The sequence below is a fragment of the Fundulus heteroclitus genome, unplaced genomic scaffold (genome assembly GCF_011125445.2).
Source record: "Fundulus heteroclitus isolate FHET01 unplaced genomic scaffold, MU-UCD_Fhet_4.1 scaffold_405, whole genome shotgun sequence".
Lineage (NCBI taxonomy): Eukaryota > Metazoa > Chordata > Actinopteri > Cyprinodontiformes > Fundulidae > Fundulus > Fundulus heteroclitus.
The window spans coordinates 40,269-111,965 of record NW_023396819.1 but is presented as its reverse complement, the minus strand read 5'-3'; the positions used below and the strand labels follow the sequence as shown (position 1 = coordinate 111,965).

Here is a 71,697-nt window from a genome sequence, read left to right as displayed (position 1 = left end):
TTTTGCAAATTGCAAACACTTTGCGACCTCTTAGATAGATTCTTTTTGATACTAAAAACAATGAATAAAGTTATTCTTTGTTGTAAGAATATCTATATTCTTCTTTTTTTTTTATTTTTTAATGGTAATAAGGACCACATGTTATGCAGAAGTGTAGCCTACTTGCATTATAAGTACACCTAACACAAGTCTTATAAGAATTGTATGGACAAATCATGACAAGTATCATGTCATGACAAAAGATAATTGAGCAGCACTACTTTTAGCCCATCACGTTATCAAATTAAAAAGTAAGCAGCAGATGTCATGGGGACCCACAAGAAGGTAAGCTAGTCAAGGCACTTCTAGGCTTTTTTATTTCAAAGATGAAGTTGTGGTTTCTGACAATAGCTAACATGTCATTTCTGCAGCGTCTTAAGTGGTGCGTCCTCCTGCGCTGCCATGTTTATGTCAGTATGGCTGTGGGCCCGTACCAACATAAATATGTGGGAAATGTGGGACATACATCTTTCATAGCACCGGCATGTCCCACCTTAAACCACAATACTGCAATGTGATTGGCCCAAACGTTTCTGGTTTGGACACAAATGGTGGAAGCCGGAGCAGTACAAGATGGATTCACGTGTGTCTGTGAACGCAGAAATACTGTGAGAAATCATCTTGCTGGCAGATTCGTCACCATCCTGAATAAGTCCAGTGATAGTGGTAATGTCTGCAAACTTTAAGAGTTTCACAGACAGGTCCGCTGAGGTGTATTCATTTGTATAAAGTGGGAAGAGAACATGCAATTAGGGGGCGCACCACGTGTTGGGTTCTTATGCGGGAGAAGATGCTCCCTAGTTGGTCAGTTAAGGAAGCTGGTGATCCAATGGCAGGTGGATGCTGGCCCTGTGAACTGGGTGAGCTTCTGGTGGAGGACGCCTGGGTTGACAGTGTTAGAGACCAAGTTGAAGTCCTCAAACAGGAACCTGAAGTACCTTTTTGGGTGGTTGAGGTGGTGCAGGATGAGTGCAGTGACTGGATCTGACAACCTGTTTTGCCTGGTAAACAAACTGCTGGGGGTCCAGCCAGGGGACTGATCTCCTTCAGATAATTCAACACCAGTTGCTGAAAGGATTTTGTGACCATGGACATCAAGGCTACAGGTGTGTAGTCATTTAATCCAGGATAACGATTAGAACTTAAAGATCATAAAGGTGTCAATATGAGGCATCTGGCGTATTCTGGTCAATTGTACGGATTGTAGTGTTGACCAATGTCTCAATCGATGACTTGTCAAAATGACCAAGGTGCGTGTTCTTTTTTTCAATGAATTCCTTGGAGACCTGCAGTAGCTGACCAATCATGCTGCACAATGTTACAAATTGAAAGCTTGTAATGCAGTAAACCTGGTATGCCACATGCCAGATGATTTAAGAAAAATAATGGTAAAAAATGGTTACGTCAGTGGAAAAAGTGTAATGCAGAATTTTTCCCAACATTTAGAGGGTGGAATACAGTTTATCCCTTTTAAACCTAAAGGGTGTTTAGAAAAAAATGTAAAAGATGGATAAAGGTATGCAGCTGACCTCATGAGCGCCTGAACACAACAGTGATTGACGGGGAACTATCGCATGATTGTCGTACAAAAGTAACTACATTTGTTCATAATTGTATGCTTGATGGTTAAATTAAAGGGAAATGCTTATCGTAATTGGTTTTTATGTGTTCTGGATATATCTATGTTGCAGTGTCTGGTTGCATAAACCAAATCTTTGTCAGCTAATGATCAGTTAACAAGACTCTGATTTTGCACAAGAGTTTATTTAGTTCTGTTAAGTGAACTTCACACTCCTATAAAAGATGCAAGAGGGCCTTTTCAGCCAGAGTGTGATATGTACCAGTTGGTGCAAAGTGTGAATGGCTGCTTTGCAAACCTGCAGAAGAAGCAGCTATGGTCATCAGGCAGATGAAGATTCTGCTCGGGGTGGTTAGTTTGGGTCTCTGGTAAGCCTTGATATTTCTTAAAGCATTCAAAATAGCAGCAGGGTTTTAAGCTAAAAAAAAGGTGTTATTTTTCTTAGCCTCATCTCACTATAGCAATGGTTGCAGTAAGATTTCCTGCAAATATCGCATAGTTCCTTTTCTAACCGTTTTTTTTTCTTGCAAAACCTCCTAAAATTGGTTATCATATAGAGATCTAATAGTTGTTATGTAGACTTGGTGACAACAAGAGACAGTCTTTGTTGCAGTACTCTAAGAGTGCACTTTGGATTATTTATCCTCCTTACCATCCTGGGCACTGTGTGTACTGGCAATATAAAAATGGGTCCACATCAAACCTAGTGGCCAGTGGTCACAAGAACTAGGCCTCTGTGTCTCTTCATATTTACAATCCAGGGGAAACAAAAAGTCCTGCATCACTAACAATAAACTTCCAAGAACCCCCAATAAACTTAGAAAAGCAAAGTATAAATTACATATATTTCATATGGATTATTAAGGGTCACACTAATAGTATACCGTAACAGTTGCTTTTTTCAAAAACAATAACTTCTTAAACTGGGTGTTTTTTCTCTAATCCAACACAAGTACACACATTGTTTCATGTCACAAGATGCTACTGTAGTAAAAATATTTATTTATTGTAAGCTTTTTTACAGATGCTTTAACGTGTGCCAATAAATGTGTCTGACAGTGTGCATCCTTTTTTTCATGCAGAATAGGGATTAACAAAAGAAAAACAAGCTTATTAGGTGGTACATTTAGCTGTCATGGGACCTGGAAAGTAGTGCTCACTCCCATGTAAAAGAGGATTTTGGAGTGTTTTTGGCATTGTAGCTCTATTGTTCTCTTACAAGCAGTGTTGCTGCATGGAATAAAGTGATTATCAATCACGCCTCTGTTATAAATCCCCAAATACTTCATAGTCCAATATCTGCGCACAATGAAGGCAGACAAAACCATTTATTTGGTGCTGAAATGAATGAGTAGTGAAAAAAAGATGTAATTCTAAGCTGGAGCCCATACATAATGCCAAGACAGTGGTGAAATTAGGCTGGGATGGCATGAAAAGGGGTTCGCATTTCTCTCTGAATAGACAGTGATGAAAGCACCTGCACTCTGAACACTGCCAAGCTGTTCCCACCTCAGAAATATTTCAAACTATAATTCTTTTCAAAATGTAACAATCATACTTTGGTCCATATACACCTTTATGTTGCTGCAATTAATTATGGTGGTGTCAAATGGACAAGGCAGTAATTTTCATAGTGACAGGAATTTTCAATGAGAGTACAGAAGCAGAAAGAAATATGAAAGAGGCAATAAGAGAGATCCTGGCCATGAGTTAATCAGTTTTCCCGCTTATTATTAACTGTTATTATCTTTCCTCTTTTCAATCAGTACTTGCTTGTGCTCTAAGGATGTTCTATAGTGGCAATGGGAGCCATTATTATATGTCACCAGCTTGCCTCGTGACATGAGATGCTGACAGATCTTGAAACATAATGCCAGATACTTTTCACAAATAGCGCCATTTAGTTTCAGCTCTTTCAAAAATATACCATTGGAAATTGGCAAAACGTGCAGAAAAGAAATAACGTTAGAAAGAAAAGATATCCTTGAAAAAGGAAGAGTTACATAAGGAAATATACTGCTGCACGGCCATGTGTATATCAAGGTTCAGATCAAAGCAGGAATCCAGCTCAACACTCCTACTATTCAGCCTCATCAAGGCTGAATAGTAGGAAAAAAATGAAGCATTCTGAATATAAAGAAAATCTACAGTATACTAACACACCGATCAGAGTTCTCAGGCAAAAGCCCTTCGAAAATAAAGAAAACAGAGTAGAAATAGCTGTGTGATGCAACAACCCTGACTTTACACACTATATAACGGTATGTACTGTATACATACAATGGAAAAAAAAGACTTACACATAGACAGAAATTTATCATAGTCTTACCGCGAACTATGTCATTTAATTAATCTACCTGGAGCATCCCAGCTTCAGTTACATCACAGGTGTGTTTCAAATATTGTGATGTCATTAAAAAGTTTAGGTATTGGTACTTTTAGTACAGTATTCAGTTTTCTATGTAGAAAAGGAAATCAGTACCCCGAAAAGGAATGTCAGCAGAGGGAAGTCCACTTAGAGGCAAGCCTGGGAAACTATCTGTTGATTCTGTACTGTTACCCACCCATTACCTCACTGAGGCAATGGGCAGGTACAGTGATAAAACATTGTCTTGGATACTACCACTGTCTCCAAAAATCAAAATTAAATAAATTAAAAACTAGCATAAAAGAGGCATATTATGAAAATCTTTTGGGGAAAAAACTATAGAAAATAACTCCAACTGAAAATAAAAAAATGGTTTATTAGACATAAGATCACTCTCTAAAAAGACTTTGTCGGGGAATGACTTGGTTTGCGATAGACAAAATTATTTATTTTGTGTTAGAAATGTGCCTGCAGCAGGAGGATTATTTTAGCAACTCATTCTAATTAAATAGTTATTCACATTACTCAAACTATTTGGCATTGAGGAGAAGCAGTATCTATATTTAATAACATTTTTGGATAAAGCCTTACTTTACTAGTTAATTTTTTTTGAATATCTAACCATTGGCTTTTTTTTTAATGCGGTACCGCGCACGTGACGTCACCGTCTCAAGAGCAACGCCCCTTTTGCCGCTTAGGTAGGGCATACAGGAGAGAACGCATACAGGAGAGAACGCACGGATAACAGATATGACCGACTTTACAGCCGTTAAACTTTCCCAAGACGATGTCCCAGGCACACGGATTACTGGTCGCACTGTCGAAGAACACACCAACCTTCAGCTCAAACGATGGCTTGAGGTTCGATGGCTTAAAAAGACTGGAAAACTGGCCGAGTTGATGAACGGTAAGCTTTGTTTTTTTTTTCCTGCGCGGCGATCATGGCAGCGTCGGCCGTTTTTTTTTTTTTTTTGTTGTTTGCAATCACCGTCCAGGAATGGGTATATGTTTAATGTTTGTCTCATTTGAAATGTTTTTGAGTAAGCTATCCTGGTAGCAGGCTATCATGTTAGCGCCTGCTACCATGATAGCCTATATGCTATCATGGTAGCAGGCGCTACTTTATTAACATGTCGGCCACCAAATACTCTTACCTTGACTTGATCTCGCTGGAATTGGGTCAGGATGTTCTTCGGTTGTGCCCTTTCCTCCGACAAAATGCTTGCTACATATGTACTTGAATTTGGTAACTTTTTCCGGGTTGAACTGTTGTGTAGGCCGACCGCCCCGGTGTTCCAAGCGTACACATTTCTCCTTGGCAGTCTTGAAGAAAACATCCTTCATATGCGGCCGATCAGCGTAACTCGAGTCGCTGTTGCACGTTCCATAGCAACAATGTTTAAAAACCATGGTCTTAGATTTGGAAAAAGCAGTCATTTACCGAGTAAAACCTAGGCTAACGCACGTCTCTTTACAGCAAAACAACGGCGGCTTTCCGGAGTTTGCCCCACTGCGTACCACGTGATGTGACGTCATCGTGACGTTGTGTTTCTAAAAATAGCTTGCGCGCGGTACCCCCATTGCTCAGCACTAAATTTGCCTCTGTTTAGTTTTGTGCCATTAAGACCCACTCCTAATTTTTAAAGCAATTCTCAGATTTCATTTCTAATTTAGGGTTAAATACTGATAAAATCATTATAGTCTGGCATTTTATGTTTATGACATTAAAAATTGCCCTACTATTGCTTTTCATGCTATCTTTAATGTGATTGGCTGTGCTGAAAACATTCACAGACCTACCTACTCTTGGCTTCATACCATGGGCCTTGTGCTGACATATGACATGGAGTGCAAACACATAACCATATTTCCTTATAATCCTGTCCTGTCTGACTGTTTTGTAATAACCTTTGAGTATAATCTAACTGAGTACACTGCCCAAGATCTTTACCAGACAAAGCTGTCTAAATAATCTATTCCCATTTTAATTTCACAGAACTACATAGCAGAGGGCAATAAACCAATTTATACCCTTACCCCATACCCTTAACAAACTGATGTTCTTTTTCATAGTGATACTATGTCACTGTGTGTTTCTTTAAACAAAGTACCCTTTATTAGCCCTGGGTGGCTGGATCCCTGGTTTATTTCAGAGCTACAAATTTTAAAACACTAATTTGAAAATTAGAGAGAAAGTGGTGGTAACCCGACCAGAGTATGAAAGTGTTGCCATTGGTTACAATTCCCATTTTAGATATGAATCTATCATTTGTAAATGGATATGTATTACAGGCTTTTAAGGTTGCTGTAATTAAATCATTACTTCTCTCAATCAAGAGAGAATCATTCTCATCACTCAAAATGTGTCATTTGCATAGTTGATCATTAATTTGCTCCTAATCACGTTTTCACATACGGATAATATTTAACTCACTTGCTCCATTCGCCTTGCTCGCATTCGGTGTGAATGCACCTTTACAACGGCTTAAATCATAGTTGTCCAACAAATCCCGATTTGTTAATGTTAATAATGAATAATGTGTAGTACTTGGGCAAAATCTCTTTACTATATTCATTCATCCTGGTAAAGTTATCAGACAGCTTGGGGTAATTTTCCACTGATGATATTGAGCTATACTTATCAATAAATATTGATGAATCCAGTCAGTTAGGTAGAACAGGAAAACCTGAAAATCTGGATGACTTAAAATAAACTGCTTTTAAATTCAGACAAGACTACAGTTGCCATCTGTGGGCCAGAGACAATTGTTACCCTGGGTGGTATTAAATTGACCTCAAGTAATAAAGTATAAAACCTTGTTAATATGTTTGACCAGATTCATATTATAAACAGGATTTCCTGCTTTCACCTCTGGAATAATGCCAAAATGAGAAACTCCTGTCCAGTAATGATGCTGAAAACTAGTCCATTCCAAGGTAAGTTTATTTGTTACTACAAGGCTTCATTATTGAATTGTTTACTACCAAGAAATAAGAAAAATGTACTTAAAATCCTTCATCCTGTCCAAAGCTGCAGTAAGTGTTCTGAAGACAATTAAAAATAAATATTTCCCCAATGTTAGCTCAAGTTCCTTGGCTCCCAGGTATAATTAAAACTATTTTTTCTTGCATTAAACAGCCATTAATGATCAATCTATGTTGAAAGTCATTTCATAAGATCCCAACAAAGCAATTCACTCTCAGACTACAGGGTAACTAGTGTTTCCTACAGAGTTTCAAAAGTAGAATGGAGGCAGATATTTCAGTTATCAAAATCCTCTCCTATGGAACCAGCTTCTAATTGCTAAAAGGCAGACAACCTTAAAAGATTATGCTTGCAACTTTCATTTTTGTAAAAGCATATAGTTAGAGTGGTTTGTTATATTTTGCTATTTCTATAGTCATGCCACTATGGTAATATTAATAACAATCATCATCTTTATTTACTATTGCATCTTTGTATATTCCAATGAAATTTGTCTGCATTTAATTCATCCCTTAGTGAGCAGTCGGCTGCCACTGAGTGGCACTCGGGGGGCAATCTGGGGCTAAGGGTCCTGCTCAGGGACCCAGAGTGACAGTCTGTGGCCTTCTAACTGGGGAACTTGCAGCCTTCCCAGGGCTCAAGTGCCCTGTTCTAACCACAAGGTTGCCACTTCCCCCATAGTTGCTGGACAATATAATGACCACTTTTTCTCACTCTGCTACATTCTCCTACTACTGTCACACTTTGCATTATTTGTTATTTTAGCATTGAACTTCATGTTCTCACTGTTTACTTTTTTTTCTTTATATAATATATCTCTGCCATGGCAATTCTTTTTAGCTGTTTGCTGTCAAGTCAGAAGTCTTCCATAAAACTGTCTGGGCCACATTGGAGTGTCTGTGTGACTATTTTATTGTTCTTGTGTAACATTTAAATGTGTTATTCAAATACTCAAAATACATGTGCGGTGTGTAAAGTATCTAGCAGTATTCTTTTTCAAGCTGAATTACTGAAAATCAATTAATTGATATTCAGATTTACTGAAATATATCTTTTATATAGACAAAAGTCATTACACTGCAGTAAAGAAAGACCTATAATTAGGTTCCTAGATGATGATATGTCTGCAATGTTCACTCCTGCCCATCTTGCATATCTTTTCCAGCCCAAATGACTAGTAAAAAGTCAATAAGACCCATGTTAAGACAACCTTTGAACATGGTAGCTAGTGTAGCTAGTGTTCTGAAGCATTTACTATTTTTGTAGGTTAAGTCCATGATACATTCTGACTTCGCTGACCTGACTTTCCACTCATTCCCTGATGTTGTGGAAAGGTTCTGAAACATTGTATTAAAATCAGCACAAAGAAAGGACATATAGCAGTTTCCCTAGCATACTTTCCTTTGCAACAAGTCCTGGTTTTAGTACTTGGAAGACAGAGTCCGCCACAATCAATTGGTTATATTTCAACCTGTGGCAGTGCATGTCCAGCAGAAAATATCCTATTGTGAAATAAATTTTGGAGCTGTAACAGAGAAAGCCCAGACAGAAATTGTCTGTGCGTTCTCCTACACTGTTACATCCTGCTCAGGTTCAATGGCATTTTGTAGCATTTGCCAGTCTCTGTTCAGAAGCTGAAAAAAGTTTGGTTGCAGGTAGGACAGCCTTTCAGTGGAAAATGATATGATTAAGATGTATGATAAATCAAAACCTCTCAGTGATGTAGGAGAACAATTTGGCATCATCTACAACTTATGTCATTTGGGAACGTTTTTTTTATTTTTTTGGAAAACTTTTAAAAACATTTAAAAACAAAAAGTGATGGTGATTTGGATTTTTATTTCTCTCTTTTTCCAATAGATCAGTGATTGTAGACTTTCAAGCCTGTGCTTCAAATTCTGGTCTCAGATCAAGTTTCAGGATTGGGGATCAGTCTATTTCTGGGTTTCCTTGACAGACTATATGCAAATAAATAAACCCTGATTTCCCATCTGGAATGTGTTTTTTTTTTTTTTTTTTTCATATGTTCTTGACTAAACTGCATCTTGCATTATTCAAAGGTAACATATATCTGATCATTTGACTTAATACTACTTATTTGAACCAGAATAATGTTTGTCCAAACACACTGAGCAGGATGCATAGTTTGTTTTTTTTGCTGTTAAAGATAATGCACACATCTAATTTAACCTGTTTTATTCTATGCTGAAGGAGCATTAGGAACATTCAAGTTTTCCTCTCCCGGTACTTGCTCACAGGTGTTTTCAGTTGCTCCAATTAAAAACCCTTTAAAGGCAGAAAGGTAGGACTGCTAGTACATTTGGGTCTTTTCCTCTTTTCTTGATTTGTGCCATGTGTTTACATTTGAATAAACATATCTACAGAGACTACAAAAAATAAACATATATGTTTCATTAATATTTTCTTAAAACCTATATTTACTTTAATTAAAAATAATGACACACTTGTGTGAAGAGTGTGTGGAGTCCATCAGTGTTTTATTTATTTACTTATTTACCTAGTGGGGCAAAACTCTAAAAGCATTAAATAAGTCCACTAGTCAATAAAATGTTTTAGAGGTTGAAGTTTAGTGTTCCCTCTGAGTACTGCTGAGCTGTGGTAAGAAAGTTGTGCTTTTTTAATTATTTTGACTTCTACCTTATTGCTGTTAAAACAAAATTCTTTAAAACAAAATTCACAAAATCCGCCCCATCATTTTTATAGTAGGAAATCCCACATAATTAACTATTTCAATCAGTGCTTTTTGGTAATTACATTTTTTTTTACCCTGTTTGCATTTCAATTCTGTGTGCATTTCTATCAATTCTTAGCATTCTTGACTATGTGTGACTGAATATGACTTGCATTTTAAACAATCTGCTTGGGGTGCCCCTTGGTTCTCCTTATATCAAAAGCTGATATAGTTCACGTCACCCACTAGGTTGAGGCTGCTGATGTGCAGTGTCGTCTGTGACATTTGTCCATTGTCATCTGGGATTTTAGGGAGAAAAATGGATAGAGCTGGAGGGTGTCTCTGAGACCTTGTGGGATTTGAAGTTCAAAACCTAATCACCAATTGCGTCAATTTCACAATTTAAACTAGCATAATGAGTCTTACATATAATGAAATTATGTTAAATATGTAATCACTATTTCATTTGAAAATTGTAGGGATTCACTTTTTGAATCAGTGTCTATTGGAGCTGTGGGCATTTCTGAGTCAACAGCTGGTGTGCTTCAGTGATATTACATAATAAGACTTAGAAGCCATTCACCTCTTCTTACATAATCCATACACTTGTCAGAGCTCTGTTGATCCATCCATTCCCCCAGCTCTCAGCAGTAATGACTTTATGGGATTCTTCATAAATAAAATTGACTCTATTAAAAATAATAGTCATCATAGTCTGACTTGACTTTGTAAAGTGTCTTGATGACATGTGTTGTGAATTGGCGCCATATAAATACAATTTAATTGAATGGTTATACTTCTGCATCCACCGACAGCTGGCAAATTAAATTTTTACATTTGATCTATTTAAGATTTAGTATATAACTGCTGGTTTCTGACCTATGACAGTTAAATTGTTGGTTTGCACTTCCAGGCCACCGTATTGCATACAATATTTGACTGAAAAAAAGAAAACATCATAGTCTGACTTATACGGTGGTAATGCATGCTAAAGATTTTTCTGAATCTTTTATTGTGTCCTACATTAAGATTCCAAGCAAATATTATTTTTCTCAACCCATTCATTTGCTTGTTGTGTCAAAGACAAAGACAAAGCCAAATAATAGCTTTGTAACTTATCTAATGACACAGCGACGGTTCTTTCTTGCTGACCAGCTGTAAGCTGTCAGATGCCTTTGTCTCCATTATCTTTTAGAAAAGAAAACTATAAAAAGAGCCATCAGTTCTAATCTTAAATGGGTTAAGACTGCATGAAATCACGACAGGGGGAAAACTTTACCCATCACAGCGTAAAACAGGAAGTACCGGAAATCATTTTCACCTTGTATTCACCTCTTACTGGGCTCATAATTGCAGCAGATAGGTGTGCTCAGTGTCTGCAGTCCATTACCATACACCCGTGGACAATGATTAATGGTCTGTTGAGAACAAACTGTGAGTGGATGCTCTCATGCAGCGTCCAAAAGCTCATATATGCCACCAAATATCTCAGTGTATTTGCAAGACCTTCTCATGCTCTTCAGAACGTTGAGGGAAAATACTGGTTTATAAGACCATCTTTGTGCCATGTACTTCATTGCAAGAGTATACAATCTAGTTCCCCAAATCTAAGTGTAAGAAGATGGTTTGTGAGCATATTAAATGTTATTCCTATCATGTCACTTTAATTAAGTCAACTTTAGTGAATGTGACCATTACCATCAATACTAGCATTGTTTAGAGAAAAATCTTTCAACATCCCTGGGAGGTACTGAGATCAAAAGCTTGTCACGGTCAAATACTTCTCTATGAGATGGATTCATTGAGGTTTAACGTTTCTCTGCTATTATTTGGCCTAGTGTTATTATTCCCTTTCTCACTCACCTTTGTTTGTCTTTCTTTCTGCTCTTCCATCATGCCTGGGCTCTGTTACTGTTTGTCAGTCACCTGTAGCACATTTGTCATCAGGTCTTTAGGATGTGTTCTGTCCTGAATCCTTTGCTCTCTGCGCTACCATTGTTTGTTTGTCTGTTTTGTTCCTGCTTGATCATCTGTGGTCTTAGGTGGCCTTGCCTTTGAGAATAACTTGCGCTCAAGTGCTTTTAGTCTTGTTATGTTTGTGATGAATAAAATCATTCTAGGCTTTGAGTCTACCGCAACCTTTTGAATTTTGCTTTTGGGTCCTTTTTTTCACACATCATACAAAATCTGAGCTGTTAGTATGGAACATGCAAGTCTATCTTACTTCCATGAAAGGAGAAAAAATAACAGATGAAATAAAAAAAAACATCTTTAACTCACCGATGGGGCTGGTTTCCCTCCTTTTGCAGAGCAGACAAGAGTGAAATTCTGGGCTTGGTATCGACTGAAGGGGGCTGGAGTGTTCTCTGCCAGCACTGATATGTTGTTTGGAGGTGCTGTGGAGGACAAAGGGAAATCTTTGTTAAACGGGAACTTAATATGCTATGTCACAGTGATAAAAAGGAATAACATGAAAGAAACGTCTAGTGTGTTTTGGACAAGACACCGGGGAGAAGAAAAAGGATCATGACGATAAATCTTGCAGTTTATCAGGTAATCCGACAGTAAACATCTAGAGCATGTTTATTTCTAAAAGTAGTTTCAGAGAAAACACAAATCATTAGGTTTTTGTACTGAACTTCTCACCTTCATTGTTTGTCTGGGATATTGTTTCACTTGAGATTTGGCAGTTACATTTCCTTTACTACAGAAGGATGAAATTCTATTTAGTATGGGTATTTTTGCAACCCACTGTATATTATGGAAGTCATGAGGTGAAATGATATGTTTTAAAGTTACTATTTAAGTAAGTGTAATGATTTAAGGCAGAGAAGCTGACAAACAAAGGTCATGCTGTGAATGGTGCCTTTTTATTGTGTCAGTTTTATCTGTAAATCTATCAGATACTTTCAAACAGACATGCCCCAGCAATTAATTGATTTAAAGAAGGTGGGGGTTTGAAAGTGGATTTAGCTGCTGGAATGTTTTCCTGTGTTTTCTACATCTCTTACTTGCTTATTGATAGAATTCATATGGTTGTAAATTGACCCTAGATCACTCCATTAGCTTACTAACAAGTCTGTTTCATCCTGGCATATGATTAGCTGTCAGAGGTCTGGTTCTCAGTAGTCATGCCTACAGATTCAACTCTGAGGCGATGCATTTTGCAGTTCATTGAGCAGAGTCAAGCTAGGCCAATACATGAAATACATTATTGAGTGATAAATAATTATTAAGAATATTGATTTCTCTGTTCATTTTTTCAGATGCTCCAGCAAATGTATATGTAGCAATACCCCCTGTTTCTTGGCAAACAATGAAGTCAGTCATCTATGCAGTAATAGCTTCCATAAATATGAAACATATGGGGGTTTCTAAAAATCTATTGCATTTTATACACTAAAACAATACATTTTAGGCTTTAATTAAACACTGTTCTGTATAAATGCTGTTAAAGTAATGGTTTCCACTTGAATGATAAGTATTGATGCTGAGATAAATGATTGGGCTCTCTAGTCAAGCTAGTTGAGGAAAGCTGCACATTGATCAGGGTGCTGTGTTGTATTCTGCCCATGGGAGGGGAGCGCATAGCGGGAAACTAACCCTGAGACATCAATAAGCCCTGGTGTAACATTTAACACGATTAATACCGAGACTTACTGTGTGCAGCATACTGTTTGCAAACACAACAAGCCGGTACAGGATTAAGATGGTTGTCTGTGACGATGAAGTCTAAGCTTTTCATACTTCATTAGACAGCAGATCTCTCTTCTCTGCTTGTTAGAGGTGATAGGGTTCTTGGATGTATTGAGATTGTCACACTGTAAGGTTAATTTGAAAATGACACATCAATTTTTCTGTTTTTCAATTAAGAACGTTACAGTTTGATACCATAACCTATGCTGATTCAGTCTTCATGAAGGGTGCTGGAAAAAAAAAACGTAAAGTGAAACAAACACAAATCTTTATGGGAGGGGAGAGGCTCCAGTTTGGCAAGTTCCAGTTTTGTCTTTCATTTTTAAGCATTTTTTTGGTATTCTTCTTGTTACTTTATTTTGCATTGCTTTGCATTTTCTGCTTGTTGCATTCATCTTTTCAATTTCATGTTTTTAGGACTGAATGAATTCATTTTCGTTCTAAATATCTTTTTTTAAAGAAGCCTAATCCAGATGCCTCAATAATAAGTGATTACGGTCCAGATCTAACTGACCATTTTGACAACAATCACCACAAATAATGCTTATAAACATATTTTTAACCCGGCTATGCATCTCTTCAACTTCACAGATGAAGCCACAATCATTGCTCTGATGCAAGACAGTGATGAGTCTGTATGGATCAGCTGGTCCACCAGTGCGATCAGAACCACCTGAAGCTTAAGCCTCCCAAGACAGTTGAAATGTCATGAACTTTCAGAAAACAACTCCACACTCCCTCCCCTCACTATTCTTAACAAAACTGAATGTACCGTGGATCAACTTGAGTCCTTAGGAAGGATCTCAGATGGTCCTCACACATAAGACACTGTTCAGCAGATAGCCAGTAAAGATTGTACTTCCTGCAGCAACTCAAGAAGTACAACCTTCCATGTGAGATGCTGGTCCAGCAGGTTGGCAACACACCTATTCAGTCTGTAGTGTGTTTATCCATCACTGGGGTTTGGCTTATCCACAAACCTGGACAGGGTTAAACTGCAACAAAGGACCAGATCTGCCGAGATGATCATAAGGGTTGACATTTATTCTATCAAGGACTAGCATCAGGAAAAGAGGGGCGAACATCTCTGTGAACATCTTCACACATTCTGGACACAAACTGTAGACTTTTACCTTCTGGTTGAGTGAAATTTGCAAAAACCAATTGCAAAAGAGATAGTTTCTTCTCCCAGCCTGTCTCTCTGATGAACACAATTGACACCTTACAGTCTGAACTGTCAGCTACCCCAGCGTAAAACAAAATAGGTATAGTTGCATAAAAATCGTTGCTCTTATAGAGCAGGAAAAAAACATTCACTGAAAGTTTCCCATAAAGGACAAATATTACATTTTCAGTTTATTTTTTATTATATCTTACTTAATTTTAAATGTTTTATTGTTTTGATGTAATAGAACCAGCGTAGAACACCCTTAATGTACAGTCTCCTATTCTAATTTTTGTTTTTTTATACTTTTTGACCTTGTATATATCTGCATGCTCAATTTGCATTTCACTTTGCTGCTGGCACACATGAATGTCACCCCGTGACAATAAAGGATATTTCTATTCTATTCTTCTAATACCCAAATGGTACTATTTTTCTTTTGATGAATGCCTTACTTTTAATGTAATTAATATGCTCTTTTTCAAACTTGTTGCTTATTTTTTTTCTGCAAAGCACTTTCACTGACATTGTGTTTAAACAGTGTTATACCAACAATCTTCCTCTCCTGTTTTTTTTTTTTTTTTAGCGTGATTTGCAAGATAACAATGTTTAAAAATGGTTCCCCTCCAATGAATTGCCAACTTCACCTGATGGATGGTTTAGTTCACTAATATGACCCTGTGGCATATTTGGTCTAGAGCTTTAACTCCTAACAGTGTCACTCATTACAAACTGGCGTCACTGGAGGCATCTCACTAAGAGTGAATCAATGATCCTGATGAAATGGCATACCATGTTAAGTGGCAAACATTTCGCAGTTTAGAGACACTGGGGCACCAGGTCTGGGGGTAGCTTCCTGTTGAGCACCTGGTTGTTAAACTTTGGGTCCTGAGCCTCAGAATGGCTCAGAGTAAAGAAGCTACAGGAAGGCAAGGCAAGGCAAGGCAAGGCAAATTTATTTATATAGCACAATTCAGTACAAGACAATACAAAGTGCTTTACATGTTTAAGATATTCGAAAATAATAAAATGTAGATAGAAAATAGAATAAAAGCAAGTAGGGAGTAACAAAAAAGAACATTAAAAACAGTAAAACTGTTTAACTAGAACAGTCAAAGGCAATTTTAAACAGATGTGTTTTTAATCTTGATTTAAAAGAACTCAGGCTTTCCGCACTTTTACAGTTTTCTGGAAGTTTGTTCCAGATAAACGGAGCATAGGAACTAAATGCTGCTTCTCCATGTTTAGTTCTGGTTCTAGGTATGTGGAGTAGGCTGGAGCCAGAAGACCTTAGTGGTCTGGAGGGTTGATACGCTGATAACAAGTCTGTGATGTATTTAGGTGCTAAGCCATTTAAGGATTTATAGACTAACAGAAGGATTTTAAAGTCTATTCTCTGAGATACAGGGAGCCAGTGTAAGGACTTTAGAACTGGGGTTATGTGCTCTACTTTCTTAGTCTTAGTGAGGACGCGGGCAGCAGCGTTCTGGATCAGCTGCAGCTGTCTGACCCACTTTTTAGGAAGTCCTGTGAAAACACCGTTGCAGTAATCAATTCTACTAAATATAAACGCATGGATTAGTTTTTCCAGATCCTGCTGAGACATCAGTCCTTTAATCCTAGAAATGTTCTTCAGGTGATAGAAAGCTGACCTTGTAATTGTCTTTAGATGCTTTTGAAGGTTCAGGTCTGAGTCCATCACTACTCCCAGATTTCGGGCCTGATTGGTGGTTTTTAGCTGAAGCGACTGAAGCTGTGTGCTAACTTTTGATCTTTCCTCTATTGGTCCAAATATTATTACTTCAGTTTTGTTTTTATTCAATTGGAGAAAATTTTGGCACATCCATGCATTGATTTCTTCTAGGCATTTACTCAGTGCCTGAATTGGTTCATAGTCACCTGGTGACATGGTGATGTAGAGCTGTGTGTCGTCTGCATATTTATGGTAGCTGATGTTGTCAGGCCATGTGAAAGGAAGCCTTTCACATGGCCCTACCACCTTCAAGATGGAACATCAAGAGCGGATACCGTACAAATTGGACAGCAGGTGAGGGCAGAGGTCTTGGGGTACTAATTACCAGCAATATTGTCTGGCTTAATGGGAATGCCAGTTAACTGGCGGGCAAGGTGCCAGAAATGGTCTGTGAGGCGGAGCAATGCCAACTAGATGTACTTGGACTCACATCTTCACACAGCTTGAGGCTCTGGAGTCAAACTCCTGGAAGAGGGTTGAACTTTCTCCTACTCCGTACTTGCCCTGCTGCATGCCTCAATTTATGACTTCTACCCTGTGTGTGAGAGGGTTGCCTCTTTGCAGTTTCAGGTGGCAAGCAGGAAGGTTCTGACAAGGCACTGGGATTGGGATCCTGTATATCCCAGGTGAGTCAACGCATCACTGGAGGGAGGGGACAGTATCATTATTACCGTGGGTGATTTAAAATAGACACTGGGGCCCAAGAATTCTGGAAGGATTGAGAGGATAACTAAGGTTGGTAGTAAAATCAAAACCGGAGACTGGAAAAAAAAAATCTTATAATCAAAAACAGATAAATATCAACTTAAATCTCCATGAATTAAAATCTGCCCAGAGTGGGAAAGAGATTTTTGCTTTAATTAATGCCCAAAGACCACTGATGAAGAACTAACAGATTACTTCAGACAGCATTTAGCATATATGCATGTAATTTATAGGAAAGTGGCAGCAACCTGACACTAGTCTCTTAGTAATATACTGCATACTTTGTACACAGTAATCTCAAGTAAGAGGTATCGTATTTTACTGAATGTTGTGTCCTAAGCAATTGTTTTGTTTTATTCATCAGCAATTCCAAATTTAGCCTTTTTTTTTTTTTTGCTGGATCATACTTCTCAGCCTTTCTAGGCAAGCAGAACATTGTCTAGGTTTTTTTTTTTCTTTATTGGGGGTGTGGGGCTGCAGGAGTATAACGCATTTGGGTGGTTTTAAAGGCTATCCACTCCTTTTATGGCCAAAACAAGAGCTGCATCCACAAACAAAGCATATTCAAAGAGCAGGTTAGACTCAGACGGTGCTGCACCCTGGCCACCGATCCCTTTTGTGATATTCATGGGCAGGATCTAAAGGTATAGTGAAGGAAAGGAGGAGCTCTGGTTTGGTAACCTCAGGGACTCATCTGCATGCTGACAATTATGTGGTTTTGTTGGCTTCGTCAGGTCATGACCTTCAGGGTGCACTGGAGTAGTTGCGGATGGAGTTTTGCAATCAGGGTTTCCTTTGTAGTAATGTGGGAGCTACTCTGGTGTGTAGCATGTATGGCCATGAGGTATGGATCATGAAAGTAAGAAAGAGGTCCTGGATACAAAACGAGCATGCTCTGTAGGATGGCTAGACTCAGCCATAAATCTTGGACGAGGAGCTTCATTTTGAGGGAAGTCGAGCCACAGTCGTGGTTGAAACTAACAGTAAAATCACTAACCTTTTTAAGTCAATATAACATAATGACTTCTGTACATGCTCTATTGTTTATTAGAAATGGATGTCATGCAGCGACACTTGTATTCATACCAGGAACCGAGCCCTCTTGGTCAATCTCTTGTTTACTAACACCTGTTTTTGTTCTGAGTCTCTAAGCGCCATTATGCTGTTAGCTTTCAAAGAGAATGTGACAAGAAAAACATAAAACCTGCTAATGGATAATTGAAGAAATCAGGAACCTGTTCAATGGCTTTTACTGGACATCTTTTTAAGAGATGTAAAACTAGAACTTGATTCAAAAAAGCCCATCCCTTTGTGCTAGACTTACATTCACATCTTTAGAGGTTTGTTACTGCTGATAAAATATGTTGTGGGTTTTTTGGCAGGTTGACAACCTAAAGCAGAAGTCACCAACTTTTGAAACGGAGAGATACTTCATTGGTACTGTGTCACACGAAGGGCTACCAGTACTGACCAATGAACTAGACGAGTCAGCGCTCACCAATAAACATATTTGCAATGTTTTTTTCTCCTTAGATATTGTCCTTTTAAAATCTATATAAATGCAAATATGATTACAAAAGTAGAGCAACAGACTAAAATAACAATTTAGATGTAGCTCACTGGAAGGTTGTGTCAGTTTTAGAGCAGGCCTGAGGGCACCACATGTGGTCCCTGGGGGCTACCTGGTGCCCGCAGGAACCATGCTGGTGACCCCTGACCAAAAGAGACCATCATTGCATTGCTTTTACTAACAAGCTTCATGAGAGATGTGTCAGAGTTTTAATTCAAATTGTGAACATTAGGCCAGTTGGTATTCTTACTATCAAAATGGTCACAGAGTATGCTCATATTCAATAAATTAGAATATGCTTGCTGGTGAGGCTCATTTGTCAGATTAAAAGTCTTTTTTCAGCTTTTCCTTTGTATCTCTCCTTATAGCCATATTTCAGTCATATAACTGCAAACTTTGAATTTCACAGAAATATTACCTTAACCTCACATATTGTTTTAATAATATGGAATAGATTCATTACAAATTTTGAACAAAAAAAAAGGAGTAAAAATAAAAAGATGAAAGTCAAGCAAGACATGTATGGCCCCCAAAACATTCTAAATCCCACTGCAATTATATATATAAAAAAAAAAAAAACTAAAAAAAACTGTTACAGTATGTGAAATACCTGCTTAAAGGTTGTTTCAAAAAGTACTGCATGTTCTAATGTACTGAATATGTGTATATATATTAGGGCTGGGCAACGATTAAAATATTTAATCGCGATCAATCGCCCTGATTAATCGCGATTAATCGCATTGTATTTACAAACTCCAAGAATGAATTCAAAAGTAGTGTAAAGAGCACTTTTATTTTAATGTTCTGCTGCCATATGAACAAAAGTGTTGTAACATTTGTAGCACTTATCAGTAACACATATTTAGTGTAAAGCTCAACTTAAACATGTAAAACAAAAAATAGCAATAATAATAAATTAAAGCTTATTGCCACTGACAGGGAATTCTCTTTATGGGGAAAAAAATCTACCAAAAACAGGCAATTTCTGAGGTAACAGCAGGGAGCAGCATTACCATTTTATGTTCAATACCAAAGTTTAACTTGGCAGTGGTTACAACTAACTTGTTTCTGTCATATTCAATGCTGGAAGAACTTTAAACTGAAATGCTTGCTAACTCGATATGCTTGCGTTGCTTGCGTTTATTTGACGTTGACACGCGGTTTTTTGTTGTTGCTTTCTCGCGTGCATATAGTGAATGGCAGGGAAAAACAGGCAAAAACACATGGATACTTTGAAACGCGAAGCGACTTCACCGACGGCGTCGATGCAGACCCCCCCCGCTCCGCACAAAACTTGTTCCGGCCGCCAACTCACCGCCTCGCCTAAGCAAATTCCTGCGGGAAACACCGCCTTCCGCATTTCGGCTTGGTTTTTTTCCGGGCAGCACTTTTCTTCCTCTGAATCCGAGGCTTGGCTGACAGCGAGGTTATTGGCGCATTATCGCCACCTACTGTTCTGATTCAAACCCCTACACCGCAGCAACAGACCTTCACAAAATAAAAGCATGTGAGCAACATGCGTTAACGCGCGTTAAAGAAAATATTGCCGTTAATAGTCTAATGAGTTAACGCGAAATTAACGCGTTAACTTGCCCAGCCCTAATATATATATATATATATATATATATATATATATATATATATATATATATATACAGAATGTGATTGTATTATTCAAATAAAATCAATTATGTTATACATTTTGTTTTAAATATTTGTGAACATGTCCTAAGAGCATAAGGATCTCATTCAGCATGCCTAGGACATTGTAAATGGCAACATTTCAGAGAGCAGTGCTAATCACTTTAGCTTTTACATACTGAACATTTTTGTTATTATTTTAGCAGGCCTCTTCTTCTTTTACTTAATAAACTGCAAGCACTCAAATTAGCCCCCACTGTTGAAAAACCCTCTCAATTTTTTTTTTTTTTTTGGTGTGACCATTACATTTTTGCCTCCTGCTACTGTCTGCACCAAGAATGTTAAATTCTTGGCTGCATAGTGGTTAAGTTGGGAACACTGTTGCTGGAGGTCTTTCTCCACGGAGGATGCATGCTCTCCCTGTGCATGCTAGGGTTCTCTCCCGGTACTCTCTGTCTTCCTCCCGCTGTCCAAAGAACATGGTTGCTAAGTTGATTAGTCTCTCTAAATTAACCTTAGGTGTTAATATGAGTGCATGATTGTTTCACCTAAATGTCTCTTTGTGACCCTATGATGGCATGGTGATCTGTCCGAGGTGTACCCTTCTTTTCGCTCAATGACCACTAGAAATATGCACCAGCACGGGCATATTCTTTGGGTGGATGGATGCTAAAATCTTGCATCGCTCTTTCAATTTACTAAAGTCTCTCGTTCTGATTCCAGAGCTGCATTTTAATTGCTTGCCATGTCTAAGAACTTGTGCTGCAACACATTTGTATTTGCAATTTGTTAATTATGAGAGTGTCGACATTCATTTGAGACAGAGGTTGTGAGTAGATATCAGACATGTGCATACAGTTTAAGACTGGATTATTTTCTCTTTTTTCAGTTATTTCTTAAGAGCAAAAGACTCATTTGTCCTTAGGCAAGGACCGGGTGATGTAAAAAGCCTGAACAAAACTTGCACAGCAAATTCTTGGGAAAAACACAGATACAAAAAACAACATGACCCCATGCTGCTTTACTTGTGCTTCTAGCAGAGATGCACATGGATTAGAAACTATGAGAAAAAAATGCCAATTCATTTCAGATTTTCTAAAGCTTAGGGAATCATAAAGGAACTGTGTACTTCTCGTTCCTTATTTTGACAAGTCACACAGTTCTATAGGCTATAGCTAAGGTGGAGAGACAGCAGGCTGGAAAAACAATCAAGGTTTAGCACTCTCAAGGGGGGAGAGTCAAGCTGAAATGCATTGTATGAGTTCCCTATACCTGAGTCTGCTACTTTCAAAACATGTATCCCCCAACATGAACAGAAAGAGAAGACAGAGGCTCAAATATGCTTTTGAATCACATTACTTTTGTGCTTTTAGCATTTGTGTTCACACACCACCCAGTTAATTTGCATGGGTTATTACTGTGCTGTCAGCTCATATCAGATCCTCCCGCCCAGCCAACCAGCTAGTGGTGTAGATGGCTGCAAAGAGAGGGAGACTCTGGTGGATGTCAGGAAGAAAAAAAAGGGTGACAAGCAGAGACAAAAGCTTGCGTCATACAGAACAAGTTCCCCCGTCCTAAAACCCATTAATCATGCCACTGTTGTTGAAAATGCAACAACACTTCTGTGTGGTTAGAGTAGTCGGTGGATTTTTGAGAGTAAAGAATAAGATCCTGCAACCTTGACAGCACATTTGCTGCTTTAACTTATGTATAAGTGTGCAGTGTCATAATGGGTGGGCAATCAGTTTACAATGCTGGTCAGATTTATCCACAAAAAAAAAAAAAAAAAAAAATCTATGAGCTTCACAAAGTCGTTAGTAAAGAATATATCCATGTTGAATACACTAGAGTAGAGGCACAATGGTGCTTTTTCACTTATGTTCCATTATGATTGGAAATGTGACATATCACTACTGCCTGTGGCTTTTGTGATTCTCCCAGGCTGACATTCTCCAAGCGTAAAAACAAGTTTGGACGTACAGCTTTGTGCTTATAATGAGGACAAGGGGGATTGGAAAAAGCATTTTGCCAGCACAGTTTGAAGGCTTGGTTGAGACGGGACAAAAAAGAAAGCGTCCCTTTGTTTCTCCAAAATAGCAAACTGAGACAGATGGGACTCATCCTATACCAAGCCAAACATCAACTATGCTATGATTGGCACCCTCATTTCTAAAGTCCAGAATTTTTTTTCCTGCTTAATTGTAGGGGTTAAGTTGGCAATATGTTACAATTTGGCTCTTTACTGTTTTACCCAAGCTCCATGTAGCAGCCCAGTAATTCACCAGACCTTGACATGAAACCCCCCACAGGATCCCCTAGCAACAGACGTTTTTGATCAGTATTTCTGTGAGGCTTAGTGCAGCATATAAAAAAAAAACATACAATTTACCAAGTAGGTAAAATAGACAAAACTTTTTTTTTCAGGCCAAACAGGCCCTTGTTGCAGAAAAAATATCCATCATTTTCGTCTCATCCCCTGACCACATGAACAATCCCCAAAGAAGTCATTGAGAAAATCTACATCAAAAGCCTTCAACCAGATGGCCGCAAGCGCCACAAATGTCAATATACTGCACGCAGCATTCAGGGACAGGGAGTAGAATTCATATTTCAAGCTGACATGTAAGGGCTGTTGATGGGGCATTTATGACCAAGATAAATGGATGTCCATGGAGAACAGTTTCCATTTGTAAAACTCAAAAATAAATAGTACAGAATGACTTTTTTACCTTGACACGTTTCAACTTTTTTTTAAGGAACTAGATTAAAAATAGTCTGCTGCAAACGCTTTGATACAGGCATCTGAAAATCGAACAAAAAAGGCTTCTTTTGACATATGTTTTTTTACTAAAATAATGATGCTCAATTCCTTTTTTGGACATTTAAAATTTCATAGGAAAAAAGTATAAACAGTTTGGGCATGGAAAATAACACTGGAGAAATGTACTCCTTTGAATATGATAAATGGAGGTCCTTGATGACAGTATTTTGATGTCTGTGTACGTGGGTGTACTGCAGTTTAATACATAAACAAGAAAACATTTTATCATTCTAGATTTGCAGTCTTTGTAACAACTTCTCTGATGTTTTATCATTATATAATTTTTGTAATGCATTGTCACACTGCCCATTAAAAGCAGCTGCATAATTTCCTTGACCAGCTAGTTATTAGTGTGTCTGTAACAAATATGATGAACAGAGAAAACTGTAACCATGCGGTTTATCCATAGTGTGCATGATATCCACTGATTCATCGCAGTGTGAGGTCATCACATGCTGGACAAAATAAAGACTTTTTTTAAATGTAACTAAACCCTCTTGTGTTGCACTGGACTGAAGTGTAAGTACCAATCTATTTCTCTGGCTTTAAAAAAAAATGGGACTTCAAAGACAGCCGTTGCCAGATTCTTGAAACCACTGTGTGAGTAAATGGCCAGCATTGGTCCTTGTCTGCCTTGTCTACTTCCTGACCTCGCCTCTGGAGCTCCCTGTCTTGTCTTGCCCTCGTTTCGTCACCTCATCAGCTTTTGTATTCTGGACATGACCTGGACTGTTCTCACAACCACAATCTGTGTCAAGTCCCTTTGGATATGTCTGCAAAGGAGCTCTAAACACCTTTCAGTGTTTGGTTGGACAGGTTTCGGTCATCTGTAACGTTTAGGTGTGACAAACCAGCAAAACCCAAAGAAATCTGTAAGGGTGTACATATTGTTTACATCATTACATGTACCGGAGCACATTTTTGGGAAGAATATGGAGTGACAGGCTCCAAATAATGGTATGAGTACAAAATTGCATTGATTTGTAAATTAAATGAATGTGTTAAGCTAGATAAGCATACGTATGTTGTATAGACAATGGCTAGGAAAATTAACATTACATTAAAAAAAGCCTAGGATTCCAGTCAATGAAATTGTTTATTTCCCACCGAATCGAGGGTTGCGGTTGACATACTCCTTTGTCTAACAACTAGTTGCAGATGAGGAATTTAGAGGATGTACTTTTTCATAAACAAGTCTAAATAGATGGTTTGATAATATCATTGTTTGATTCTGATTCTGAAAGAATGGGTGGACTTTGTTGACCTGCATTTAAATGCACACACAAATGCATGATAAAGTGCAGCTCCTACATGTTTTGGACATATCTAGGGTTTCTAGAAAGCGCTTAGTTTTTTACAAGCTGTTCAGAGTTAGCTTTATTATTGTCTACCAATCATATGCAGTTATTTGTGTTGGGGAGGTTTGCTGACCTGAGATTAAATTTAAATACTTTCAGAACCTTGTATGGAACAGGTAATTTATATTTAAAAGTCCCACAGATTAAGTGCATGTCCATTTTCTGTTAAATCACTGTATACAAAGAATATAACAAGTTATGATTGTTATGATTAGTGGTATTGGCCCAAATAAAATCTTTTTTTTTTACTTTGTTCCTATCTCTTTTCTTTTTTCCAACATTATTGTCCAGATACATCAAATATCATGACAGACATTGACACTTTTCCTCACAATCATCAAATCCACAGAGCAAATCTGACTGGATTTACCCAAGAACTGATACAACCTTGCTGATCGCAGCAATTCCCCCGGCTGTATCTTGTCGTACATGTGTTTTGCTTATCTCACTCTGTTTTTGGGTCTGCTTGAAATGTAATTAAAAAAAGTGCAATTGTGGCTTGAATAAAAAAGCAGAGATAAATAATTACTATTTACATTGTATTATACTGTAGAAAAAATGGATTTTCATACACAAGCTTTATTTAAAAAATGCTGAATGATTAGTTTGAACAACTAGGTTGGATCCATGTTTTTGTTAAAAGCAAACAACATATATTTTATCATATTAGACAGAAGAATCTATATGTGTTCAAATAATGATTTTGAAAAAGAGTTCATGAATGTATGTTGAATCTCATGAGGACCCAGTATCTTTCATGTGATACAACTGTGGACTTATAATTAGCATAAAAATGTCATTTGATGGCCATATGTTGAAGTATTTCATATCCAATTTTGCATTATTCATGGTTGCATTGGTTCTGATTCTCATCGTAGAAAGTAATAGATTTGTGTAAGGGCTGAAAAGGGCTTTCATTTAAAAAATAAATTGAACTCTGATGGTGCAGGCAGCCCTTTTAAACTAGATGTGATGACAAATTTCCCTGAGATCCTGACCTCCTACTGACCCATAAAAAAATCCTGTTTCCACATCGTCCCTTCAAAACTTTCAATCACAAAAGCAATGCACTGTAACAGTTCAAAAAGCTGGTTCACTGGCCATTGCCAGATATTTACATTTACCATCTTCTAGCCATATTTTTTGAATCTGGTAAATTTGCTACCCATATTTTCACTTATTTACATATTCAGCTGAAACAAGCTAACTGAATCAAACTGAACTGAATCAAACATTTTAGGTATCCATTTTGGATTTTTTGCCCATTCCTCCTGGGGAAACTGGTGTAACCGAGTAGGCTCCCTTGCTCATACATATCTCTTTCTTCCCACACACTTTCAGAGCTGAGATTGGGGCTTTGTGATGGCTATTCAAAATATTGACTCTGTTATCCTTGAGCCAAATTCTTGGAGTCATTTCTCATTTGTTGCCAAGTTTTAACTTTACAGCTTGCTTTGAGATTTTGCCTTAATATTTCCACACAGCATTCTTGCGCTGACATCTATTTTGTGAAGTGCACCACTCTCTCTCTCACCGCAAATGACACTCCCCACCAACATGATATCCTCAGACTTGCATGCTTCCCCCTTTTTCCTCTAAACATAACAATCAATATGGACAACACACTTAAACTTTATTTAAATCAAACAACATATATTCAAAAATATTTTTCCCCAAGTACATTTATAAACTGTATTCATGCTTTTGTGTGGCTTTGCAATGATAGCTTCTTCCCTGCTGAGTGGCCTTTCAGCCCAAGTACTTTGATGATAAAATTCTCTTATCAGTATTTTGCACATTACACTTTATGGGACAGTATTAAACATTTGGGTGGTGTTTATAAATGTTTGAACAGACAAAATTGTATGCAAGGATAAGTCAGAATTGTTGAGGATCAGTGTTCTCTTCCTTGTATCTTAGTTGATTTTTCACCCATGATGTTAGACTAGGAAACAATTTATTGGAGATGGGATCTTAAAATACACCCACAAGTTGTGATTTAAACCATTTTAAGTCTTTAAAAGCCAAAGCACCATCATCTGGGCTTTCCCATAATTTTAAAGGCGTAGTAATGTTAGTGTATGTATACTTCTACCTTTGAAGAAAGTAATAAAATAATCTACATAGTTTTCTCTCATTACTCTAGGTTTTAGTAAAACCTAGGATATTTTTTTTCATCCTAACTAACGTAAAAAAAGAAACATTTAGTATGATTTAATATCAGACAGTGACAAAAGAGTTATGAGTCTTTTCATATACTGTATGAAAACGTCTGGTGTCAACTGTTTTTGCCAATTGAATCTTTGAACACAAAGCTCAGTTCACTGAATTTGTCATCACTTCCCACTACAGCACATGCTGTCACATAACAGCAATTTTCTACTTGAGTAATTTTGCACTCAACAGAGGTGCATACCAATCTCAATTAAATCTCAAACTTTTGCCTCAAGATATGGTATGTTTTGTTTCAAGCTCACCTTTAATTGCCAAACTAACAAGAGTGATAGGCATTTTTAATTGACCTGAATTAAGAGGTTAGGAAGCAATGGCAATGACATAATGAAATACTTCTTGGAAGTCTCTGTGAGAGCTCTATTTTATGCCAGCATGGTCTGTGCAGTAACACATTATGTAAATGAAGGAAAATATGGGTCTCACGGTCGCTTATTTGATTTACATGTTGTGGTCCTTGTTAGAGGCAGGTTAAACAATGGTGCCAAGCTGTAATACAACTGCCGCCTCGGATTCTTCAAATGATGATTTTATTCCCAATCTTCCTGTGGGAAAGAATTGCTCATGTTTCCTCTCAACAGGGGAGGACTTGTAGGCAGAAAAAAATACTAAGAATGTCCTCACGGCTGCAGAAAACTACATTTAAGGGGCATGAATTTGCAATTTCATGCCTTCATATTAACAGCAGATGTAGAGACCCTCTTCATCACTGCACCCTGCTGCCTGAGGTCTTGATTACTGTTTTCCTCAAGTGCCCCACCAGTTTCCCATACAGCTTGGCATAATTAGGATGACCATTGCTCCGATTCACCCTTGGCATTTTTCAATTCCTCCTGAAGTTTGGTCTATCCTAGTCTATTTTTGTGCGCCTTTTTTTTGGAAAAATATGTTACTTTACATATTTAAAACATCAAGTAAGGCCATGTGTACAAAAATTATGCAAGACCATCTGTGTGACTCCATACAGTATACATCTCCTCTGTCTTTTTGGCTCAAAATACAGAGTGAAGGTTTTTCAGGTTGTCACGATAAAAAAAATTAAACTCTTGATACTTGATGCCACAAAGTTTTTTGAATGCACAGGGTTATTTCTGGTTAAGAGCAAAAATATAATTGTTTATAATATGACAATTTTTACTTTATAGGAACATTAAGTAATAATGACACCTATTGGTTCAAATAGGAACAACACAAACAAACTACCATTTCCTTAACGTTCTGCTGTTTTCTTCTGTTCTTTTTCTGGTCCACTTCACTTACTGGCCTCTAGGCTGCTGGTCTTTAGCCAAGGTAAAATATCAAAGGCTGAGCTCTATTTTAGGAACCTCTGGAATTGTCATGAATGACCCAGGAACCAGGAAGTAAACACGGCTACACACTGAACCGAAGTTGTGTAGCCCGGACCGTACCTCTAGGTTTGAAAGGAGAAAAACCTGACTAAGACATCATTGATGGAGAGGACCGATTGTTTATAGGGAGACAAATAATAATGATTTAGGTTGATTTTACAGTATATATCTTACTTATTGCTCCTTTAATTTCCGTTAGTGCCAATAAGTAGGGGATAATTCAGCCCCTGTTTAATCAAAGTGCCACTTTCCTGTTTGGCAAAACAGTAGACCAGATAACATTAACTGTGTTAATATTCACTATTTGTTTCCAGGTTTGGAACAAGTGATGGGAATTGCAGTACATTACATGCAATCTTTCGCAAGATCTGTTCACCAAATCACACAGTTCATTCGTGCAGAGCATTTCTTCAAGCACAATCGGTGTTCTCAAAAAATGAGAACATGATCCGTTAATGCTGTAACATAGCGCCACTCGAGCACAGTGCAGTACTAGTTGGAAAATGACTGCCTGTTCCTTGTGTCGCCCACTCGCTTCTCCAAGCTAACAGCTAATTTTGCATCTAGTCACATACTGCAAAAATAAATGTGCACATGCCCCTGTCCCCATTGTCCTAACAGAGGCGCTTAATAGAAGCATTTGGTATGTCCTCAACAGTGTGCAGTGTTTGCACAGAATAGCATACGATTAAATGATGTTGCAGTCAAGTCATTACTGTGACATTGGGTTGCACCATAGTAAATTCCATTGCAGTGTTATGTGAAGTATTTATTGCACATCTATGTTTTAATAGCCATGTAACATAATTTTTTGAGCTAATAATTTACAATTGACAGACTCTCTGTGCATCTATCTACAACGATATAGCCCACATATGCATACCCATTTTTGTTATTAACATAACCATCATCAATTGTAAAATCTCCTAAGATATTTTTATTACTTCATCTCAAAAAAGACATTTTTAGGTAAACATTGATTCATTTTCGTTCGCTATTTTTACCTTAAAATATAGCTACTGTCTCTGTCTGCTTTGGGGCAGCCAAGGTACCAGACGTGTCAATAAGGTATCAATTCTTTGGACATTATTTGCCATTTGATGCCATGCCATATATCTCCACTCCAGAATAACTCCAGTATAAGTTATGGCAGAAGAATCCGGTGTGTCTGAAAGCATATTGATCAAGCAAACATAAAACCGCAAAGAGCAAAGACATGAAGAGTAAACGAGATTTAGATTTCATTTTGTACATTAATAACTACTTTCAATGATAGGTAAACTAATAATTTTGTCTCAGTCATGGAAAAGCTCTTTCTATAACATACTCGCTTCCCTCTGAGATATGTAACACCCTTTCATTTTCTCTAGAGCTACAATTTCATGCACACAATTTCACACATTTTTCTGTGGCAGTAGATAATGTAGCGATAGGTACTGACAAAGAAAGTGTAGCAACCACAAGTCCAAAATCTTGACTGTTAACATTTTACCATACTATTGCTTTGCTGCAAATAATGAAAGTGATGAAAAAAAATAAAAGTTCCTGTATAAGAGTGCTATGGAATTTGTTTATTAATATGAGCACAAGCAATGGATTATTTAATTTAATCTACATAGGGTTGCAAGTGTTTATTATCAGTACTCAATAGGCAAGACATGGGTACACCCTGGATATATTGGCATTTCTAACGCTGTCTCACTGTGACAAACACAACCATGCACACACACACAAACTAAGGTTGTCAGATTTCCCCTCAAAAAACACAATCTTAATTTTACCAAAGGCTATCTGATCTTGAATTCAGTTTGCCAGACACACAGCGTTCACTTCCAACTTTGTGAGAATATGAGTCTTGGACACTAAATATTAAACACTGATGTCACTATTTAAACCTGACCCAGCAGACATAGAGTTGATCTGTTCCCAAATCTGGGCATTTTACAGTGATTAGCAAACACTACCTATTAAACAACAACCAAGAACAGCCTCTGGAGCCAAGGGAAAATTTCACCTGAAGGTTCAAAGACCTTGAAGGTGAAGTCCATCAAACTGCATACTTTAGATGACTGACCAATCCAACACATATATATCTAAAGTTAACAAACCCTCATGTTACTGTGGCATCTGACTCCACTCACACAGTTCTACCAACACCGTTTTTAAGGAAAGTTTTGTCTGTCATAACGTCTGATTTGACTCACTTAATGAACATGTCCACACAGCTTCAGCTAGTCACCACTGATCATGTCTGAAATCTGGGTGTAGTGATGGGCCCTTACCTGAATCTTCAAAAGCATCTAAACACAATTACAAAGTCGGGTTTCTATCACCTGAAGAACATTTCCAGGATTAAAGGACTAGAGTCTCAGCAGGATCATAAAAAAACTAATCCGTGTGTTTATCTTTAGTCGAATTGATTACTGCAACGGTGTTTTCACAGGTTCACAGGTTTCACAGTTGACCTGACAGCTGCAGCTGATCCAGAACGCTGCTGCCCACGTTCTCACTAAGACTGAGAAAGTAGAGCACATCATCCCAGTTCTAAGGTTCTTACACTGGCTCCCTGTAACTCAGAGAATAGAGTTTAAAATGCTGTTCTTAGTCTATAAATCACTTAATGGCTTATCACCAAAATACATCACAGACTTGTCAGTGTATCCACCCTCTGGACCACTAAGGTCTAGTGGCTCAACTCTATTCTACATATCCTGAACCCAATATGGAGAAGCTTATGCTTATCTGGAACCTAACCCTAATTCCCAGAAGACAGCAAAAGTGCTGAAACCCTGAGTTCCTTTAATTCAAGGTTAGAACCCATTTGTTTAGAGTTGTCATTGCTCGTTAATGTTGAACTTCCACCTTATCTTATATCTTGACCTGCTGCTACTATTCCACTGCAATGTACTTTCCTATGTAATGTTTTCTCTTCTTTATTCTTTGAATTGTCTTGTTACTAAAATTTGCTACACAAATAATCTTGCTTTTTTATATTTGGTCCCAAGGTTTCTTTTCTTCAGCTTCTTCCAACAGTCCATGCTATTTGGTTAATATGTATCAGCAAATTGCCCTTAGGTGTAAATGTTGGACAAGTTGTTTTTTCATGATAGACTGGTTATCTCTCCATGTTGTGAGATGTCTCTCACTCATTGAAACCTGAATATAGGACTTTCTAAGGATTAAATGGATGTAGAAAACTGGATGAAGAAACACGAAGACAATATACTTATGTGAATAAAATCAAAACATTTTCAATGAGAATTGTATACCTACAGATATTTGAAGGTCACACTTCCCTTCCATGTGAAATCACAATTCTAAACTGAAGCTTATCCTGAGAAGTTTTACCTATTAACAGACTTAATTGTAATTCCCCTAATCAGTAATTTTTACTAATGGTTCACATTATGCTCAGGGAATCACACAGTAGAAAATTAAATAATCCTTTAAGCTACAAAATGTAAAATGCTGTAAAGTTTCATCCTATAGGAAGAGAAAGCATAGAAGTATTTTTTTTGCAAACTGTTAAAGACCATGAAGAAAACATAAGGCAAAAAATGCTAATTAACACTTCAGTGAGCTAGTTGGACTCCTGGTAGCAGAATATGGTTGACATTTCCCAACACGATTGGTGAAATACAATAATCAATAACAATCTCATGTGGATTGGAATATTGAGCAAATCCAGTATGATTGCCTTTTAATCATGTGACTAATTTAACAAAAGACTGCAGCTTCATTTTGCTGACAGATCTAACTTGAATCTGGTGTCTAACTGGGCAAAAGCTTTATTAAACGCATTTCAGAAATGGTAACATAAGGTCATAGAAACAGTTCTGGTCCAGTCAGTCATGGTGCAACACTTTAAATAACCCCTTTTTTAATCAGCAGGTTATTGAAGCATAAGGCTTCAGCAGGAAACAAAAATAACAGCCCTCCAGAGCGGTCTCAATTCAACTCTGCTCAGTGATTTAAAATAATGCAGTGAATAAGAGTATTGACAGCAGTTTAAATGAAATTGCATGGTTGTTATGACTATTTGTATTCAACAACCAGAACCTAGACATTTTTGTTAAATAATTGTTTAGTTTGCAGGCATGCATAAACATTGCATTCATATTTCTGTCTGTCTTTTTTATTGCTATTTGTAACTGAGTTTTATTTATTCCATTCATTAGATGAGTTCTATTGCAGTGTCATTCAGTAAAAGTGTACCTTTCTTTACTACTTGCATTGTCATCTTTTTAACATTGTAAAATGTTCCTAAAAAGTAAAAAAAAAAACAAAAAAAAAAACAGCTTGATTTCAGTACTTGTAGTCGCATTAAAGTATTTTATTCCCCCCCAAACCACCAGACAGTAACAGGAGAATGTCAACAACTCAAACGTTCAGGAGCAGTAGTTCATCAAAAACCTGTTGGACAGGACATTAACAAAACCAGTGATGGGCATGCTGGCAAAAGGTCTGAATTTTGCTATGTCTCTGGAAAGAAATACCTGCTGGGGAAGTAATCATTTCAACTGAATCTGTTATTAGAAACAACAACCTGACACAAGCAGAAGAACTCAGAATGAGAGTAACAGTGATCATCTCAGGTACCAAGCCACATCATTCCAATCTCACACCACAGGAAAGGAAAGTAAAATATCTCTCAGCCAGGACCAGAACATCACTATTTTGCAAGCTGACAAAGGAAGATGCACAGTAGTGCTCAACAATTAAGGATAACAAGGAAAAAAACACTTTACTAAGAGACCTTAAAAAGGGACTCAAACAACACCTACAAAAAGAAGGTAACAAACCTGCAGAAACCTGAAAAGGACACAACAATCAATTACAGCTTGAATTACAGATTGTACCCAGGGGATACCAAACCTTGTTTATATGGACTTCCTAAAATACACAAAGAAAACCAGTCAGAATCATCAGCAGCAGTATAAATTAGTAACATGTGAAATACAGAGCCGTTACTATAGCGCTTGTTGTTGGAAACACACCCCATCCTAAATTCCATAGATCTTGCTAACACAATTTTACATTTGAAGTTAAGTCCAGGACAAATACTAATGTTTTTAGTGTCACTGTACATCTTACCTGTACAGCCACATCCAAGAAAGTGGATAAAATGAGAAAACAACTTCATCAAGATGTGCACCTCAACAACAGGGCCAATTTCACCCCAGATACCCTGCTGGACCTAAGTCTGCCCACCACTTATTTCAAGTATAATGACAGTTTTTACAGACAGAAGCATGGTTGTGTCATGGGATCTCCAGTATCACCTACTGTGACCAATCTCCACATGGAGGAAGTAGAAAATAAAGCTCTGAACTCCTTTAAGGGAGTACCTGCCAGCTACTGATTTAGGTACATGGATGATACCTGAGTCAAAATCCAAGTAAATAAAGTAGAAGCTTTCACCAGACATGTTAACTCTGAAGACAAAAACATCAACCTCACCAGAGAGGAGAACAATTTCCTGGTTTATAGGAAATCAATCCACACAGATCAGTAACTTCTGTTTGACTCTCACCACCCACTAGAACACAAACTGCCTGTCACCAGAACACTACACCTTTGGGCCAAACATGTCCCCACAAAGACAGAATGGAGGGAAACAGAATAAACCCCTTTCAATAAATCTCTCCAAAACTATTAAAAACTGACCTTTTTTAAGGCTGCACAGAAAAAATAATGTCATCCACAACTTTGTTGAAACGAAGAATTGTTTCCTTTTTCTTTTTTTAACGTGTCCTGTATGGCAGTGTAGCATTAAGAGTTGCTGTCTTAATGTCAAAGAGAACTCAACAGATTTACTTTCACAAGTGGAGCATTACTGCTTTCACCATAGGACTCCGCTTGATATATACATATGCAACAATTTTTATTAGATATTATTTTGGGACCATTTCATGTTGAATGCACACCAAAATGGAAAGGGGAAAGAAAGGAAGAGTAAAAACTGAGACAAAATGCTAAAAGGAAGAGAAGGTGACAAAAAAGAGTAGAGGAAAAAGAGAGTACAAGATAATATCCTGAGAGTCTGCTTCTACATCTGCAGAGAGATATATAGAGATATATAGATAGAACAGTAAAAACAACCGATAAAGTATTACAGGTACAAACAACCAACCGCTTGATAGCATAACTGAAAAGTACGTAGTATTATTTGATACAACATGTGTAAAGTGACAGCTAAAGATAATAATGGGGGTTTTCTGTATAGAAGTGAATCTGTAAGTACCTGGATCCAAGCACTTGTAGGTGTTTGCAAGAGTGCACTTCTGGATGTAAGGTTTATTCATAAGAAAAATGCTCAGCAGTGGTTGTGAGGAGCCATAGACTCTTCCCACAGAGCACGGAGGCAGACACCGGAGAAACCAGAACCCCAGACGCCCTAAAGGGCCCCAGTGCAAAAGAGCCCAAGAGCGACCGACACAGGGATAGCTACCTCCCCGATCACAAGGAAGAGCAGACGAGAGCTCCAAGAAACCCCCCAAAAACCACAGTGCTGAAGCCCCTGGGAGCCGCAGCAACAAGCCAGCTGCGCCAGAGTGGATCAAGCCATGGACCCAGAAACCTCAGGGCCAGAGGCACCTTGCCCCCCAACGGGGCCCTGACAGAGCCCTGGAGCCCAGGCTGCGTGAAGCATCGTGGACACACCCGCACACCCAGCCCCGGATACTATCAGCGGGTCAAGGCGCCAGCCATGGGAGGGGAGGTGGACAGGGGGGATGGGTTCCACACTTAGTGGAGACTTGAGATGCCCCAGCAGATGGGGCAGTCCAAAAGCCAACCTGACAAAAAGACAAACAGAACACCAGGTATACAGTCACATTCACACGTTCCCACCCTGGTGCCCCCACACTCTTACCCATACAAGAAAAATTTGAAAAATTAAAAAATAAGGTACACTGTACACAGATTCCCACGCACCACACACATCCTATACTCACAGGTCTAGACAATTCCAATTGTTTCCAAACAAAACATTCTGGTGCATTTTAGACCTAACTGAACCCTCAGAGGCTGGTTTATCCTATGGGGAAAAAAAATCGCATTCCAAACTAAGCGGTGAGATGAAGGACATTTCTTTGAGGACAGCGATGATAGATGGTTTGAGAGAGAGGTGAAGGAAGCCATTTATGTTAAATAAGAAAAAAAGACTTCTCTAAACAGAAGAGGCATCAGCTTTCAAAAATATAGTGTTCTGAATTAAACCTGATGCCAGGTCAGTTTGAAACCATGTCACACCATTTTGCATGTGACCAAAAATGTCACATGCAAAATGGGCTAGGCTAACAACAGCACTAACAACCAATCTCCATGTGACTTTAGATAGGCAGAACAGCACTTTCCAAGCGGCTCAGAACGTTTCCCTCACTAGTTTAGAATTGAGAAAATCCCTCCAGATGAAGAGCAAAATGTTTTCAACAGCAACAACTGAAGTCCCGTTATTTAGATTTTTAAATGTTTTTGATTTGCTAGGTCCTGGATGACTGAAACTCTTCACCAGCATAATGTGACTCTTTTATACAGCTGCTTGCCTAAATATTTCTGGTAATGAGATTTTTAGTTCTAAATAAAATATTTTGACCTCTGTTAAATTTATGCATGTCCTGATGATACAGTAACAAGCAGTTGTGTACAAATATATGGAACAGCAGCTGTTCTTTACTAAAGAGTGAAAAATTGTTTGCACCCAACAATTAAAACACTTTTGAGCAAAGTTTTATACATGCCACACAAAAGATTTAATCATACAGTTGAAGATAAAACTCTTTTTTTTCCCAATCCAACAGATGAGATACTGGAGCTCAAACTTCAAAAGGTAATGCTACCTCCCTAAACCATTTGTGGCTGAATAGTCTCACACCTGTCAGGCAGCCTATGCTGGTCATATTGTTATGCCTTATCTATGTATTAACGATCAAAACACTAAAGCTAAAACTGATATTATGAAAAAAATTGTTCCATTACCTTCACAAAAAATTCAATACAGCAGCTTAATTTAGAGTCAGTTAAGGAGGTTTAAACGCCGATTTGTCAACAGAACAAAAACAAATTTAGTCTTTAAAAAACACTGGAATGGCTCTGAATTACCATAAACTTTAAAATAGAAAAGAATCCTCCACTTTTTCAGACATTATATGAAACTGTCCGTTTATTGTAGTTAAAAAAATCACTTTAATGTTTTGTGGCTTTTGCAGGAATATGCTCTGAGATTTAGGCCTGCATCACATATCCAAAGATACATTTGTGCTTGCTTATGCAGTCTTCCTTAGTCAACAGAACCCCAGGGCACTCACTATATTGCCTACTGAAAATGCCACTGGCAATGTAACTAATGGGTATGAAAAAGAAAATCAACTAAATAGTTCACACAAATCTGTCCAATAGCCATTGTACCTACTGTATAATATTGAATAACTTCTAATACTTATTTTTTTCTGCTTGAGTCAACTCTCTCACTATTCCCAAATGGTATTGATACATACTCTCTAAACGTATCCAGTTTTTACTGAGGTATGACATGAAAGAGCATGTTTTGGGACATAAAATTAGTTGGTAAAAGCACATTTTCAAAGACAACATCACAAAATTCTGTAAAGCAAAAGCATCGGTTTAACAATGTTAACAAATCGGCCACTATTGGTCTTTATACGAGCAGAGCAGAAACACAGAGGCAGAGAGAGAGAGAGAGAGCCCCTCGTGGCTTGACAGAAATAGCCAAACTATAATTGTGAGGCAGGTTGTGAGCCTGTTTCTCTTCCACACCCATTCAGTCGCAATAACAAAGAACAAGTGAGAATACGCTCATGGGCAAAGTCAAAGCCAGTAGCTGAAAGAGTCTTCATTATATTGAACAAGGAGTCATTTATGGACCTTTCTTTCTCTGTTCAGGAGCAATCAGACTAACACATTGACAACGGGACACATAAAGCTCCAATAAATTTGTTGCTAGTTTCAATTGTGGCATAACTGAGTTGCAACCCCACTTTTTAGCTTGAATAATGTAATATGTGTGTGAGCTGTCTGTTTACTCAATATATCTTGTCTAATTTAGAGTTTATTATGGACTACACATATTCAGAATTAGCATTATAAACAGATACTGTAGGAGAATGCATTGTCCTCAAGCAGGCGTTAGGGAAATCTTTAAAGCTGTACATAACAAACTGGGCTTGAAAATTGGTCTAGTTTTAATGTTATACTCTTAACAGTGCTCTTTCACCCTTAAAAAAATTCTACATAAATATTTTATACCAGTAAAACTAACAACTAAACTTGCCAAAGAGTCACTGTCTAAAAGAAGGTCATCTGAATTAGTTCAGAGAGTGTGTCTGCTCAATACCCAGACTGACCGACCAGAGCAATGTTGGGACGAAAGCTATCAGCCATAATAAAACAGTGCTGAGATGTAAATACATTTGTACTGGGGATTGTAAATATGTTTGTCATATTTTTATCTACAAAAGGAAAAAAAATGTTATACAGTAATTCTTATATCTTTTCATGTGTCTACGCTGAAGATGATATGTTGTCAGTGTACAGCTTGTATAACAGTGTAACTCGGCTGTCCCCTCAAAATTACTAAACACACAGCCAATAACGTCTAAATCACTGGCAAAAAAGTCAATACATCCCTTAGTGAAAATATCCAAATTGTTCCAATAAAGTCAATATTTTCTGTGGCCTCCATTATATTTCAGCACTACCTTAACTCTCTTGGGCATGGAGTTCACTAGAGCTTCACAGGTTGCCATCCTTAAGTATGACATCACTGAGCTTGCTAATGCTAGAGAACTTGTGTTACTCCCCCTCCATTTGAGGCCCCACAGATTGATGACCAAATCATGATCAATTGATGACCAATTAATGATCAAATAGATGCTCCATATGGTTCAGGTCTGGACAGATGCTTGGTGAGTCCATCCCTTTCACCCTCAGTTTCTATTGCAAGGCATGGTTATGTTTTTGCCGTTGTCATCATGTTGGAATACTGCCCTGCAGCCCAATTTCTAAAGGTAGGGGATCAAGCTGTGCTTCACTATGTCCCAGAAAATGTTGGCATTCATGGTTCCCTCATTAAACTGGAGCTCCCCACAGCCGTCAACACTCCCACCACCATGCTTGACTGTAGGCAAGATACACCTGTCTTTGCGCTCCTCACCTGGTTACTGCCACAAACAATTGACACCATCTGAACCTAAAACGTTTATCATGCCCACAGTACATGGTTCCAATTATCTATGTCCTTAGTCAGCTTCTCCTCAGCAAACTATTTGCAGGTTGTCTTGTGTGTCATCTTTAGAAGAGGCTTCCTTCTTGGACAACAGCCATGCAGATCAATTTGATGCAGCGTTCAGTGTATGGTCTGAGCACTGACAGGCTAACCCACCACTCATTCACAGTCTGCAGCAATGCTGGCAGCATGCATACATCTATTTTCAAAATAAAACGTGTGGATTTGACACTGATCATTTAATTAGGGCTGTACTCACTTTTTTTGCCTGCAGTTTAGACATTAATGGCTATGTGTTGAAGTACTTTGAGGGAACTGCAAATTTAGTGCTCGCCCATGAAAAAAATATGATGAAATATTTACAAAAATATGGGGGAAGTGGTGTACTCACTTTTTCATGATACTGTATTTCATACTTTAAACTTGCATGATAAGAACACCCAACAAACAATACATGTTGTCAGCATGTTGAAAATGCCGGTTGTGGAGGATAGTAAATCTGACAATGGTAAGCAGCAGCATATCCATTAACAACAACCAGCTAAGTAAAAGTTACTATAAACAGTACACTTGAAAAGATGAGGCTGCTGGATGTGGCCCTTAATGGCGTCACTGCTCTGCACAAAATCATACATGACAACTGTAACTTCAGTTGTTCCTACAGCTTTGTTAGTGGACAGCTCTAGTAAACTCCAATATGCGGCTTTGGCCATTCAGAGTTTTAAACACCACGTGACTCCAGTAAATATGTGCGCATGAAACTGTGGAACGAACTTGTTAACTTGGCACTCTAATTAATAAGGCATAAACTTGACTCCCTGAGCTCGTGTTTGGAACCTCTGACATCTGCAGTGCCACATTTAAATGTCACTCATCCCCAGTCTTCTTCATTAAATCATAATCATCCCTGCAATTTAAGTAAATAGTTCATGTTCTGAAAAGTCTTGCGATTGGGAAATGTGCTTTTCTATGATGAAGCTGAACCCATTTGTCACATTACAGTCACTTATCAGATGTAAAAAGAAAATTCAGAGCTAGAAAATGTTGAATCACATAACTCATTTCACAGTATATTCTGAAATAGTTTGGTAAAAATGTTAAGCAATGTATTTTCATGCATTGTTTTTCCTATTTTGTATGTAATTTGGTGATCTTTGACTTAAAACATGTATTTGAAATATTTGCAGTATCATTAGTCACTTGGTTTGAGAACTGAAATCCTTGGGAATTTGCAGAATCTGACAATTGTAGAGGTAGCACCATCAACATATAAAATAGGAATGTCAGGTTCTCCAGTGGCAGGGTCGATCTCTTTCCTAAAAGCTCTAGGAGAGCAAACACCTGCCATCTTCTCATGTAGATTTAACTTCAGTTCAACTCTGTTTCCTAAGCTGTAATGACAGCATTGTGCATACAGTCTATGAACTCCAACTGTCTCATGTAACTTATGAATGATGCCGGAAGAGAAAGTGTGTTCTAACTTAGTTACAATGTAGTGACCTATCTTGACTTTTCAGAAGAACACAAGCACTGTCTATTTACATGCAGCTGTCTTAGCTGTAGGTACCATCTCTGCACAGACCAACAATAAAGGGACATCCACTCCAAGATCCCTTTACATTGTTTATTTGCTTGCTATGTGTTGTGCACATACAGTTCCCTAGTTAAAAATTTCAATTGATAAGTTGGTTGGTGATTAAATGCTTTTGATACTAAGTTAAAATAGCAATATTTTAATGCAGCTCACACATACTGCCAAAAGAGACATGGAAGAGGCATAGACCATGCTGTGAAATGCTTTTTTTTTTTTTTTTTTTTTTTTTTACAACCCAACAAGCAAATCAAAGCTGGTCATCAAAATGTCTAATTATATCTAATCATTCATATAATTTAGACTCAAATATAAATAAAGCAACACATAATCAATCAATAAATAATTGAAAATATAGAAACAGTGTGGCTTAATACAGCTTACCGGCCTTTTATCATAGCTGTGACTGTGTTATCAGAGAAAGATCATGCTTGCAGTAAATTTTGAGGTATTCAGTGGCATAGCAGGCATGCCATCTTGCATATGTAAAAAGCAAAAGTTTGGGGTTTGAATCATAAAAGCTTTTAAGTTGTATTCACCAACTCCTGCGTTGCCTTCTGCCAAACATTATGCATGCAGCAGAAATGTTGATGCAAGAAGCATCTCCTCCATCGTCCATATGTTCATGTATTCCGAGGTTTTAAACCTATTCTCAAAGACCAGAACACATAGAGAGTAATATACATTCAAATATATCAGGTCATGACGTTGTGTTTCATGTATGTTACATAAATGTGCTACAAATGGAACATGTGAAAAGTCATTGACGAATCATTTGCTGGCTGACTCGTGATGAAAATGTCATCAAAAAATTTGATAGACATTTCTGGTTAGAACAAAAAATATAGACAGTGTTTTAACAGCTTGTTTCCTTGTTCCCTTACTAGTGGATGGAATTGTTTTGTTAGTCCATAGCCAGTTCTGGTTTCAGTCCACATCTGTCAAATGTAAGCAGCTAGCAGCTTAGCAGATAACAAACTCATGTGACTTGAGAATGACTCTATTAGCTGCTAAGGACTAGTTGCACGTTTAAGCCTCTCTGGGAGTGTTGTTGGCCAGTGCAATCAACTGAGTAAAATAAAAAAAGGTTTGGTAAGATTATGTATTTTCGTGTCAGCGTGTTATGTCTAATTTGTGGGTGTTCTGAGCCTCATCAAAAATACTTTTATGTTAACACATAATGACAATAAACATTCTTGATGTAACTCTTTTTCATCTCTTGCATCTCTTTAATACCGAGTATTTTCTCACAAAGCCCCCCAAAATATTCCTTTATATGTTTTCATAGGTCAAACATACTACCTATGTAATTCATCATGGTAATTATGTCAGTTCTCACAATATTTAGTGGGTAGAGACTTACTTTTTGGGACAGGAGAATACATTTTTATGTCCCATCTAGGCAACACCTGCCTTCCCCACACCTATTCCAGAGCAAATATTTTGCCAGCACAGCCTGTAATGAACATCGACCAAGCTGCTAAATGTGGGCTCAAAATTGGCAGGTGTTGCATCAGCTCCATCAGCCACGCTGGCACATGAGCTTTTGTATTTTTTATTGTCTTTTCACACAAAGCTTCTCTATGGTGAGAACATCTCTCTCTCTCTCGCGCGCGCTGTGTGTGTGTGTGTGTGTGTGTGTGTGTGTGTGTGTGTGTGTGTGTGTGTGTGTGTGTGTGTGCAATCACACAAGCTGCATCTGCAAGCGTATTTTCATGAATGATGAGAGATTCGCCTTAAACTGTTTCTTGGCATGTGACTGTATTTTTGAGGTAGAAGAACTGCAGCTTTATGGTGGTAGTACAGACTATGCAGTAGTGATAAAAGATGAATTATTGTGTGTCGTGTCACTGTCTTCTTTGAAGCACAGCTACTATAAGTATATCAACCTTGGATAGCCCTCCTGGATTTTGAAACTACTTTGGAAAAAACGCAGTGTGGGGGAAAAATATTTTAGCCATGTTAGATTCAATTCCATCATATACACTCATCAGCAAGGAGGTTGGTTAGGTCCTGGTTCACTGCACAGCATGCAACCACAAATGTACTTTTTTACTGACAAGGAATAATACTTACTGACAAAAGTGCGAAACATCAAGACTGGCAGCAGACAGAATGGTCTCTAAATAGCTTTCAAGATAATCAAGTCACACTGGGACAACATACAGAAACATGAACAACCCAGACTACATAAAATTCTAGACAGGCCATAAAAATTGAAAACCCGAAAGAGTTGTAAAATTTAATATTTTTTTTAATGTTTATTACAGTTATACAAAATGTTTCACAGAATATGAAACATGATAATGCAATATTGTGGGTGTACAGCACTTTTCACCAAAAGAGCGTCTAATGTTCATCTTTATGGTGACAACCAGTGTGCCTTACCGGTTTATAAAGACTGCTACAGAATGGTTAACTACACAACATAAAAATTAACTCCAAACATCCCATTCCAGATTTACTAATGGGGAAAAAATATTGTCTACACCCACTAAATACTTGCAGGATTACAGGGGGCAACTGCTTCCCTCAAGCGGTCATTGGGCAAGAGGGACGGTACACCCTTGATGGGTCACTGATCTACCACAGGGTAACATAGAAACAAACAGGACAGACAACCATTGTCGAACAAACTCATACCAAAGGACATTTTACAGTGACTAATTATGTCTATGGAGCGTGGAAGGAAACCAGAATACCCAGAGAGAATCCATGCATGCAAGTAGAGAAATGTAAAAATGCCCTGGCTAAGATTTGAACCCCGAAATGCAAGAGAAGGGGGAAAAAAAATGGGTGATTTTGTTATTATTGCTTGGTGTGTGTAGTGTAGAGGTCATACGACAGTGAGATAATTGTCATAGCCCTGAGTTATAGGTTTGTATAAGCTTACAGTGCCTTGCAAAAGTATTCAGCCCTTTTGGCATTTTTCATGTTTTGTTACATCTTAGCATGGAATTAAAAATGGATTGTTTGAGAGTTTGCACCATTTCATCTACAGAACATGCCTACAACTTTGAAGACGTTTTACTTTTTCTTATTGTGAAGCAATCAACAAATAAAACAAAATAACGGAACATTTCAAAAATTCTAATGGATAGCTGTTCGCCCTTCCTAAAGTGAGTACTGTTGTGAAAATTTTATTGATGTATGTAACTCTGATCATATCTTGTCTGGATGCACCTGCATATTTCCCGTGTGAAAGAAGCTCTAATGCTCACAGATTCACTATTGTGTTTCCACATCCAAGGACACAGAGAGGAGTTGAGTTAGATAGGAACTGGATCGTACCAGTGGCTGCACTCCTCTGACGATAACTCCCACTTTCTTTGTTAACCCAGAATGTATAAAAGTTAGTGTGTTCTTTTTCTCATTGCTCTGTTTCCTGACTGCGTTGGGGGACAGAGACATTCAAACGCTCATGCCTTTGAATTAAAATAACTTAAAAACAAACGATGCATCATTTGTTTTCATGAGTGGTGTGCTCACTTAATTGATAATTATTAATATCCATAACAATTTGGCGTTGTCGGCAGGATTTTATCAGCAACTGGGGTTAATGCAGCTCTCATGGCCTGATGGGAAAGAGAAAAAAAAACGTGACAGAACCTTACAATATTCTAACATTGAATATTTAAAATGAGCAGTTATTATTGTGGATAAGTTAGTATTGGGTCCTCCTCCCCTGTGCTCGCAAAAAGAATTTCAAAGGACTTAGATTAGCTCTGGATCTATTTCTCATCTGCATGTACAAGAGAACCAGAGGTTGCTTATTTTTTTTTTCTTTTTTACACAATTTCCTTTTTTTACTATTACAGGCTCACAGTGTTTGAAATTTTTCTTTATTATGTGATGATTTCAGCATCAGAAGAGAGGATTGTTGTGAAAATTTTATTGATGTATGTAACTCTGATCATATCTTGTCTGGATGCACCTGCATATTTCCCGTGTGAAAGAAGCTCTAATGCTCACAGATTCACTATTGTGTTTCCACATCCAAGGACACAGAGAGGAGTTGAGTTAGATAGGAACTGGATCGTACCAGTGGCTGCACTCCTCTGACGATAACTCCCACTTTCTTTGTTAACCCAGAATGTATAAAAGTTAGTGTGTTCTTTTTCTCATTGCTCTGTTTCCTGACTGCGTTGGGGGACAGAGACATTCAAACGCTCATGCCTTTGAATTAAAATAACTTAAAAACAAACGATGCATCATTTGTTTTCATGAGTGGTGTGCTCACTTAATTGATAATTATTAATATCCATAACAGTACTTTGTAGACCCATGTTTTGCAGCAATTTCAGCTGTAAGTGGCTTTGGGTACGCCACATTTTGTCACTGGGATGGCTGCCCATTCCTCAAGGAAGAAATGTTCAAGCTCTTTTATGTTGAAAGGCTTTTGCTTGTGAACAGCAATCTTCAAGTCTAACCGCAGATTCTCAGTTGGATTAAGTTCTAGCCTTCGGCTAGGTCATTACAACACATTTATTTGATGAATTTATTTTTCTTTTTTTTTCATGTGTCCTGTCTGACTGTGTAGCATTAAGAATTACTGTTTTAATGCCAAAGGGAGCCCAACCGATTTTACTTTCACTAGTGGAACATTTCTGCTCTCGCCATGGTGCTCCGTTTGATTTATATATGCAAAAAAAAAAAAAATAGATTTTATTCTGGGACTAATTCAAGTTCAATGGACACAGAAAACGGGAAGGTAGAAGAAAAAAGAAGAGACAAAGATGAGACAACATGCTAAAAGGAAGAAAAGGTGAAAAAAATAAAGGAGAGGAAAAGGAGAGAGCAAGATAATGTCCTTGGATTCTGTTTCTACACCTGCAAAGAAAACTATAAAAAGAACAGCAAAACAAACTGATAAAGTATTACAGGAACAAACAGCCAATGCCTTGATACCATGACTGAAAAATGCACAGCAGTATTTAATGCGAGATATCTAAAGCTAATGATAGCTGAATGATTTTCTGTATAGAAGAGAATCTGTAAAGCACCTGAATCCAAGCACCTGTAGGGGTTTGAGAAAGTGCACTTGTGTATATAAGATTTATCCATAAGGAAAATGCTCAATAGTGGTTGTGAGGGGCCAAATATCTGCCCCCCCAGAGCGCCCAGGCAGACACCAGAGAAACCAGAACCCTAGATAACTGAAAGGGACTCCAGAGCAAAGATGTCCAAGGGGGACCAACACAGTGATAGCTGCTTCCTCCATCCCATCCCAATGGGTGTGGATACTTGTTCTCTCGCCAATTTTTATTTTTTATTTATTCTTCTTTTATATGTATTTTTGTCTTTTCACTTGACCAACTCGACTATTTTGTGCAGATCCATCACATAAAATAAGATTTAAATAAAAAAAATTACAGGTTGGTAACAAAATGTAACAATATGGTAGTAAGACACTATATGTGTATTTGATTTCTTGTGAAAAAGCTTTATTTATTGGTAAACATTGTTGTTTCTTATTCTAGGAAAATGAATCTGTCTAAGTTGTTGTTTGTCTTCATATTTCCTATAGGTATCCTCAGCATTTTCATTTCCCACTGTAATTGCTATATAACCATTTGTTCTGTTTTTTCTTCTTCCCCTACAGTTACTTAAGATACTCCTGGTATAACAAACTGTTTTCTCTTTTTTACATGAGATTCTCATTGTGCGTTTATTTCTGTTTGGATTTATCACTTTCTTGCTCAGCTTTGTCTTTATTTGATATTCTACTCCTGCAATGTTTTTCTTTTCTTTTTTGTAAACAAGTCTTAGGTTTCATTATTTGTCCAACTTTTGCCAGTCAAATATAGTCTTTAGGCCTCTTCTAAATACTTGCCTTTTCATAGCTTACCTGTCTTTGTACAGACTACTCTGAATAGTTTGCAACCTTTACTTAAAGAAGACCAATGTTTGTAAAATATTTCCCAGTGGTACAATTATTCCTACCAAAACAGTAAATCAGAGAGATTAAAAGTGGAGAGAACAAGAGTTTGCTAATTAATCAGTAGATCTTAAACTAAAACAAAGTAATCTTGCAGGATGTTTCCACAACTGTCACGTCTTATTTGTCTTCACTTTTATGTCTTTATTTTTTCAATCTTAGTGCTATTTTTTAATAAATAAAACATCTGTTCAGGAAAAATATCAAGATTCCACTTATGAATAACTTTCAAAAAGATGTTCCTTTTCAACTTAACAGTAGCTTACTTGTTTTGTAATGGTTTGTCTTCAACAGTGCAAGGACAGTGTCTTGCAATTCCTGAACTGCAAATTTAGAGAAGAATATCGTTCAGGATTCATAACATACCGAATTTAAGAAGTACCCTGAAAATATATTATTTCTATTCTATCATTCATATTATTACAACAACTTTATATTCTTCTAAATAAATGTTAGGAAAAGTTAACTAGGTCTATCGCACTTTCAGCCGTTACATAATAGATGAGCTCTTACAAGGACTGCGCTCTTCTTGACAGAAATCTCAGAGGGGGTTCACTCTCTCCGTTAGGGGTCACAGCTCCAAGTTCAGTGATAATCATTCAGACCACTGAGGCCTTGACTCTCTTTAACTTGTGTATTTCCTCTTTGGGTACTCACTGTTGCTCTGTCTTCTACTTTCCCTACCGCCACAAAATCCAGTCGGTTCGCCATCCTCCTGTTTATTAGTCTCGATCTGGAAATCTCACAGGATGTTAGCGCTAAAATTCTCAACCCATTCGGAGATTCATTCCACGTTGACTGTTGGACCTCCCACCCATACTTGGCATATACAGTATATTCTGTACCTTTTCCAGCCATTTTGGTGATTGTGTTTCATGTCCTTTGTCTGCCATTATCTATTATCATCCCAGAACATTCCATTATTATTTTTGTTGGACATTTCCAAGGGACATCATTGCAAAGGCCTTCGTCTTGGGGCATGTCTGACGTGGTAGACCATGGCTATTGTGCCGGGTACCTTACAGATGTCTTCCTCTGTTTTTCAAGTCATTTTGGTAGATTGGATGCTCCTGGGAAGGCTCACCACTGTTCAGTGCTTTCTCTGTTTGTGTGTAATGTCTCTCAATGAGGCTTGCTGAAGTTCTAATGCATTAGAATGTTTTTGAAAACCCTTTAAAGAGTGATAAATGTCACTGACTCTGGTTCTCATATGTTCTTACATTGATTTAGCTTAGGGGGTAACATGCTCATGACTTTTGAGATGTTGACTTCTTGTTGCCAGAGAGGTGCTATTTAAATTGAACAAAAATATGCGGTTATGGGCTGTTAATTCATAATTTATTAAGGGGAGCAATTATATTTACACATTGAGGCATGATATTTAAATAGCCTCTTCTCAGTAAAATAAATCATCATTTATAGTATTTGTAGCTCTGCTTCTAAAAAGCAGCTCAACGCTGGCTGTCTTTGTCTCATGTTAAAATTATTTTTATGATCTGAAACATTTGGGCTGACTGTGTGTCAGTGTGAAGCGTCATCATCTTGTAATACCAAAGCCTTTGGTTTGATTCCAGTGTCCTCCTGCTATATGTTGTATATTGATATGCTCCGGGGCAAGGCACTTGACCCAAGTTGCGTTTCAGTGTATAAATGTATGTGCATTTGTGAGTGCAACTGGGTGAATGTGGCTATAGTGTGTAGCTCTTTGAGTGGGAGTATGACTAGAAAAACATTATAGAAATTCTGATTACCAAACACATATAACAAAAAAGCAAAACCAGAAAAAAATGGGTAGAGAGCCAGTAGGTTTTTACAATATAATATAGTATATTAAATGGAAGAAAAATAAATATGAGTACAGCAGATATGAGAGCCTCAACATAAAATTTTCTTCTTTCCAGTTTCCCTTCAGCCCCTCTTGCTCTTATTCCAATTCAAGTTTCAAAAAATGGGTAAACTGAGAAGAAATCCATTCGTTCCATACCCAGGGGCTGCTTTCAGGGGCTCCTAAACCTGTATTTCCTCTTTTCCCTTAAATTTATCGCCTGTCTCATGGTCCTTTGTGCAAGAGCACAGATGACTGTCAAATTTCAGACAAACTATACTGAAGGGGGCACAGTATCATAAAAAGAATAATCAAACTAAAATCCATTAACGGGCCTTTTCTTCAGGCTTAAACCCAACAATAGAAATGTTGCACATGATCTCTAATAATATTTTATATCTGGAAATATTACCAATTGCAAAATACATTTCTAAATACCATGCCAGCTCAACTAACTGACATCTTAATCTCAAAGCAGAGAGAGTAAAAGCTTTTTATTTAGTCACACAGTTTACTACGTACAAAACATGTCAACATTTAAGTATGGCCATTGTCTCATTGTAAGTGTTATGGTGCAAAAGGAAACTGAGATGTAGAAGATGCCTGTTGCTGCTTATAATTGAAGTATTCATAAAACTAAATGTTATGTTACCCTAATCTCACAGAAAATAGCTGCCACATTCATACGACATAAGAGGATATATCACACTTATTGTGCTGATTACAAATATGTTGTTGCCAATTAAATTTGCTTCACCCACCTTTGCTTATTTTACAGAAGCTGACCATTTCATTCAATATGTTCCGTTTTAAAAAGAACTGAAAAACTCCTGCAATAAATAGAAAATTAGCTAACTATACAGCAATGTCTGACCGAATTGTAAAAAACAAAACAACAAAAACGAAAAAACAAAAGACAGGACACTAAGGATGAAGACAACCTTTGTGAAGGGAATGTGACACTTCACAGAAAAACCACAAGGAGACTATGGGGAGCCAACAGGTTCAGCAAAACATGTGTTGGTATAGGAGCAAAGCTGAAGATAACAGTTTTATGAAAGGTATCAGGGTGGTTCACAAGAGATGTAATAAAGACCTTTGGAACCATTTGAAGATGTAGACCTCTGTTTTGTGTTGTTTGCTTAAATGATTATAGTGTAAATTCCAGGATTTTTGCAGATGTCCGCCCCCTCTGGACACAAGTTGAGACTGGTGTTGTGCATGTGCATAGGAGAGGAGAAAAGTAGCTGCGACTGCACAGGTCTTTTGTTTTTAAGCTTAATATCATCTGAGGTAAGAAAGCTATAAATATTGAAGTTCTCTCGCTAATGCATCGATTACGGCAGAGACTCAACAAAGTAGCAGGGTGAACAAGAGCATTCAGCGTGTTGCACCAATGCACACACTCAGAGAATTCATCTCAAATCCCTCTCTCATAAACTGACTAATCCAGCCTATAGAGGCAACTGCGATAAATAGGGGGATACTCATTTTACACATTGGGGAAAGAAAATAAATAATAATTAACTTCAAACCTCGGACTATGCACATTTAAGCTTTTTCTGGTCAACATGCCATTTTTCCTTTATCTGACCATTCTTCTCCATCAACATTAACATTACCAGGGTTTTATACCACTCATTGTCTTGTTGTGTCACATTGCATAATATATAATATACTAAAAAAAAGAAAAAAAAAAAAAACATCTGTATTGTCTTGCTCAGTACAACAATCTAATGTCCTTTGGGCATTACCAAAATACTCATAATAGCCATGTACCCACATGGTAGTGGAAGCAGAAAGGTCTACCTTGAAGATGCCTTAGACTGTTTGTAAAACATTTAAATCAAAGCAAAATAGCCTCAGTCGGTGAACACTGTATCAGGCCAATTTCTTTCCTTCGAGGTTTTTTTCAGCTGCCAGAATCTGAGCAGGAGCCATCTGATGCTTGTGTTTTTGTTTGCAGTGTTAAATCTCTGGGTATGAAAACAGGCTTACTCATGAGGCTACAGCCTTGGCATGCACCGACTACCCTGCTGATAAGCGCCTGGTGAATGTCAACTGAATGAGGCACTGAATGAGCTACAGGGTAAAAATGGCTTGTCATTAATGCGGCCTCAAATGAGATACAGTATGACTCCAAATATGATTTTCGAGTTTATGCCACAACCCTGTCGAAGCTAATTAGAAGTAAGATAGCACCAACAGATTTCACAGTGTGACAGAAGCAGGTTTAAAATGTGGCTGCTACATTAATGGAAGATCTCCTACTTCAGTGGGTTTTGAGAAAAAGTAACATCAACTTAAGGGGGAACAGAAATTTACAAATGATGGCGTAACTAGGTAGTTACAAACATAGTTTGCAGAAAATAAGAGATGCACTTTCTAACAGGTCAGTCTTGCATGTTTTGAGGAAGCCAATGGCTTATTTGCTTTTGCTTCAGTTATAAGCCCAGAGTTTAGTTGAAGACAGATCTTTAAATCTGTTCTTTGAATTCATTACATTCTCTTTCTATTCAGTGGGGCCAGAGACAACATCATTTTGGTAAATTCTAAATATCTAATACTGGTGAAAGCAAGAGGCAAAACACAGATTTTAGAACTGGCCCGTGAGTTTTGTTTTTGTAAAGAAGTGCTTCCCTCTGATTATTTTCACAAGCATGGTCTGTCCTGTCAAAAATGTCCACATGTGACACTTTTATGGCATTTTAATATTAATTTTATCTTTCATATTCTAATATTCATTTCTCCTGAAAGTGGTGCTAAGGTTGCAGTAAACTTGTTAGCTTTGATAGCGAATCATAAATGAGTAGCTATGTTTATAAGCTTTCTTATATTTGTCTTTTTCTGTGATCTCATACTTGAGATATGTCCCTGGGGAGCTCCAATCTTTGATACACTATCATCTTCATGATGATATTTTGCACTTTTTTTTTACAATATTTGAACTCTTATGATTTATTGTGAGTATATTTTATTTGTGCTGATCACATGAATAAACCCTATGAATTTTATCTGGAAAGGGGGGTGTTAGATAGTATTATTATTATTATTTTTTTAATTATTATTATTATTAACACTACTACTACTACTACTACTACTACTACTACTACTAATACTAATAATAATAATAATAGTAATAATAATATGTTTTTTATAATCCACTTTACATGTGGTTTACATATCTCGAATTACTACAATTAAGAGGGTAAAAAAGACTAAACTAAAGTAGTTTAAACAGTCAACTTGAAACCCTTGCAGTTGCATTTGTTTTCAGGGTAGGATTTTTCCCGTGAACACTGTTTTTCTGACTTCTTTTGTGAGCTTACACTTATCCCAAGTTGTATTTTGAAATATACATGCTTACATTCTTACATATCATCCTTGTCGGTAGAAAGGAGTTTGTTATTATTATTATTATTATTATTTAAAAAATCAACAATATGATGATGATAACATTAAAGCAAAAAGAGCTCTGGTATCGGAAAAGTATCGGTATCGGCCTATACCCAAATGTTGGTATGGTGATCGGATCAGAAGTGAAACAAATGTGGATTGGTGCATCCCTATTTGTAACTACTGTTAGATAAGGGCTTCATCCGTTTATCATTAATCCCATCCACTTCTAAACATGGGCCTAAATGTTCATGGTGCTTAATTAAACTTCTACATCAAATAATGGTAGTAAATCTGAGTTACACAGGATAAGAAGGCAATTAATTCTCTCTACACCTTAGTGCTCATCTCTGTATCTGGAGGATGTAAGTAACAACCCTGCCACCTACTGAAGGGCATCCTTTAAATTAACTCCTCACGCTTCACAAAAGGTTAGATGAAAGAATTTCCCCACTTACGTGACAAGATGTTTAAAAACATGGCTATTAAGATGTTCTTTATATCAAGCTGACAAGTCACAGGCAAACAGCCATTTAATACAGACAATAACAGGCTAAGGTGCCTCAGACAGTACACAATTCAAGCAGGTACTGGCTTCCCAAGGTCACTGCCTGTTCTGTGGGCATAAATAACCTTTCATCTTAATCTTTGCAGCATCATAAAGGAATCACATCAGGTAATGACAAATAATGACCAGATCTGTACCACTCAAAAGGGGAATAGATTTTCTTCTTTTCGCTGCTCAAGGCTAAAATTATGATCTTGGCTTTTTAGAGATTGAAAATGACTGTCTTTTCTGTATGTTATACCTGTAGGCATATTCTGTAGCAATGAGAAACATTTTCACTTAAAGGTCTGATTTTCATTTTTAGTTTGAATAAAATATATTTTTTTATAATCATTTCAATCAAAACGAATAACAGAATACACATGCTCCACCAAGCGATGAGGTTAAAACTATTGGAAATTATTAGTTCAACTTACTTTAGTAAACACACACAAAGCACATTATCTGTCACTGCAACATAAATCCCAACAAAATGTGTTCCTGCATTTAACCCGTCGCCTTTAGGGAACAGTGGGCTACAGAGAAGCCACAGACTTGCACTCTAGTCACTGTGCAGCACCCAGAGTGGCGGTCTGTGGGATTTGAACTGGGGATCTTGTGCCTTTTCCAGGATGCAAGCAACAGATGCAATCTTTACACTTCCAGAAGAGTCAGTCTTCTGCAATAAATGAATATTCATTTTGTTACCGGTGCAAGGAGGAAGAAGGGCAAATGGCCAAACCACACTGCATTGTAATTGTAATTTCGTTACCCCATGGGTTTAATGTTGTTGAATAGGTGCCCACCAGACTGAAACTGGTTTTGAGTTGACACTAAATTCAATAGTCTAATAGGGATGCTGTCCATCCCTTTAAATTCGTATTTCCATATAATTAACTTTTCAGTGTGAATCTTGCTTCAGAAGCAAATATCAGAATGTCTCACCATAAATGACAAAACAGAGCACCAAAACAGGATATCATGGCAGTTCATTTAGGGTATAAAATTGTGTTATTTCAAATATAATCAAGTTTCCGACTGTTCGTCATATTAAAATCTTTTTGTTTCCATTTGCCTTTTGGTGAATTTGTTATTGAAATCTGACACTGAAATGTTTAATTAAATAAATCAGCATAACAAGAGAAAAATGCTTGTGTGACTGCACAAGTGGTTTTAATAGGCCTAATAAAATCAAAATTTCCCAATTTAGTTTAGGACATTTTAGTTTATAAAGACAGGCACTTTTTAAATGTTTAAGGGTGAAGGACAAGAGCTGATTTAGCAGGGTTAATTTTTTTATGTTTCAGAATGAGATGATTGGATCTCTTGGCAGGGGACTCATTAAAATGATAATTCTTATTTGTGAAACCCTTTAAAAATTAAAATACTCTCTGTGTACTGTTTCCTATTAATTAACTTTGTTCCTCTAATATTCTCTCTTTCTCTGCACAACTTTTCTCTTAACTTCCCACTGAACCTGACACACTAATAGGTTATGAATAATTCTGTTTCAGTTTAGACTGCAATTAGCCACAATGCCAGAAGCCATTCTTCTTGCTCGCTGTGGTGATTTAGGACCCAGCTGAGATAGGGTGCTGCAGCTATCCCAGGACCACATCATTCACTTCTTCCCACCCAGAACTGAAACAAGAAACAACCGACTGAGTAAATCCCCTTTCATTGATAACGGGGAGAGTAAAACAAAGACTCTGGGATGTTAATAAAAAAATTACAAGTATAAAGGCAAAGAGTTATTTAAAGAGAAACCTATGCATAATTTAAAATAATACCATAAAACATTACCCAGTTTTCAGGGTCACAAAATGTGATAATGAGGTGATATTATGACATGCTGTTTCTCTACAGTGTTCCATCTGGGAAAAATATGGTAATTAGCCCCCCAAAAAACCCACACATAGATCAGCCTTTTTTGTAGCTGAAATTGAAACATCAGGCAAGTCAAAAAGCTGTCACTAGAGAGACTAAAATCCAAAATCTTTATTCAAAACTGAGCAACAGGCAAAAAAAAAAAATCATTGTAATTAATTATGGAATTGTAATCAATAATTAATGTTATTGTTAATATTAATAGCAAAATGATTGTGCCATGGAAAAGAAAATGTGTGCGGCTCCAGCAGTAATAAAATGCAGGACAACAAAAGTGCATTTAGTTTCTGAAAATGTGGGTCTAGAAATTACAAACAGCAACACAAAAGATATAGTTGTATAATAATGTCTTAGGGGGAATGATTTCTTTATTCCAGGCTTTTCTTATTTTCTGTTGAGCTGATTTAAACAAAAAAGGGAAAAAGAGACAACTTTCAAATGGATGACTCTTCACATTAAAATCGCCATCAGCTGGAGCAGTTTATTTTATTTCATCAAAATGTTTTCATAATTTGTATTATATGGAGGAAATACTGACAAAACCAACATAAGTCAAATCATAGAGATGGAATAAATAAAGGACGGAAGGAAGAAAAACATAATTTCAAGAATGACCTTTGGGTAAAATGTATTTTGGCAAAAATTACTCATGTTTTTCACTTGCTCTCTGTAGTAACATTGATTTCCTTTCTGAGAAAATATCAGTTTATTTGCAACATTTCTTTTTCTAATATACTAAAAGTAAAAAGCACCAGACTGCCAGCTGTATTCTAAGAAAAGCAGACATATTGAAACAAGTCCTGCATGCTCGCCATGCAAATCAGTATAGCAAACATTTTAAACATATTTTTTTAAAATCAAAATCCATACTCTTGAACTAAGAACCACCATGTCCATCAAACAGTATCAGTTTCAACCCTCGGGCAGCTCATGCAAAAATGTAAAGCCTTACATGTCTTGAGTGTTAAAGAAGTTTTTCTCCTGCCATTTGGCTTTCACCTCCGTCTTTGTCATACTCTTCGACCTGCTGACTTTGAACCATCCCTATACATAATTTCAATGTTCCACCCAACCATTCTGTTTTAAAATATACATTTACTCCTCTCAGCGAGAAGCAGTCCTGAAATGTATATAGTCAATGCAGTGATGGTACTCACACATAACTGTAAGAAAAACATTTCCTGAAGCAAGGACAACCTTCTCCCTTGTTGCACGGTCGTATATGCCCACATGGCATTCATAAGGCCCATTGTCTGAAATCCGTACCTCTGGGAGCCTGTAAAGTACAAGAAAAAAACTATAAGTTGATTCAAACCTTGTGCTAAAACAGAAAAATAGCCTTTGACGGTTTGGTTAAGCATATACATATATTCATAAATAGGACACAGTAACTAAATGCTTTACAATAGCACAAAGCAATAAGAAAATAAACTGAAATCAGGTCAGTCTGACTTTCTAACACCCAGTAGAATTCTTTATTTTTTTCCCTCATATCATATTTCTGTGTGGTGATGGTTATTGTGTTTACAGTGCGCACACAAATGGTACAAAAAGGCTTTGAAAAAATGTCAGTGTCATAAGAATGTAATTTTGCTGCAAAGAGGACTCAGCAAACTTGGTGTTGTCCAACAATGGTGACTCATCTTTTTGTCATGCCAGAAAATAAAATGTTTTCAGAATAATTTTCAAACCTCAATGTCATTTATTTCCATAGAGAAAAACAAATGTGATAATGTTGTATTTCTTTTACTTTTATAAAGCTTTTATTACTGTCCAAATGTTCATACAAATAAGTTGCTATCAAAGTTTTACTTTCATTTGCTTCTTTACGTTTGGTCAAGTGAATGAGCAAAGATACTTTGAACTTTAGGTGAGATTGAATATTGGGACACCAGAGGTTGTAATGATATGCCTTGTGAAATAATATTTGTTTAAAGGTTTACCAGGTGTATATTTCATAACATAATAAAATTGTTCTGGGCAAATCAATAATCTTGTGTATATTATGTAAACAGGGAATTTTCAGCAGAATATAATTGGGTTTATTGAAAAAGTGCAAAAAGCATCAAAATGACATCACAATTTACAAAAAAAGTACCACTACCACCTCTACTACTACTACCACCACCACCACTACTACTACTACTACTACTACTACTACTACTACTACTACTACTACTACTACTACTACTACTACTAATAATAATAATAATAATAATAATAATAATAATAATAATAATAATAATAATAATAATAATAATAATAAGAAGAAGAAGAACAATTTTGTATTTACTTAAAAACACAAAGTACTTACAATTTTAATACCACAAAAACACCATTTTAATTCAGAAAAACACTATAAAGTGGCACTTCTGAAAATCTTAAGAGTATATTAGAATATGAAAAGGCTTTGTTAATCCCAAAGGAAGATGAATGTTGTTGCAATTCATATTATCCGCATTTCTTCAGAGTAGCTGTAGATGGTGATGGCTGTGGAAGGATCTCCAGAAGCATTACAGTGAACCTGATAAATCCTCTGATGACACTTTTATAACAATTTTATGTAGAGAATGCTCAGGGTTTTCCGCAACATTCTTCATTCTGTGAAGAATCCTTCTCCAGAGGGTACAGAGCAGTCCCTTGAACACATCCAGTTTTTTTTTTTTTTTTTTGTTGTATCAGGATGTTGACCTTTGCAACTCACTGACTCTGACGCTCCATCCCCAACAGGTGATGCCAGAAGAGACTGCAATCTCTAAAACAAACTCATAGAAGATGTGCAGGGGCTTAAGTCTTATTTTAAAAGTACAGTCTGCTCTGTCCCTTCTTGCATACAGCTTCACAGCTGTCTCTCCAGTCTGTTGTCCAGGTGAACACCAAGGTATATATGCTCACCCACCACCTCCACCTCCTCTCCTATGATACATATATCAGTTTTTCCTGAAATCTACAATCATCTCCTTTTTTGATTACAGATAACATACCCTATCATACCGGCTTTATTTGTAAAGCATTTAAAAGCAAGAAAGTGCTGTACATAGCTACAAACCTAAAAAAAAAACATTAATTAAAAAGGAAATAATGCATAAAAACACTCAAAGGTGCCATAACATCACTGTATTAATCGTTCCATGTAGTTGATAATGCTGCATATGTAAATTCTCCAAAGAATTTCATTAAAAAAAATAATATCACCTTTTCGTAGGGGGTTGTTTTTACCATATTTGGAAAACTGGTCAAACCCCCACACCCCTTCCCCCCTCCATCGACAACTCTGTTCCCGGCGCAACACTCTGTCAGAAACCATTATTATGGTATTTTGTAGGGTGTTCAGATGTCTGGAATTGTGCGGGGCTGCTCCACACTGTCATCACGCTGCCCCACTGTTGTCCCGCTGCCCCACAAACTAAAACAAAATCTCACCTTGTGCTGTGTCAGATTCGGAAAAGTAAAAAAAAAAAAATTCCACATGTGCTTTTCCAAAATAAAGAACACAGAGCTGCAGTCATCGTCAATGAGAGCCACGTTGGCTGTCAGTCAATATGCAGCAGCGTCCCACCTCATGAGCAGCTATGCACCAGGATGCACGTAACATAAAATGACATTTTGACATTTTGATTGCATACAGATTATTAGGGAAACTCGATCAAAGAAAATAAACAGCAGCTACAACAAAGACTGGAGAAGAGTTTCTAACTGGGTGAGGCCAGAGGAAGGTGATTCTCGGAGAGCTTTTTATGAAGTTTGCAAAGTTATTTTTCAATTTTACACAGAGTGGAGCACAATGTGAAGCAACACTATAGAAACGAGTCACACAAGAAACACAGCTAAAAAAAACCCTCTATGCACCCATTTTTGCTCCAATCCCAAAATACCTAATCCAGCAGCCAAGATTAATTTAAAATATATTTAACTTCACTATATTTTTCATTGTTCTTGCTTTCCTTTAATTTTTAATGCTATTGTTTTCAAGAAAATGTTATCTCTTAATGCAATTTATACTGGCCACAGCAATGATGGCTTACTGTTCTAATTGCTTTTAATAATTTTATTATTTTATGTTGTTGACTCAACCTGCCGAAGGGATTACATATGGTAATTAGCCATAGGCTATAATCTGTCATATTTACATGTACATGTCCATTAGTATGCTTTCTCCCTTTTTAAAATAAACTCAAAGTTTAATTGCGTTTTGAAAAGTATTAATCTTTAAAAGCTAGTTAAGTTTTTTTCTGATATACGTACAACAATTGTATTAAAAGTTCAAAGTTTAACATCCCACCCATCCATAATTTTTTTATATCAGCTCACCTTTTTAGTAACCGCTGTTACTTTTAGTTTGAATATTGGATATCTGTGCTCCACAGCTTCTGTGGGGGCTGCTTCCTGTTTGAACCAATACAGAGAGGCTGATCTGGGGCTGCTGTGTGTTCGCTCCTGCGCCATCCTGCTCTCAAGTGGTGCAGTCAGACATGGTAGCGCGACTCACAGCCGGTGCAGCCGGCTGGAGGGTGGGTATGGGGAAGGCTGTTTGCTTGATGGTGTGGTCTAACTGGAGAATATGAATTATGTAGAAAGGTCATTTTTGAGCAAAGAAACAAAGCTGACCACCCCTGAGCAGATCCTTTGGTATCCACTCTTGACATCCACACGGCCTCATCAGTGCACAACAGATCATATTATGACCCCAAAATCACAGAAAATTTACATTTGTTGTCATGGCCCCTTTAAAAGAAACAATAAAACCAATTTAAAACAAAAACTAAGTCTCACTGGTGGTAAAAACCAAAGAATAATGGAAAGTTTTGAGACAAGTTTTAAAGGTAGGCAATGAAGGAGCCTCTCTTATGTGGAGGGGAAAGTTATTCCATAATTGAAGAGCAACAACAGAAAAGGCCTCAGAGAGGTATGGCGGGGCAAGATCATGCAAATACTTAATAACAAAAATAAGAATTTTAAAATGAACTCTAAAATGCACTGGGAGCCAATGGAGTGAGGCCAGAATAGGGGTAATACAGTAAGCTCTGCTTTTGGAGTACCTGCAGCAGTCTTTTGTACCAGCTGCAGACAAGATAGCAAAGACTGTTTACTCCAACATAGAGTCCTTTACAATAATCCAGGTGGGATGAAATAAAATCATGGATTATTGTTTCAAGGAGTTGTCATGATAGATCAATTGTTATCACTTAAGGCAGTTGTCAAAATTGAAATCCTTCCTAACAACTGCTCTGATCTGACCGTCTAATTTCAAATCACTGTCCAACTAAAAACCCAAATCAGTGACACTTGGTTTAAAATATGCTGTCAGGGGACTTAAATCAACAGTACTAGGGTCACATGAGTGACTTGGTCCAAACAGTATTATCTCAGTTTTCTTATTGTTAAAGTTCAAAAAGTTCAAGGCTTGTCAAGCTTTATTGTCTTCCAAACCATCCAATAGGACCTTAACCGAGAAGCTGTCACCTACTTCAGGAGCCAATAGAACTGGTAATCATCAGCATAGAAATGGAAAGGAATTCCATTTCTTCTGAGGAGGGAGCCTAAAGCAAATAAGTACAATGAAAAGACTAGTGGTCTTAAAATCGAGCCCTGTGGGACCCCACATGATAAAGGAGTGCATTACGATTCAGTGTTTGAAATGTTGACACATCGATCGGCCAGGCAGGTTCACAGTAGTGTGCTGATCTATTCCTTACCGGCACCAAGTTCAGGAACCACCGCTAGCCTGCAGTTCTGCTTACACAACAGTTCAGTCTGACTGTTCAGAGGACAAAATATCCCTCACATAGTTCAGACAGCCTTGACATGGGCCAAAACAGCTGCCGACATTTTCTCAATACTCCAGGTAACCGCCAGTTCCAAAAACCAGAAATGCTCTTGTCATTAATCCAATTTTGAACACATAATCAACATCCTCGACCGACTAAATGGACAGACATGTGATCCTCCTTCCAGGAGTCCACCGTGTGTTCAGCTGCAAATGTCCTGCCATGCACAGGAGGGCTCTCATTCGCCCAGTCTTCTCGTTGAGAAAATTTGATCAATTGCGTCCAGCTGACCAGATCCATAATTTACAATTTGGAGGATATGTAAAAAGAGGCTCCAAAAAGATTGATAGAAGCAGAAGCAGGGCTGATACAGGGGAGGGAGAGGGCAAAGGAGAGGAGAAGCAAAAGTGTCTGGCTTCACTGAGAGCAGGAAGAGAGGGAGAGAAAAAGCAGTAGCAGTAGAACAGCCCCAAATTATAATTCTTACACTGCCTCCAGGCATAATTCTTATTTTTCCCATCGCATAGGACCAAAGCCTGATAAACTTTTAGAAACAAAGGGCTAAACTTAGGGTTTTATACGTGGTGGACTGAGTAAAAGTTTGGCATTGACAGTTTGATCCTAGCAACCCCTGTAACCTGTTATCTGGCAAACAAAGGCTACAGCCTCAGTGCAGCACATGCAGAACATCCATTTTGTTACCAATTTTTTTTAGGCTGATGTTTTTTATTGTGAAAAACTAATATGGTTGGCTTAAATGTCTGCTGTTGTTTCTGCTAAACTTTTTAATCAATGCAGCACAATTTAGAAGCCACTGAACATTTGGATTTTATGTGGAATTAACAGGCATATCCTGTGAATATTTATATATAAATAAACTGAAATTAGCATTTTAAATGGTAGCCTGCTCCTTCTAAGTATTTTTAGTCTTATCCTGAATTCCATGGTCATTGTCATTCTGAAACAGGACTTTAGATAATTTACTCTTCTAAAGCTATACAACATTTAATGACATGATTAGAAGTTACAGAAAACAAAAGAAATATTTAAGGATTTATTTAAAGCCCTTTCTTTGTTTCACTTATTCTTGGAGAAAACAATGTGAATATTCAGTTGATGATAAGAGTGAAAAAGCATGAACAATCAGATTTTAAGTAATTGCCAGACTTTAGTTTCTGTAAATGTGCCATTTTTCACTTGAAAACTTTTTAACAGTTGGTTGTTTCTTTCTCTTCAACAACACCACTCCTTGTCCTCCTTTTTTATGCGTGAGCTTTAAGGGCACTCCATGCGTTATTATCCTAACCATTTTCTTCCTTTACGAGCACTTTATGACTGTGCAGTCTCCATCACCTTTGAGATAGAAGTATAGTGTGTTGGTGTTCTTATAACTGGAATCCTGAGTCTATGCAGTTACAGGTAAAGAAAATGATATTTGTCCACATAAGGCAGTTTAAGAGGGCAAATTATTGTCTCAGAAAACTGGTTTTCTGGTTTCCTATAGCAAAATCCTGTCTGTATTCTTGAGGGTCACATTTTAAGTAAGAACACTTTATTTATATAGCGCCTAAAACAGCAGAATATAAGGTTATTTTCAATAAAATCTCAATAATACATCATGAGAGCAAAACTGTCATAAAAAGACAAATAGTACATTAAACAAAAATAAAAAATACAAATGTAAAAGTTTATGGTAAAAACAAACAACTAAACCAAAATGTTGTCCTAATTGTATTAGCTGCAAACAGACAAGCAGGGGGTATCCCACAGCTGATGCGTAAGTGCTTGTTAGTAGTGATCTCCACTGGGGTTATAATGGTGCCAAGCATTCATGAGTCATCTCTAGATAGCTGACCTGAGGGTCATAGTTTATGTGTAAGGCTTTAACAGGTCAGAGATTTATTCACGTGCTTGATCATGCAAAGCCCTAAAGGTCAACACAATCGTTTTAAAGTTAATCCTGAAAATAATTGGTAAAAAGTGTAGAGACCTTAATAAATTAGTCATTTATATGTCTTCGTAGTGGTTCCAGTTAGGAGTGTCGCTGCAGAGTTGTGTCTTTTATGGAGAATATCAAGGGTCTCTTTGTTAAGAGGGGTAGAATAGCTACAGTAATCAAATTAGATTAAAAAAAAGGATTATTTGTAAATCATGTTTTGACTCTGACCTCCTTAGTTCAGATATATTTTAAGTAAAATAAACTACCTATTATCTGTAGTTTGAAGAGACTACTTAGAGACATGGAATAATCAACCATCATATCTAAATTCCTCAGACCAGATGGGACGGCTAAATGTATTTTTTCCCATGTTTTTTTTTTTTTTTTTTTTTTTTAAGAAATATGCATCTCTGAAGTCAATCATTTCCCTGCAGATACTTACTTCAGGGATAAGAGTAAGATAAAATAAGCATTTTTTTCCCCACAGAGTGAAAGTGATGAGAATAGCACTGTAAATCTGACTCTGGGCTGGTGGCTGGGGGTAGGGTAATTGGTTTTGTCTTGGGAAATGCTGATGTAGCCCATTGCTTTGTTTTTACAAACAAAGCCACGGTTTAGTGATCCACAATGACTGCCGCATTTGTGGATTCAAATCAAGACAAAGAAAAAAAACAACAAACCAAGCTCGGAGAAGGGAGAGCAGAGATAAGATAATTTGAGGTGTGGAAGAAAAGCCGGGATATGCATGAAGACTTCAGCAAGAAAGCCGGAACCATTGTTTCTTAGTTGTTGCCTGGTTCTGTAGTCCCTTCCTGTTTGATAACAAGTCATGTCCATCAGAATTAGGAGTGGGAAAAGAGGAGAGGTTGCACTCCCAACACTGAGTCTTCTCTTAAATATTAAGACTTGGAGGAATTAATTTTTCAGCACTGCTCTAATCTTTGATGTCAAGCTTTTCAGAGGTGCCAGTCCACTGAGAATCTGTTCAGAGAAATGGAGCACATGACACTGAGTGCATTAAAAACTCGGTTGCTGCAGTTAGTTAGTCACTATTAATGGGCCAGCAAATGTTTGAAATCTTAATTAGAATAGCTACACTATTTTATTTTAAATAGTGCTTTCCATCACAATGGCAGCTATTTCCACAGACACATCAACTGTATAATACACACACAGGTTTAGTATTCTTTCAGGAGAAACTTGTTGTTTTGCTGGAGAGCAACCAATTCCTTAAGATCTTTAATGCCCAAATTTACCTTGTGCCTTCCCTTTAATTTTTTACTGATTTACATAAATTTTTCTATGACTTATATTTTTACTTTGTTCTTAAACAATGGATCTGGCAACATATTAGCAACGATTCAACAAGGACAGATGTTTGAATATAAACAAAAACATTTAAAAATGATGTATTGTCTTATGGACAAAAAATCATGTGCACAAAAGTTCATTTAATAAAGTAAAAAAATAAAATATTGACACAAACACACAACAAAACCTCTGGTGTACATGAAAACAAAACAGCCATCCATTGTTGTGATCAGTAGTAATGGTCCCCCAAGAAGGTGTAGTAAAAAAAGGCACCCAACAAAAAGAGATTATCACCAAGAAGATGCATTTAAAAGCTCTTTACTGTTATATGGGCCTTCCTCAAGATTCATTCTTGACTAGAAATGACAAGCAAATGCTATAATCGCAACGGAGAGCCGGGAAAAAAAGCAGTTTTGGCAAAGAAGCTTCTGATACCTCATTTAGTCAAACTTTGCATCAATTTAACTAGGACATTGTCAGATACTGTTTCTGGCCTCAAGCATTTTGAGTGAATGGACCAGGACTGGCAGTGGCAAGTCACTCTGCACTCGATGAAAAGCAGAGACAAATTACCTAGTGGACCAGATGCAGAGGGATGTGTGTAATCAGCCATGTTTCCTCAAGGAATGAGGATGAAACAGAATGACGAGAATAATGCTGTGATCCGTTGCGTGCCAAAAGAAGTGTGATTGGCTTAGTGCTGGCTGCTTATAATGTGCTGATGAAGCTCATCTTTCATGTTTTTTTTCCCTTAACAAAGCTTTGGTTATATTTGTTATTTTTGCATTCATGAATTCAAATCCAATAAAAAAGGCATAGCTGACTGATAAAAACCATAAAAGATGGAGGATTACAGGAACAAGTAAAGCTAACAAAGAATTCCCACAAAAAAAGGCTTTTCACTGATTACGACATGTCTAAGGACTCATTCTCTTCTCATTAAGTACTATGTTATGTGTACATCACAGATATAAAGCTTATAGAATAGAATTATCAGAACACACTGCTTTACAACCCAGAAAAAACAGACTTAAAGTGTTTCTTACTTTCTTTTACACCTGCCTGGAAATCACTGTAACAAGTTTATGTTATGGACTTTGGGAATTTAGTACACTGATTAAAATTGTGCATCCATCCAATGTCTATACCTGCCTTTCCATGCAGGGTTGCAGGGAAGCTGGTGCCCATCTCCAGCGGCCATGGGGCAACATACAGCAGAGACACACAAATAACTAAGCGCACACACACACACTCACACCTAAGGGGAATTTAGAGACCAATTAACCTCGCAGTCACATTTTTGGCGTGTGGGAGGAAACCGGAGTGTCCAGGAGAACATGCACAGGCAGAACATGCCCACTCCATGCAGAAATAACCCATGCCAGGATTTTAACCCAGGACCTTCTTGCTGAAAAGCAACAGTGCTACCAACTGTGCCACTGTCAAGTCCTTGATCCAGTCCAACCCTTCTTATTTTTATCAAGGTAATTTGCTATCACTCAAACACTATAGTCCCAAGTGGGTTAAAGTTGTCTTTGTCCATTTGTGCTTCTATAGTCTGACTTTTAACCACATGCTTGATTCAAAGTGAGGTACCATGGGATTCCTGTGGCTGGAAAACCTGCTCAGCATTAACTTATCAATGTCAGCAGCTTATCAGCTCTGGCATTCTTACCACACTCTGCCAGAGCATCTGGCACACGCAAGCAGTAGGATTGTCAGGCCAACCTGTTCTTACTGGTTCCATTTTCCTCCCTCGCTCTCTTTCATTGTTTCTCAGGTGCTCAGGGTTCATTTTTGCTGCCAAACACTTTTTGCTCAACTCAAGTGCCACCTCTTCATCGCCACTCTGTTCTCCAGAGAGACTCTACCCAGCCTCCCAGCCTGACCACTCTGACCAAAATTTCCTCCTTTACACTTGTCTCCAGTGTCAAGAGCTCCTTCTGTCCATTTACTTTCTAAACTAAGAATTACTTTTAATAAATGTGGAAACTTTTTTAGAGTGCCTGTATTTTTGATCATCCTTTATTCAATTTAAAATATAAGTGGTCAACATCTGAATTGGATAATTTAAATGAATTTAGCAATTACAAATAACGTACCAAGATCAAGGCATCCAACTCCTTCATCATTTTTAAAACCACAACTATCTGTTTTACATTTAAATCAGAAATGCTAAATGCAAAGCATTTAAAGCATAGTTTAGCAAAGAGTTTTAGTATTTTTTACTAATGAAAAACAAAAACCTCCCAAGCTAATACATGTAAATTAAGCTTGGCTAATTTTTTTGTAGTTTTGTTACCTCTTGATCAAACTATGAAACACAATTGGCATCCACTGTAACTATGTCAGAAAATGGGACTTTTCCTTCTTCAGATAAAACAGTAAAGTCAGCGTATAATTTACCTTTGGCAAGATTAGCATTTTTATTACATTTGTTTCAGTCAACAAGAAAAAGTATTAGTTGTCCATTTTGTCAAACACAACACCCTCCATTGCAAAATAAGCTTTAAATTGATACACTTTCTCTTTGTTTGCTCCTCGACTCTGTGATAATCATAACAGAGGAGTGCTGCATAAACAAAAATAAATTTTCTTTTTATTGTGTTGGTAAAATCTCAGCAGCATAGAGACACTTTTAGTGTAAAAGTGGGAGAGAGTATTTCATGTTGGAACCGTAACTGAAATGTGATTTTTCTGTTTATATAGAATTACATAATGTAACTTCCCTTAGTTCAAGCAGTTGTTCTTTGCACAATGTGTATTAAAAACATAAAAGAAACAAATAAAGCAAAGCATGTATTGCGTGCATAGAATAAGGCTTTGTTTAATTAAAAATTTAATTAGTTAGATTTAGACAATAAGAGTGATGTAGCGGGTGTTGGGAAAAAGGCAAATGAAAACATCTTTGCTCATGCACCAAGGCACTTTGTGAGGATGGGGAGAAAAAATGATCATGGACATGATTAAATCAAAGCAACCAATGTTTATTTGCTGTTAAAGACAGGGGAGAAAGAAGCTATTCACATCAAGCAAACCTACCTTTGCACCGATACACACATTTAACTATATGATTTTAAAAATGCTCATGGGTAATTATCAGCCACACTTGCCATTTATGCATTATAATCATACTTTATGACAATATCTTTAAAAGGAGAGAGAAAAAAACAATCCCTGCTTGTTTGATCTTTAGTAATAGAGGTCCTTGAGACTTGAGACTATGTGCAATGAATGTTTTTAATGTCTTTTTTTGTCTTACAGGGTCTAATCGTATAATGAGAACATTATATACATCTGGAGTTTTAAGACTGTTTTGTAATAATAATAAAAAAAATTCTGAAAGGATTTCTTGGTTTCTTTGTAGGTGTCTTACTCCCCTTAAATATGCAGGTGGAGGTACCATTCAGCTGTTTTGTTTTGGATTTTTCTCTCACTTCACCATCCATATGTTGTTGTGCGGGGGAGTCATGTTGTTTGTTTGAGTGTGCAGTCATGTTCCCATGTTTGAAAGTGCGTACACCATTCCATTTCAATGATGCTTACTCTCCCAAAGGCATAGTAGGATTGTCCAGATAAATCATCTTCAGCTGGGCACCCAAACCACAGAAAATATTGAGGAAAAACGCAAGTAAGGAACACAAGATGAATGAAACTGGAAGAAGAAAAAAAGAAGTTGAATGAAGATGTAATGATGAAAGTGGGATCATTATAGGAGAATGCAAACTACAAAGTATTCTGGTTTTGAATGTTGTAGCAAAGATGAAAAGCCTGTTTTGTTTTTTTCCCCTTTCTGTTACTGTGCATTCAGATCACAACATCCAAGACAACAGTAGAGCCAGGATTATGTGTGTGGGGAGAAGAGTTGCCAGCCATATTTTGGAGCCCTTGAGAGAAAGGAGGCAGTTCTTGGGATGCACTGCACATGTAATCAAGCCAAAAAAGCAACAGATGACTCCTCCTACTGCAGTTTTTTTTTCTCTACTTTTGATCTCCTTGTAATATGTTAATGCTATCTAGTAAACCATACTTGATTGACTACTGCGGCAGATGTTTATCTCAATGGCTATGTACCAAAGATGGGTGATGCGACCACGAATATGTTCACTGCATTGGTTTAAATGGGGACCATTCTTACTAGATTTTAACTAAACTTTTAGCATCCTGTGATCCATTCTGACACAAGTTCCTGCAAAGTGTTTCCCCAGTGGGTCTGGTCTTTTACAGTCATATATATAAACGCCATCAACATGTCACTTTGGAATGGTTGACTGCACATGGTAAGAAGAGAAGTTGTGCACTTACAATTGCAGTGTCACAGACATGTTTGAATATGCAACATAACAAAGTATGATTTGATTTGAAGAATGGTTAAAAGCGAGGCTCACCGGACGGTCGATTGGTACACAAGATCTTCACGTCTGCGGTAGTCCTCCATATGAGAATAATTTGTATTAAACATCGCATCATAGGTGAAGATTTTCTGCTTGATGGTACCTCCATCTGTGACCTGTGGAAAAAAAAAAAAGAAAATAATATGAACCATATGTATGTTTTATTCTTTAGCCTGGAGTTTAGCTTGTACTCTGTCTGGTTTTATTGTATGTAAGGGGTTGACACACTGATAATCATAGAGTAGGTCTCTCATTACCTCCCAGGTTTGTGTCCATAGACGTGGCTAAAATATAATGAGGGGCGGCACAGTGCAGTGTTCTGTATGTGTCAAAATCTCGAATAAGTCAGCTTTCCACAGATCTAATGGCATGTAACGAGATTCTACAGAGGTGGATGTTCAAAACATTGGTCTCCTCTTTTTCTTTTTTAAGCGTTGTATCTGATGAAAGAAGTTTTTCTTCACTTTCTAATATTCAAGAGAGAGCTAAAGTCACTTAGCATTTGAATTAATATGATTTCTCCTCTCTTCAGAAGCTACGACAACCATACATAAAACTGGGGACAGGATATTAATGGAGCCACTAACACTGCTTTGAAGATGAAAATTTTTAGTGGGCCAGGGATTCTTTATTCCATGCTGTCTCTCTGATCCAATCAAATCCCTCCAGCAGGTAAACAACGTCAAAGCATTTCAGGATTAGTCTTTCTATGCATTGCCAGATGAAGCGTCAAAGCTAAATTGCATTTATGTGAGCGAGTGACTGTTCTCTTTGAAAACGGGGTATCTATTGTGACCTCTTGTCTCTGCGTTTGGCTTATTGTGATACATGGGACGACCTTGAGAGCTGATACTGCAGGACCAAAAGTATTTGTGTTTATGAATTAATTGTGTTTATCAGTTTGCTTTTACAGTTTACAAGTCCACATTTAACTATCACAATTAAAGTTCTGGCTTCTTGCTTGTAATATTGTTTTGAAACACACACACACACACATATATATATATATATACCTATATATACCTTATCACCATAAGGATATATTTTCTCAATCTCAAATATTTAACTGTAAATATGGTCATCAAACTAAATATCATAATTCAAAAAAATCTTACTTTCTGTCTGCAAGATGCAGGATTTGATAGACTTGTATAAACATCGGATCGACCTTGGAACACTTCTCCTTTTCAGAGACAAACTAATTCTGCTTTCCCACCCATCCACCAGGATAAAAAAAAAATACTTGCCAGATAATGCAATAATTTGGTTCTTGGTTGTCTGAAGCTCTAAGGTTGGGATACATCTTTTTTTTTTTACCTGAAAAACCTCTGCAAAGTACCTTCTCTTCATCTATACCCCTTTAATGGTTTTACCTCTTAATGAAGACTGACCTATAAACCTATGTGTAATAAATCTGAAAGAATCTGCACATCACTGAATTGCTCCCAAAGAGAAATTGGTTGCAGTATAAAGCTCTGAGTAAGAGAAAGAGAACAGAGGGAAAGAGAAGAAGTGAGAGCAAAAACACGAGACCCAAACTGTGCCAAAACGGTTGTACAAGTGGGAGATGAATACTCTTTGATTGCAGAAAAGCACTGTTAGGGAAGCAAAGCTTTGCTACAACTGCATTGTTGAATCCAGGCCATGTGATGCATATAAGGAATAACCTCCCCAAACCTCCCCAATGCTTGGCCATCTGGAAATATGAAAAGGCAGCCGTGAATGGCAGAGAATTAACCACCCCTTCCTTGTCGGCTTTGTGGTACAGAGTCGATGTTGGCAAAAGGACTAGTTGTGAGGCAACAGAAAAGACCATGACAGGTAGCTGACAATGGAGGGGATATGAAGGTGCTCAAAACAGGATGCCATGCTTTTCTCGAGCTTAGAAGATGCCGGGTTCTCTCAGCAGGTAACCTGCACCCTTCCTGGCAGTCCAGGAAAACTGCTATTATAATGATGGCTCCTATCATTGGGGTCAGATTAGGACAGGGTCTCAGGGGTTAACCGAAGTCCTCTCCCCTCTGTTTGTTTGGACCAGGCCTATTTTTAGGCTGCAGCTGCATCAGCAGCCAGCGGAGGAAATGCAGCTTACACACAGATTTGATCTGAATCCTATCCCTTAGTTTTTAAACAAAAGCAAGGAAATAACACAGATTTTCACAGAATGTTCAAATTAGTTGAGAGAAGACCTAAATGTAATTATGTGATCACCAAAAATGTGTTGGTCTCTGTAGATTGCGCTGTGAAAATATGATAACAAATTTCACGTCTTTGCTTTTTTTTTTTTTTTGTCACAGTAAGTGCAGTTCTAACTGACAAGGATTACATGTTGTAAAAAAAAAAACATGCAGTTTTCAAAAGATTAATAAATGTATTTATTAGGAAGAAAAAAAAACATTCAGACCAATCTGCCCCTTTATCCAGCTTCCTCGTGCCACATGCTCATGTTCCCCTGGGCAAGGTACATTACTTAACCCCAAGTTGCCTACTGATATGTGTTTCAGTGTCACTGCATGTTAGTAAGTGCAATTGGATGAATGTGACTCCAGTGTAAAGTGCTTTGAGTAATCAGTGTGACTCGAAAACGCTATATAAATTCAGTCCATTCATGTGAATAAGTAATTGCCCCCTAAACTTAATAACTGACTGTAGCACCCTTGGCAACAACAACTGCCATCAAACGCTTATGATAACTAGCAAGGGGTCTTTTACATCACTGTGGAGCAACTTTGGCCAACTCTACCTTTTAGAAGTGGTTTAATTCATCCACACTAGAGGGCTTTTGAGCAGTAATGGATTGTTTAAGGTCATGCTACAGCATCTAACTTTGACTTGTTCCCTCTAACTCTTAAGGCCACACTCTGATGGGTGGATATTCTCTTTCAATGTTTTCTGGTAGAGTATAGAATTCATGATACCATCAATAAGGGCAAGTTTTTTAAGTCCCAAAGGAGCAAAGCAGCCCAAATATGTAATTACATCAATACCACCACCTCCAAAATAATCTGCTTCTGTTTCATCAATCCATTGAATGCATTTTCAAAATTTTGGGGAATTGTGAAGATGTTTTTGGTCAGTTATGGTGTTCACACTGGAACTCTTTAAATTATGCTATTTTGGAAAGTGTCATTTTGACGGTTGAATCATTAACACCGAGCTTAACTGAGACAGGTTACTTTAACAAATACTTCCAGGTTGGCTTGGATAGCTTTTTTCCCTTAATTTATGAAATACATTTTGGAAAATTTCATGTCCCATGTGCTAGTATTGTTTTGTCTGCTACAAACAATTCTGTGATGTTTTAAATCACCAATGTGACAAATTACCAAAAACAGCAATCAACAGAAATCTAACATAATATGAATTAAAAGTAACAGAATAATGCACTTTCTAAGATGCCCTAAAAATAACTATTCATTTTTGTTTTGTTAGCTATACTTTGAAATCACATCTGTAGACATTCACTGTACCTCAGGGTTACAGCTAAAAATGTCTAAATAAAATGTATTTCCATTTAGTTTCTCATTTAAAGATTCAGCCATGCAGCAACAACTGATGTCCAGATTTTCTCAAAAGCAGATCCAGTATGTTCTTTCATATCCTTGGTAATTTGCCTGATATTAGCTTGCAATGCTCCCTTTTTGAAAATGGACCTAAGACCTGAGGTGTATTATTTTACATTTTGACAGATTTGAGTAGTATAAAACTACCTAAAGCCAGACTTTAAGTTCCAGGAATTGATCTTATTATGTCCTTTGAAGGGTTATGATCTTATGAATAACAATGGATTTATACAGTCTTTTTCTAACTAAAACGGTGGAGAAATACAATATATTCTTTAAGGAAAAAGTCTGTTGTTTCATGATGGTCTTCTTTCACTTGTATCAAATATAAGACAGTGGAGTGACCAAATGCAACTGCATGTGTTTTTAAAAAGGGGGAAAACAGTAATGTTTATTTTTAGATGTCACCCAGATGGTAACAAAATGCAAGCAAATAATAGAAGAAGAAAAAAAAATAAAAGCAGAACATCAATACAAAGAGACAATCGGCATTTGGTGAAAGGCACAGTGCCTTTCCATATTCAGGAATCTCTATGCCTTTAAGCTACTTTCACAAAAGGCATACAATAGCACTGCACAGTAGGAAATATCTAGTGTGAGAGACAAGAGTGCTAAAGTACAGCAATAATGTCCCATGCCCCTGTGAAGAAGGAGTTGAAATTTGCTGCTATTGCTTTTATAGAGTACAAAGCAAAATATACTAGTGGCAACGAAGTGCGCCTACAGAAAGTAAAATAAACGAAACTATTTAATATGCAATGGGATAAGTCTGCACTGTGTGTTAGGTGTATTAGTCTACAACACCTACAGCTGCCAAATGTAAGTAGGAGGGATGCTGAGGTGTCGATATGGCATGTCTGCTGACTGAGAAAGTTCACAAGTGATTGCTAGATTTATGCATATGCTTTATATGGTCTATCTTCATCCATTGAGCAGATTCAGCATGTAACATTGGTGGTCCTAGCTCTTAACCTGTGAGTTTACAGCTCTGCATGTTGTGCTCCCCTACCGACTGCTGAGTGACAGAGGACATGGTTAAAGGGATTTCATGCTCCGAATGACAGGTTCCCTTCCTCTCTCTGTCCCTCACCACTCATGGTGGGGATGAACAGCAAATTCAGACTGAGTGATGCCTGATGATGCAAACGTGTACAATACCTTTGATGCTTCATCATGCAATTTTAAGTATATTTAAACATAAATTTACAATTGAGGCATATTTAGCAATCTCTTTATAGAAAAAGCGGTAACCTTAAGCTAATTCATTTAGTCTGCAATGTATACTGTACAGTCATTTTCCAACATTGACCATGTGATTTTGCTAAACTCATTTATTTT

At 37.4% G+C, this 71,697-nt stretch overlaps 1 protein-coding gene across 1 annotated transcript; it reads right to left on the bottom strand.

The window, feature by feature from the left end:
- Window positions 1-11,916: 11,916 nt before the first annotated feature.
- On the bottom strand, window positions 11,917-66,919 carry LOC118560207 (immunoglobulin superfamily member 21-like). The gene is made up of 3 exons (XM_036131034.1): window positions 66,791-66,919; window positions 54,542-54,660; window positions 11,917-12,060 (listed from the first exon to the last, which is right to left on the bottom strand). Exons 1-3 carry the CDS (start codon window positions 66,862-66,864, stop codon window positions 11,936-11,938), a joined length of 318 nt encoding a protein of 105 aa, XP_035986927.1. The 5' UTR covers window positions 66,865-66,919; the 3' UTR covers window positions 11,917-11,935.
- Between the last annotated feature and the right edge of the window lie 4,778 nt (window positions 66,920-71,697).

Coding starts and splice junctions, on each gene's coding strand:
- LOC118560207 (XM_036131034.1), bottom strand. CDS start 66,864: ATGTTTAATACAAATTATTCTCATATGGAGGACTACCGCAGACGTGAA. Junction 54,661..66,790: donor GTGTACCAATCGACCGTCCG/GTGAGCCTCGCT, acceptor TGTACTTTACAG/GCTCCCAGAGGTACGGATTT. Junction 12,061..54,541: donor TGTTTTTCTTACAGTTATGT/GTGAGTACCATC, acceptor TGTCCTCCACAG/CACCTCCAAACAACATATCA.